This window comes from Phyllobates terribilis, unplaced genomic scaffold (assembly GCF_046119375.1).
Source record: "Phyllobates terribilis strain yellow unplaced genomic scaffold, ASM4611937v1 Scaffold_5__5_contigs__length_657084704, whole genome shotgun sequence".
Taxonomy (NCBI): Eukaryota; Metazoa; Chordata; class Amphibia; order Anura; family Dendrobatidae; genus Phyllobates; species Phyllobates terribilis.
Genome location: NW_027362765.1, coordinates 179838916 through 179897192, shown reverse-complemented (window position 1 = coordinate 179897192; position 58277 = coordinate 179838916). Strand labels below are relative to the sequence as shown.

At 45.3% G+C, this 58277-nt stretch overlaps 1 protein-coding gene across 1 annotated transcript; it reads left to right on the top strand.

The window, feature by feature from the left end:
- The first annotated feature begins 27517 nt into the window (after positions 1-27517).
- DNAJC7 (DnaJ heat shock protein family (Hsp40) member C7) lies at positions 27518-57832 on the top strand. Its single transcript, XM_073683544.1, has 14 exons — positions 27518-27673; positions 36499-36587; positions 42777-42901; positions 44410-44523; positions 44611-44685; positions 46245-46363; positions 47297-47450; positions 48106-48270; positions 50156-50247; positions 50764-50837; positions 53148-53294; positions 53399-53551; positions 53710-53772; positions 57484-57832. The coding sequence occupies exons 1-14, from the start codon at positions 27600-27602 to the stop codon at positions 57519-57521; spliced, it is 1482 nt and encodes a 493-aa protein (XP_073539645.1). The 5' UTR covers positions 27518-27599; the 3' UTR covers positions 57522-57832.
- The last annotated feature ends 445 nt before the right edge of the window (positions 57833-58277 follow it).

Genomic DNA, 58277 nt, shown 5'->3' with positions numbered 1-58277 from the left:
GAAGTGACATGGTCTATTTTGCAAAAAAACATGCAAAGCACATAAAAAAAAACAAGATGTGTGCATGAGATCCTTGGAATCTCTTAGACTTTACTGTTACTGTGAAACGCAGCTGAAAATTTGCATAAAAAAACACTGAAAAAAACATGTTGTTGTCACGCAAGGGGGAGTGAGGGGAAGGAAGCCCAGACACTAGGGAAAGGGGGAGTGGAGACTCCTAGGTTGATCTAATAACACCCTGCCTAGCCTACCGTCCCTATATTGGTTCCACACCAATCGCCGTGCAGGAAACCTAAGCCCTGTATATCCCTAGAGCTAGGCCCTTGATAGGGAGGGGGGGTGAGCACTGGTCAGTCCACACTATATAATAAAGACAACAAGGGAGACAAACAAAGGGGGAAAACTTAGCTTGAGCAGACACCAGAGAGATAACACCAAACGTCTTCCAAGGGCACCAGAGAGGAAGCTAGCTGACTGCTATAGCTCCAAGCCTTCACAAGGGAAAATGTGAATATCACCGGTGACAGATGTGTGAACATAGCCTTATTCATCTTTGATTTTGTAGTGTCTGATTTTTTTTCTGTAGCTATTGTAAAATATGGCATTGTATAATAAAGATTATTAGAAAGAAGAGAGGGGTCGCTCACTGGTCTATTCGGGTGCTCTGAAGAAAAGAGTAATCTCAATAGCAAAAAGAACTTCGGCACTCCATACATGAAAATATAAGAAATATTGTATCTAGACTAATGTCATTTTGAAAAATGAAGGTTTTTTGCGCATAATTTGGCCAATTTATGTGTGCCCATCAACCACGACAAGGTCACCTTCGTATGATGGGAAACTACGCTACGCTACCACTGGATATGCCACTCTTGGGCTGTAAGCCTGTATGGACAATATGTCTCTGCTTGGGCTTTTAACCTACAATGTATGGGCTGGTAGAGCTAGTTAAAACCACCTGTGACCGAATTGGAGGGACACATGGTCAGAAAAAAGGCTGTCAAACTTCTAATAGTGTGAACACGTACCTGCTGCAATGCTCCAGGAGCGGGATCCCAAAAATGATTAATAGAAAAAAGAGAGGGGTCGCTCACTGGTCTATTCGGGTGCTCTGAAGAAAAGAGTAATCTCAATAGCAAAAAGAACTTCGGCACTCCATACATGAAAATATAAGAAATATTGTATCTAGACTAATGTCATTTTGAAAAATGAAGGTTTTTTGCGCATAATTTGGCCAATTTATGTGTGCCCATCAACCACGACAAGGTCACCTTCGTATGATGGGAAACTACGCTACGCTACCACTGGATATGCCACTCTTGGGCTGTAAGCCTGTATGGACAATATGTCTCTGCTTGGGCTTTTAACCTACAATGTATGGGCTGGTAGAGCTAGTTAAAACCACCTGTGACCGAATTGGAGGGACACATGGTCAGAAAAAAGGCTGTCAAACTTCTAATAGTGTGAACACGTACCTGCTGCAATGCTCCAGGAGCGGGATCCCAAAAATGATTAATAGAAAAAAGAGAGGGGTCGCTCACTGGTCTATTCGGGTGCTCTGAAGAAAAGAGTAATCTCAATAGCAAAAAGAACTTCGGCACTCCATACATGAAAATATAAGAAATATTGTATCTAGACTAATGTCATTTTGAAAAATGAAGGTTTTTTGCGCATAATTTGGCCAATTTATGTGTGCCCATCAACCACGACAAGGTCACCTTCGTATGATGGGAAACTACGCTACGCTACCACTGGATATGCCACTCTTGGGTTGTAAGCCTGTATGGACAATATGTCTCTGCTTGGGCTTTTAACCTACAATGTATGGGCTGGTAGAGCTAGTTAAAACCACCTGTGACCGAATTGGAGGGACACATGGTCAGAAAAAAGGCTGTCAAACTTCTAATAGTGTGAACACGTACCTGCTGCAATGCTCCAGGAGCGGGATCCCAAAAATGATTAATAGAAAAAAGAGAGGGGTCGCTCACTGGTCTATTCGGGTGCTCTGAAGAAAAGAGTAATCTCAATAGCAAAAAGAACTTCGGCACTCCATACATGAAAATATAAGAAATATTGTATCTAGACTAATGTCATTTTGAAAAATGAAGGTTTTTTGCGCATAATTTGGCCAATTTATGTGTGCCCATCAACCACGACAAGGTCACCTTCGTATGATGGGAAACTACGCTACGCTACCACTGGATATGCCACTCTTGGGCTGTAAGCCTGTATGGACAATATGTCTCTGCTTGGGCTTTTAACCTACAATGTATGGGCTGGTAGAGCTAGTTAAAACCACCTGTGACCGAATTGGAGGGACACATGGTCAGAAAAAAGGCTGTCAAACTTCTAATAGTGTGAACACGTACCTGCTGCAATGCTCCAGGAGCGGGATCCCAAAAATGATTAATAGAAAAAAGAGAGGGGTCGCTCACTGGTCTATTCGGGTGCTCTGAAGAAAAGAGTAATCTCAATAGCAAAAAGAACTTCGGCACTCCATACATGAAAATATAAGAAATATTGTATCTAGACTAATGTCATTTTGAAAAATGAAGGTTTTTTGCGCATAATTTGGCCAATTTATGTGTGCCCATCAACCACGACAAGGTCACCTTCGTATGATGGGAAACTACGCTACGCTACCACTGGATATGCCACTCTTGGGCTGTAAGCCTGTATGGACAATATGTCTCTGCTTGGGCTTTTAACCTACAATGTATGGGCTGGTAGAGCTAGTTAAAACCACCTGTGACCGAATTGGAGGGACACATGGTCAGAAAAAAGGCTGTCAAACTTCTAATAGTGTGAACACGTACCTGCTGCAATGCTCCAGGAGCGGGATCCCAAAAATGATTAATAGAAAAAAGAGAGGGGTCGCTCACTGGTCTATTCGGGTGCTCTGAAGAAAAGAGTAATCTCAATAGCAAAAAGAACTTCGGCACTCCATACATGAAAATATAAGAAATATTGTATCTAGACTAATGTCATTTTGAAAAATGAAGGTTTTTTGCGCATAATTTGGCCAATTTATGTGTGCCCATCAACCACGACAAGGTCACCTTCGTATGATGGGAAACTACGCTACGCTACCACTGGATATGCCACTCTTGGGCTGTAAGCCTGTATGGACAATATGTCTCTGCTTGGGCTTTTAACCTTGCAGCAGGTACGTGTTCACACTATTAGAAGTTTGACAGCCTTTTTTCTGACCATGTGTCCCTCCAATTCGGTCACAGGTGGTTTTAACTAGCTCTACCAGCCCATACATTGTAGGTTAAAAGCCCAAGCAGAGACATATTGTCCATACAGGCTTACAGCCCAAGAGTGGCATATCCAGTGGTAGCGTAGCGTAGTTTCCCATCATACGAAGGTGACCTTGTCGTGGTTGATGGGCACACATAAATTGGCCAAATTATGCGCAAAAAACCTTCATTTTTCAAAATGACATTAGTCTAGATACAATATTTCTTATATTTTCATGTATGGAGTGCCGAAGTTCTTTTTGCTATTGAGATTACTCTTTTCTTCAGAGCACCCGAATAGACCAGTGAGCGACCCCTCTCTTTTTTCTATTAATCATTTTTGGGATCCCGCTCCTGGAGCATTGCAGCAGGTACGTGTTCACACTATTAGAAGTTTGACAGCCTTTTTTCTGACCATGTGTCCCTCCAATTCGGTCACAGGTGGTTTTAACTAGCTCTACCAGCCCATACATTGTAGGTTAAAAGCCCAAGCAGAGACATATTGTCCATACAGGCTTACAGCCCAAGAGTGGCATATCCAGTGGTAGCGTAGCGTAGTTTCCCATCATACGAAGGTGACCTTGTCGTGGTTGATGGGCACACATAAATTGGCCAAATTATGCGCAAAAAACCTTCATTTTTCAAAATGACATTAGTCTAGATACAATATTTCTTATATTTTCATGTATGGAGTGCCGAAGTTCTTTTTGCTATTGAGATTACTCTTTTCTTCAGAGCACCCGAATAGACCAGTGAGCGACCCCTCTCTTTTTTCTATTAATCATTTTTGGGATCCCGCTCCTGGAGCATTGCAGCAGGTACGTGTTCACACTATTAGAAGTTTGACAGCCTTTTTTCTGACCATGTGTCCCTCCAATTCGGTCACAGGTGGTTTTAACTAGCTCTACCAGCCCATACATTGTAGGTTAAAAGCCCAAGCAGAGACATATTGTCCATACAGGCTTACAGCCCAAGAGTGGCATATCCAGTGGTAGCGTAGCGTAGTTTCCCATCATACGAAGGTGACCTTGTCGTGGTTGATGGGCACACATAAATTGGCCAAATTATGCGCAAAAAACCTTCATTTTTCAAAATGACATTAGTCTAGATACAATATTTCTTATATTTTCATGTATGGAGTGCCGAAGTTCTTTTTGCTATTATAATAAAGATTATTGTTAGTCTCATTAAATATCTCCAATTAGTGTACCTATTGTCCTAGCTGAAAGTGATGTGGTACCCTATTTGATGCACCTACACTGTGTCACAGTGGTAACTTGCATGCGTTCCCGCTACCGTGCTACTCACTGTGTTAGTTGCTCTACTTATCCTCATGTCTGGCCACCGTGCTGAGCCCATGCAGTACTTCCAACTCTGCTGCATATCCCTGATGTCTCCTCATGTTATAGGGGGCACGGCCAGATCCTGCAGGAATTTAACTCTGCTGTGTCCTGCAGGGTAGGAATTCCCCTTCCAATCACCAACCAGCAGGTGCTATATCAGGCAGCACAGCTGCCCCCACACCTTACCTGAGCTTAGGTTCTAGTTTGCTGTTAGTATCTAGATCCCATTCAAGGTGGTTTGTGGTTTATCTCTCCCATTACTGACCCGGCTTATCTACTTGTCTGTTCTGATCTCTTTGCGCCTGACCCTGGCTTTGTTTGTGTACCCTGAGGTATATCTATGTTTTCTGGCACCCTGGGTAAGAATTCAATTTAGCCCCCCACCCCCCAGCACATATGCGATTTGCACACTTAGTCACATGCTGACGAGCTACTTTCACTAATCCTCTCAATGTTCAGTGAAAAACAGGAAGAGAAGCTCGTTGTCACGTGACCGTAAGTATGAAAATCGCATATGAATGAAGTGGCCATGTGATGACTGCTGGAGCCTGCAACCAGAGATGAATCCTGACAGTGAGTATATTACACACTGTTAGGATTGACATGCTACAGGGCTTCATTTTATAATTAAAGGGCTTCTCCAGGTTTGAGATGAAAGTCTGCAGTCACTCTATGTGACTACAGCCATCTGAATTCTCACAGCGCATGGATTGCACACTTTTAGGATTCTCCCTTGCATAAGTATGTGATTTGTATATTTCTGGTCACATTCTGTTTAGACTTGTCCGGCCTCGCTCAATTCATTTGACGCAAGTACAATTGAACATTGGGAGCCGGCGTGCTACAAGTTCTGTGAGTTGGCTGTCAGCTTAACAGCCAGCTCAGAGAACTGCCAACTCCCAGTCTGAGGTGCGGCAAAATGCAGCCGCCGGAGGAGACACTTCGGACCACCGCATTAGGCGGTCCAACTGCGCCCCCCTGCCGGCTGCTCCCGGGGCACATGGCCTGGCTTCCTACACCCTAGATATGCCTCTGTGAGTACCCATGCTGCCTGCCCTAACCCCGAACCATCTGACTACGCTTTTGTCTTGCCCCTCTGTACCTCGCATACCTGCTCTGTCCCATGGGTCAGCTGCTGCAGTTCTGGATACTGCCCTGCAGTGGCATCTGGTTGCTATCCTGCGGCCAAGCCTATCCTCACCATGAGGGGCGCTAGTGAAGACCAGGTAACCACTTAATCACGCCCTTCCAGGGTAAGTCCAACCGGTGACGCAGTGGGTCCACATCCACCAGTGTTACAGTAAGCTCATGCCATGTATCCTGCTGACAAGACGGGATGTAGAGACTCCAAGTCTCTTGTGCAAGTTTTGTATGAGGAGGTTCTTGCTCAACGTGAGCATCAAGATCAGCTGATGCAGGCGATTAATGTGATGGCAACTAAGCTGTAGGATTTGTCCACTTCTGTGTCCACCCTGTCCTGCACCTCAACCACGACAGGCCCTCTTTCCTCAGCATTGTCATCGTCTCCTTGGGAGCTGCCTGGAGTTCCAGTGTCTGGTGAAGCAGCACAGCTTCAGCTTCCACTTCTGTCCTGCTTTGATAGAGACCCCAAAGAAAGCCACGGTTTCATAAACCAGTGGCAGATCCACTGCACTAATCACAGTTTTTTTTCACAATCTTTTTCTGTCCGACCAGACCAAGATTGCATTCATGGTCTCTCTGCTGTCTGGGCGAGCTCTGCCTTGGGCAACCCCCATTTGAGCGCACGGTGGTCTAGAGACTCTTGACACTGGGAGATTCTTGGAGATGTTCCAGGTACTATTCAAGGGACCTGGTCACCCTCATCTTCTGCCTCGTCCCTGCTGACTCTGAGACAGGGCTCGGATACCGTGGCTCAGTATGCCTTATGCTTCTGCACCCTGGCTGCAGAGCTGGCCTGGAATGAAGAGGCCATGATGGCGACCTTCTGGCAGGATCTATACAGTAGAATTAAGGATGAGTTGACAGGCAGAGATCTGCCATCCTCTCTGGATGCCCTTTTACACCTCACTGCTAGGATTGATCTCCATTTCCATGAGAAAGCTCAGGAAGTGTCTTATCTTTTCTGGGAAGCTCCCAGGTTAGTTCCAAACTTTCAGTACCCCTTGCTGCTGTAAGCTCCACCTTCTGCTATAAAGCCTATGCAGGTAGAGCGAGCCAAACTCTCTGTACTAGAAGGTATTGTGACAATCTGTGCATGCACTGTGGTGGCAAAGGCCATTATGTTCGTGACTTCCCAGTGAAGCCTGGAGAACGCCCGTGTCTAGGGTTGGTTGGAGAGGTGACCCTAGGTGAGAGAAATTGTTCTCCAAAAACTGGGACCGAAGTTACACTGGTTTGGAAGGAGAGGTCTCTCTCAGCAGCTGCTCATCTGGATTCCGGTTCCACGGGCAACTTCATCCATCAGGATCTAGTATCTCTACTTCAGCTCCCTACGCAATAGCTTGATTGTCCTCTGTTTTTTGATTCTGGCAGAACCTATTTGTTACATCACGCTGCCAGTCATCCTGCAGACTGGAAATCAGCATTCTGAATGTAACACCCCTTTAAGCCGCCTCCGTAGGCAGGGTGTTTGGTAGTTCTCACTTCAATATAGCGCAGTGCCTCCACCCGAATATTGCTGGGAGTAGTAGTGGGAAGCAGGAGGGTCTTCCTCTTCTGCAAGGGGTCAATTCGGGAAACCCCTGTACACACTCCATATACACTCACAAAGAGATGAGGTTGAAAACTTAAACAGGTTTATTGTGGAGGAAGGTAATTGGTACAGATGGTAAGGGGGATGGCAGGTAACAATAAAACAAACAGTATTCACAATTTACATATACACTACCGTTCAAAAGTTTGGGGTCACCCAGACAATTTTGTGTTTTCCATGAAAACTCATACTTTTATTTATCAAATGAGTTGCAAAATGAATAGAAAATATAGTCCAGACATTGACAAGGTTAGAAATAATGATTTTTATTTGAAAGAATAATTTTCTCCTTCAAACTTTGCTTTTGTCAAAGAATGCTCCCTTTACAGCAATTCCAGCATTGCAGAGCTTTGTCATTCTAGCTGTTAATTTGCTGAGGTAATCTTGAGAAATTTCACCCCATGCTTCCTGAAACCCCTCCCACAAGTTGGATTGGCTTGATGGGCACTTTTTGCGTACCATACGGTCAAGCTGCTCCCACAACAGCTCAAAGCAACCCCAGACCATCACATTACCTCCACCATGCTTGACAGATGGTGTCAGGCACTCTTCCAGCATCTTTTCAGTTGTTCTGCGTCTCACAAATGTTCTTCTGTGTGATCCAAACACCTCAAACTTTGATTCGTCTGTCCATAAAACTTTTTTCCAATCTTCCTCTGACCAAAGCCTGTGTTCTTTTGCCCATATTAATCTTTTCCTTTTATTAGCCAGTCTCAGATATGGCTTTTTCTTTGCCACTTTGACCTGAAGGCCAGCATCCCGGAGTCGCCTCTTCACTGTAGACGTTGACACTGGCCTTTTGCGTGTACTATTTAATGAAGCTGCCAGTTGAGGAGCTGTGAGGCGTTGATTTCTCAAACTAGAGACTCTAATGTACTTGTCTTGTTGCTCAGTTGTGCAGCGAGGCCTCTCACTTCTCTTTCTACTCTGGTTAGAGCCTGTTTGTGCTCTCCTCTGAAGGGAATAGTACACACCGTTGTAGGAAATCTTCAGTTTCTTGGCAATTTCTCGCATGGAATAGACTTCATTTCTAAGAACAAGAATAGACTGTCGAGTTTCACATGAAAGTTCTCTTTTTCTGGCCATTTTGAGAGTTTCATAGAACAAACAAATGTAATGCTCCAGATTCTCAACTAGCTCAAAGGAAGGTCAATTTTTTTAACTTCTCAAATCAGCCAAACTGCTTTCAGCTGGGCTAACATACTTGTGAAAGGGTTTTCTAGGGTTTTCTAAACATCCATTAGCCTTCTTACACAGTTAGCAAACACAATGTACCATTAAAACACTGGAGTGGTGGTTGTTGGAAATGGGCCTCTATACACCTATATAGATATTGCAATAAAAACAAGACGTTTACAGCTAGAATAGTCATTTACCACATTAACAATGTATAGAGTGCATTTCTGATTCATTTAATGTTAGCTTTATTGAAAAAAAATGTGGTTTTCTTTCAAAAATAATGAAATTTCTAAATGACCCCAAACTTTTGAACTGTAGTGTATATAGAATCAGCTAAGGCTTTGGATGACACTTTCCCTTTAAATAGCCACACACAGATAGTCCTATTATAGCTTCAAGTGTGTGGAACCACAAGTCTCAGCAGGGCTCCCTTATAGAACATTTTTATACATTTGTCCACAGTGGAACCACACACCCCAGCAAGCTACTCACTCTTTGAAATAGCTATTCTGTAGTCACACCGTTTCCAGCCTGGGGCTTCAGGATTCAATCCCTTAGGAATAGGAGGCATAATTCTCCTTTCTGTGAAGCCAGGGTAAGGAGGGCATTCAAGGATCCACTGGCTAGTCTGGGGTTCTTGTGCAATTGTAGTGCCCCGAGGGTTCGGCCACTACAGGGGTATTGCACCTCTGCCAGAGGTGTGGTATTCCACTCCCAGGTAAGGATGGAGTATGGACCAGGGCTCAGTTAGCTGCATACAGCACACTCACCCCATTTCCGAGGGACAGCTCAACGGTACTCCCATTAGACAGAAATGCAGGTACGACAGACCATGTCCCTGGCTGGAGTGGGGATGGGGGAGGAATACCCAGTGATGTAGGAGCAGATAGGGGTTGGTTCCTGAGCGTAGGTAGGAGCCCATTGGTTGCTGGTCACCTGGGCTCATGTTTCTAGAGGGAGGTATAAAAGGTGGGCACCATCTTAGTTCTGGGTCAGTTCAAGCAGGAGGAGAAGAGAGAGAAGGAGTTCGGCCAGAGAGGGCTGACAGGGAGCTGTGGCCCAGTCTGGGCCCAGCTCCATGAGGCAGGCCTGAGGAGAGGGCCAGGAACAGAAAGGAACAAGAACAGAAAGGAACAGAAACAGAAAGGAACAGCAAAGAAAGAGAGGAAGAAACAGAAGGGCTCAGTAACAAGAAGGTAGAAGGGACCCTAAGAACCCACGAGAATACAGGGTGAAGGGTCAGGCAGATTAAGGGTACCGGATCCCAAGTTGGTGGAGGAGAAACTACCCTCAGCCAAAGACCGGACGTCGTGATCATTTATTGGTGCGACACCTCATTAAACCTGCTAGGAAGGCACCATATAGAACAGCGGGGAACGGGATCCACGTTTACCCGCACAAGTTCGCGGCAGCTGGACAAAAGTGGGTCACTGGTGAGGCAGGCCAGAGGAAGGATTGAAGGGGGTCCTGAGTCATACTTCTGAGCTGCCTGGGAGTTGACCGAGCCCCTCACCTGGTGGACGCAGCACGGCTCGGGCAGTCATTGCCAGCTGAAGTAACTTGGATATTAACCGTGAGAAAAGACCCTGGACTGCAGTACGTTGTCTGTGTGCTTTTTCGCTCCTCCGGCACTACCGGTACTGGGACTCTCACCACCATCACTCCCACCATCCACTACACTGCCCTGGGGCTGCACTCTTCCCGTAGGGAGTCACACCACCTCAGCTGCATACACCATCAGCCCCAGCGGTCTGCCCTGCAGTGGCGGTTCCTAATGACCGCAAATCCACGGGTGGCGTAGTCGGACGTTAACAACAGCACATAGCAGACTACCATTGGTCTGACCACCCTGAGCCACGGAACCGGGTTGCCACTACTACCCCCATCGTTCCCCTATCGCCCGGATCCGAGTGCCCCACGGCTCAGGGGGCGAGTCACAATCACAAGGCTTACAGTCCTTCCACAGAGATTAGCAAAAGCATCAGTCTGCACACCAGGCTCTGCTCCTGTGGTGGTTTTGTCTGTCCTCAGCAATGGCTGACTGCCCTCATATCTACTGGTCTCGACTCCTCCTTCCTTCTTCTCCAGCTGGCGCAGCCAATCAGTCTCTTCCTCTGTTGCTCCTCCTCCTCCTCTATGATGTAGAGAGGAGCAATGTCTGCTGGGATTTGTAGTCCAAGTTAGTGCAGGAAGAGATTCATTAAAGTCTGCTGCTGAGAATGTCTGTGCAGAGACTGGATCTGCTGGAATTACACACATGGGTCTCACAACAGGTGTTACACTCTCCCCCTGGTGAATAGCTGTAGGCCCCAAAGCACGAAATGATGACTCACCACCTGCAATAAAAGTCTGGGGTAAAGCATCCTGACTATTACCACAATCAGTCACACACAAATTTACAGGCAACAAAGGAGCAGAGGGGAAATATGGCCATATATTATTGAAGTGAGGATGTACTACTCTGGGGACCTCAGTAGCTTGACCCATCTTGTCGTATGTTAGCATCATAGGGGGCCTGATGTCCCGCTTGGGATGACTGTGTACTATAGGGACTCCCTCATAGACCCCTAGCCCATGGCAGTCACTTCTCTTCCTGGTTCTTTGGCATCTTCTAAACTCTCCCCCAACTGGGGACGGCATGGGCTTGAGGCTGGATCACACTCTTCTGGGTGATGTTCTCTACAGGACTGGTCCGTACAGTCTTGGATTACTGAGCATGGGTCATCTATCCATTGGTAGTACGGCCCACATTCATCACAGGAATCCATCTCTGTACCTTCAGATATGACCACGGGACTGGTCAATTTCTGATGCCCAAGAGCCCTACAGGGAAATCGATTGGCGGGATGAACTCCAGCGTCCTGTGGCCGCTGTAGCTGGATGTTCTGCCCTACAGGCAACAAATGCTGGCGATGATAAGTCTTGACTCTTCCACCTCCTTTCTCTGGCTTCACTCTGTAGACCGGAATACCAGGCAACTTGTCTACCACTACATGGGATTCTGAACGCCATCGATCAGCAAGCTTGTGTTTTCCAGGAAGGCTCAGCTGATGGATTATGACTCTATCTCCGGGCTGCAAGACATGGTCCCTGATTTTGCGGTCATTATGAGTCTTGTTTCGCCTTCCTGTTTGACCAGAAGCATGATCAGCCAGTCTGTAGGCCTCCTTCAATTCTTCCCTCAGCTGTGACACATACTTCAGGTAGTTCTTCTCAGATGAATGATCAGAGGACACTCCAAAACTAACATCCACTGGCAGTCTTGCTTGCCTTCCTAACATGAGAAAGTAGGGAGAGTACCCAGTTGACTCATTTTTGGTACAGTTGTAGGCATGCACTAATTGACATATGTGTTGGCTCCATCGCCCTTTCTGTTTAGAATCCAAGGTGCCCAACATGTTAAGGAGGGTATGCTTGAACCTTTCAGGTTGGGGATCTCCCTGAGGATGAAACGGGGTGGTTCTAGATTTCTTGATCCCACAAACCTCACACAATTCCTTAATTATTCGACTCTTGGAGTCTCTTCCTTGGTCAGAATGGATACGTGCTGGCAGCCCATAATGTACAAAGAATTTCTCCCACAAAGTTTTGGCCACGGTGGTTGCCCTCTGGTCTCTAGTGGTGTAAGCTTGAGCATACCTTGTGAAGTGATCAGTGACCACTAGAACGTTGCTGATATTTCCCTCATTAGGCTCGATTGAAAGGAAATCGATGCACACTAGGTCAAGGGGGCCATCGCTGGTAATGTTGACAAGGGGAGCGGACCGAGAAGGCAAAGTTTTCCTCAGGACACACCGCGCACAGGATTTGAAGTAACTCTCAATGTCAGCTTCCATTCTTGGCCAGTAAAACCGATCTGCTACAAGACTAGTAGTCTTCTGAACACCCAGCTGTCCATGGTCGTCATGCAGCGCTTTCATAATCATCTTCCGGAATAGAGTGGGAAACACCAGTTGTCTTTGACCTTCTCGGTTCTGACGCTTAACTTCTCGGTACAGCAACCCATTCTTCACAACCAGGGAGTCTAGGTGTCGACTCAGCAAAACAGATTCCTCATTTCTCAAGGCATTCCTCTCAGGCCTTCGGACCCTTTTCACCCACCACTGAACAACCCTCACAGAAGGATCTTCCTGTTGGGCGTTTTCAACCTGAGTCTGAGTCAGCTGAGGCATAAAGCCGGCATCAACTTTAGTCAACTGACAGCACGAAGGTTAGGGGGCTTGTTTTGGAGCTCTTAAGAAGGTATTGCAACCCCTGGATCGAGCAGTCTTCCCTCGGTGTTGATGGCACAGCTTTCTCCTCTGGGGCCGGGACTTCAATCCAAGCCTCTTCTTCTTCTTCCCTCAACATCTGCCTGGGCAGGCGGGACAAAGCATCTGCATCAATGTTGGTAGTGCCATATTGGTACTTCAGGCTGAAATCGTATATTGCCAGCGCAGCGAGCCATCGATGACTCGCAGCATCAAGCTTTGCTGTGGTCCTAACATAGGTCAGCGGATTGTTGTCAGTGTGAACTTCAAAAGGCACTCCATAGAGATATGTAGCTTGTCCACCATGGCCCACTTCAATGCTAGAAACTCAAGTTTGTGTGCTGGGTAATTGTGCTCACTTGGAGTCAGTCCTCGGCTAATGTAGTAGACTGGTCACAAGACTCCATCATGCTCCTGGTACAAGACAGCTCCAAGCCCCTCCAAAGAAGCATCTATATATGGTTTGTTGGAGTCCGCATAGGCCAGCACTGGGGCCTGCGTCAAGCAGGACTTGAGGTTCTCAAAGGCCTCATCACACACTGGCGTCCATCTTTCTCCAAAGGGCTCTTTCACCTTGAAGTACAGCTTGGTTGCGGGCTTCTTGGCGCAAGTTGTCCCTCGTGGAGGTGGATACCCTTGGGTTAGAGCAGTTAAAGGCTCTGCTATCTTGGAATACTGTGGCACGAATCTTCAGTAGTACCCGCAGAATCCTAGAAAAGACCTGAGCTCTCCCAATTTGGTGAGTTTGGGCCATTCCACCACAGCTTCTACTTTGACTGGGTCTGTAGAGATACCTTCTCTGCTGAAAATGTGTCCCACATACTTCACAGCCTTTTGGCTGAAACGGCATTTGTCCAGGGACAGTTTTAGTCCAGCTTCTTCTAGTTGACCCAACACCTTGAATAATCTTTTGTTGTGCTCTTCCAAGTTGTGCCCGAATACAATTAGATCATCTAGGTAGACCAGGACTTCACGAAAGTTCATATCTCTCATCACTTTATCCATGCACCTCTGGAAGGTTGCTAGGGCACCAGTCACTCTCTGAGGTACCCTCTGGAATTGATAGAACCTGATGGGGCAAATGAAAGCGGTCTTCTCTTGATCCTCTTTATTCATGGGTATCTGGTAGTATCCACTCCAGAGATCAAGCACAGAGAAACACTGGCCGCCCTGCAGGCAATTTAAGGCTTCATCAATCCTAGGCACGGTACACTGGTTGGGTACTGTGTGCTTGTTCAGAGTGCGTTAATCCACACACATCCTGATAGCCCCAGTTTTCTTCCAAGCATCTACAATGGGAGAAGCGTACGGGCTATTGGACTCTACGACGACTCCAGTGTCCAGTAAGCCCCATAAATACTCTGGAACTCTCTACCCCAACATATCAGACTCTCGCCTATCACGGAAACCTTTGAAAGAAACCTGAAGACCCACCTCTTCCGACAAGCCTACAACCTGCAGTCTCTTCCTCTGTTGCTCCTCCTCTGTGATGTAGAGAGGAACAGTGTCTACTGGGAGTTGTAGTCCAAGTTAGTGCAGGAAGAGATTCATTAAAGTCTGCTGCTGTGAATGTCTGTGCAGAGACTGGATCTGCTGGAATTACACATATGGGTCTCACAACAGGTGTTACATGAAAAAATTTCTACGTGCTACCTAAGCCTGTAAACTTGGTTCTTCTATGTCTCCTATGGTTGGGTCAACATTTGCCGGTTGTTGACTGGTTCACTGGCCAGGTGCTTCAATGGTGATCACATTGTGCTACCAACTGCCTTGCCAAGATCATGTCCAAGATTGAACCTTCTGTGCCTTGGGGCCTTTCCTCACCACCCCGTGACCGGGTGTTCCCTCTGTCCCTGCCTGAAACTTGTGTCTTGTCTCGACTCTCGATCCTTCGATATGACTGATTCGAAGGAGGAACCACAACACATCCCTTACCTGGCTAGAGTTGGAGATGTAGCTCCTGTCCTTCAGGGGGACATTCCTCCAGGTAAAACCTTTGTTCCTTTGGCTAGGAGGAGTAGAAGAAGTTTGTACGGGGGACACGACTCTAAGTTGGTCAGCCATATGGGCATATGCAAGTCCTCCAGGAACAAGCCTGCTGGCTCCCTTCTGCCTCTGTTGGTTCCTCCTGCCCCTGTGGTTCCCTCAGATGTGTTTGAAGTGAAGGACTTTGGTTTTGAAGAGAGTTCTGGGGCGTCTGCTGAGAACATCTGCCCCCCTGCCATTCTTGAGGAGAGTCTCAGTCAGCCTGGCCAAAAAAGAGGGGGTTAATGTCACGGCGGTAACTTGCATGCGTTCCCTCCACCGTGCTACGCACTGCGCTCACCGCTCTGCTTATCCTCATGTCTGGCCAACGCGCTGAGCCCATTCCAACTCTGCTGCATAACCCTGATGTCTCCACATGGCTATAGGGGGTGCGGCCAGATCCTGCTGGAATTTAACCCTGCTGTGGGTTTGGATTCCCCAGCCAATCACCAACCCGCAGATGCTATATCAGGCCGCGTCGCTCCCCCACCAGAGCTTAGGGTCCAGTATGCTGTTAGCATCTAGTTCCCAGTCAAGGTGTTTTGTTGTTTATCCCTCCTGTTATGAACTGGCTTATCAGCTCATCCATTGTGATCTCTCTGCTCCTGACCCCGGCTTTGTTTGTGTACCTGTGCTGCCTGCCCCGACCCCGGACCATCTGACAGCACTTCTGTTTTGTCCCTCTGTAACTCGCATACCTGCTCTGTCCCGTGGGTCAACTGCTGCCGGTCCGGACACTGCCCTGGAGTGGCACCTGGTGGCTATCCTGCGGCCAAGCCTAGCCTCACCATCAGAGTCACTAGTGAAGACCAGGTAGCCACTTAGTCACGCACCTCCAGCTTAAGTCCAGACAGTGGTACAGTTGGTCCAAATCCACCAGTGTTACACAATGTGGCAGGTTGTTCACCAAAGATTTACAGTTGCAATCAAAATTATTCACCCTCACCACCCACATTGTAAATTTTACAAACTTTCTGTTGTTTGTAGTAAAGCAATAAAACAAGAACAATGTAAATAGCTCAACACAAGTAATATAACAAGTGTTTCTCCAAATCCAACACAAAATGACACTTTTGCAGACTACTGCAGTCTTCATCCCCTACATTACAAGTGTCTGTAATCTTAGCAGAGCCACTCTGGCTGTTATAGGCTTGTGCTTTGTTGTATTGATTTGATGTTCGAAATCACAATTATGTAAGGTTTTATGAAATACAAAAAAATCTTTTTGTAATTATATTCTGATGTCACACCAAGGACAACTTCTGCAAGGAGTTTGTATGTTCTCCCTGTGTTTGCGTGGGTTTCCTCCCACACTCTAAAGACATACTGATAGGGAATGTAGATTGTGAGCCCCAATGGGGACAGTGATCATGTCTGAATTGTAAAGTCCTGTGGAATATGTTGGTGCTATATAAATAAAAAGATTATTATAAAAAAGATTATTACTCCTATAAAAAGTCAGGGTCAACATCCTGTTTGTATGTACCTGATGAAAGGGATGGACCATCCCTGAAATGCATAGTCCATTAAAAGTATTCATCTTCCCGGAGAGTCTTGTCTCCTCCATTACAGCGCTCAGACAACACCACATACATTTTTCCTGTTTATCCAATTCTATGATCAGCTCTCTGTCGAAGGCATCTGGAGATTGCTTTCGTAGCAGCAGTAATTGAGTGGAGATTATTGTACTACTTCCATTGGTGTGCCTATCCAGCACAACCAACTCACATGTTTTTTCTCTGGCTAGTTATACCGATCCACACTTGAAGCACTTTCCTTTTTCAATCTTTACACTTTGGCTGTGATGACCTGCTGCAAACACGATGCATAGCCAGACACCAGTTTCTGGCAGCGTTCCTGAGGAATCTTAGTCTATTTCTCATAGGCAGTGGCCTCCAGTTCACTAATATTTTGGGGTTTATATGCTGCGACCCCCTTCATCAAATCCCACCAAAGATTTTCTATCGGGTTCAGGTCAGGTGACTGTGATGGCCACTCCAGAATCTTCCAGGATTTCTTCTGAACCTAAGCCTTGTTGAATTTTGGTATTTGTCACGGGTGTGTCAGATGTAACAGAGAAGTTGCTCTGCATCTGGCTGCAGAAGGTCACTGCGTTTGGCATTGCAGATGCCTTCTTAATCCTTCTGACTTTTGAACCTAGTGGCAACCTCCCTCCTGCCCTTCAGGAAGGTTATTTGTACCATCTAATCTGCGCCGCAAAGTTATTAAGGAACATCACAACTCTGTGCTTGCTGGTCATCTAGGTGGTAAGGCAACTGCGGACCTCCTTTCTTGTTGTTTTTGGTGGTGGGGTTGCATAGGGATGTGGTTGAACACGTATCTGCTTGTAGTATTTGCGCAAGTTCTAAAGTATTGCATACCCGTCCATCTGGTACTCTTCTTCCGCTACCTAGAGTGGGTATGGAAAGTATTCAGACCCCTTTAAATTTTTCACTCTTTGTTTCATTGCATCTATTTGGTAAATTCTAAAATGTTCATTTTTTTTCTTATTAAAGTACACTCTGCACCCCATCTTGACTGAAAAAAAAACAGAAATGTAGACATTTTTGCAAATTTATTAAAAAAGAAAAACTGAAATATCACATGGTCATAAGTATTCAGACCCTTTGCTCAGACACTCATATTTAAGTCACATGCTGTCCATTTCCTTGTGACCCTCCTTGAGATGGTTCTACTCCTTCATTGGAGTCCAGCTGTGTTTAATTAAACTGATAGGACTTGATTTGGAAAGGCACACACCTGTCTATATAAGACCTCACAGCTCATAGTGCATGTCAGACCAAATGAGAATCATGAGCTCAAAGGAACTGCCCAAGGAGCTCAGAGACAGAATTGTGGTAAGGCACAGATCTGGCCAAGGTTATAAAAGAATTTCTGCATTTTCAAGGTTCCTAAGAGCACAGTGGCCTCCATAATCCTTAAATGGAAGAAGTTTGGGACCACCAGAAGTCTTCCTAGACCTGGCCGTCCAGCCAAACTGTGAAATCGTGGGAGAGGAACCTTGGTGAGAGAGGTAAAGAAGAACCCCAAGATCACTGTGGCTGAGCTCCGGAGATGCAGTAGGGAGATGGGAGAATGTTCCACAAAGTCAACTATCACTGCAGCCCTCCACCAGTTGGGCCTTTATGGCAGAGTGGCCCAACGGAAGCCTATCCTCAGTGCAACACATATGAAAGCCCGCATGGAGTTTGCTCAAAAACACATTTTTTTTTTTTTTTTGGTGAGCTGCATATCCTGCTACATGTTCACAGACTTGCCCGTGGAAAAGCCAAACTTCACATGCCAGAAATGCAAGCTTGTGTCCCTGTTGGAGGAAAAGTTGCGAAATCTAGAAGAGAGGTTAACTACCTTGAAAATCATTAAGGAAGGTGAAGAGTTCTTAGACAGAGCAGAATTATCTCTTCATGATTCAGAAAGAGAAGAAATTCGAACTGCACCTGACGAAACAGAGGAATAGAAGCATGTGACCCACAGAAGCAGGAGGATCGAGAGGCAGTCAGCACCCATACTGCTCAGGAACCAGTACCAGGCTCTCACGCAGGAGAACCATGAAGAAATACAGCAAAATAAGACTTTGCCAGCAATGAATAACCTTGTAAGCCCTCAGAATCCTCCTGGATGGAGAAAGAAGAATGTTGTGAAGAAAAAACGGAGAGTGGTGGTCATGGGGGATTCCCTGTTAAGAGGAACAGAGGCCGCTATCTGCAGACCAGACATAACCTCAAGAGAAATGTGCTGTCTTCCAGGAGCAAAAATTAAAGATGTGTCTGACAGGATATCAAGACTCTTCAGACCTACAGATCACTACCCATTCCTGCTAATACATGTGGGGACAAATGACACCGCAAGAAAGGACCTGGAAACCATCTGCAGTGACTTTGAAGACTTAGGCAAGAAAGTGAAAGAATTTGGAGCGCAGGTGGTCTTCTCATCCATCCTCCCAGTGGATGGCCATGGAACAATGAGGTGGAATAAGATTCTACAGGTGAACAACTGGCTACGTCGATGGTGCCGTCAACAAGGATTTGGATTTCTGGATCACGGAATGAATTACCTATACGATGGACTACTTGCTAGAGATGGGGTGCACCTTACGAAGACTGGAAAACATGTATTTGGAAGTCGCCTTGCTACACTCATCAGAAGAGCTTTAAACTAGAACAATGTGGGAAGGGAAGCAAAAGGCCAGAAAAAGCCATACAGCTGACAAATACTATTGAGATCTCTGCTACTGGAAGTGGAAAGGAAGAACAAAGACAAAACAATTTAAATAATAAAAATATGGGAGGAAGAGAAACCAATCACAAACTAAAATGTTTTTATACAAATGCACAAAGCATGGGCAACAAACAAGGAGAATTGGAACTACTAACGCAGGAAAAGGAATATGATGTCATTGGAATCACTGAAACTTGGTGGGACGATACACATGATTGGAATAAAAGGCTACAACTTATTTGCAAGAAACAGACTTGATAAACGAGGAGGAGGTGTTGCATTGTATGTTAGAAAAGCGTATATCTGCACAGAGATTGAAGCTTCAGAGACTGGGAGTTCTGTGGAAACTGTTTGGCTAAGAATACAAGGAGAGAACAACGGAAAGGACACCATTGTAGGCATTTACTACAGGCCACCTGGGCAAGCTGAAGATATGGATGAACTCTTTATGTATCAAATGACCAAGTTCTCCAAAAAATATGACGTAGTGGTCATGGGAGATTTCAACTATCCAGACATTTGTTGGGAATCTCTCTCAAGTAAAACTAACAGGTCAAGCAAATTCTTATCCTCTCTTGCTGACAACTTTATCTTCCAAAAGGTAGGGGAGAAAACAAGGGGATCTGCTACTTTGGATCTAATCCTTATAAACAGGGAGGAAATGGTTGAGGAGGTAAAGGTAGCTGGGACCCTAGGAGGCAGCGATCATGCTATTATAGAATTTTGGATAACTAGAGGAGGAAAACATGTGAAGACTCAAACTTCAAGGTTAGATTTTAGAAAGGCAGATTTTAAGAGACTCAGAAAGAGAATAGGAGGGATCCAATGGCTGGATGTCCTTAAGGACAAAAATGTCCAGGAAGGATGGGAAATTTTTAAAAATGAGATTCTCAAAGCACAATCGTTAACAATCCCGAAAAGTAGGAAGAATGGGAAGCATTTAAGGAAACCAGGATGGATGAACACAGAACTTAAACACATGCTAAAAAGAAAGAAAGAAATGTTTATTAAATGGAAAGAGGGAGGCATATCTAAAGAAGATTATAATGCAGTCTGCAGATCCTGCAGGGCACGTATCAGGTTAGCTAAAGCTGACAATGAATTAAGGCTTGCAAGAGATGTCAAAAGCAATAAAAAAGGATTTTGGGGGTATGTCAAAAGTAAAAGAAAAGTCAAAGATGCTATAGGATTTTTACAGGATGAAAATGGAGAAATGGTAAGAGAGGATGTTGAGAAGGCCCAACTTTTTAATTCCTATTTTGCATCTGCTTTCTCTCAGAAAGAAAATGTAACATCAACTGATCTTCACTGTCCTTTTAAAGGAATAGAGGAATCCAAGTTATCTGTAAACAGAAAGATTGTGAGGGAATATTTAGCTAACATAAATGAGTTCAAGTCTCCAGGTCCAGATGAATTACACCCCAGAGTACTGAAGGAGATCGTAGAAGAAATTTTAGAACCACTCTCCATAATCTTTGAAAATTCTTGGAGAACAGGAGAAGTCCCAGAAGACTGGAGAAGAGCAAATGTTGTTCCTATCTTCAAAAAGGGGAAGAAGGTGGACCCAGGGAACTATAGGCCGGTGAGTCTGACTTCTATACCAGGAAAGATCTTTGAACAAATTATTAAACAACATGTATGTAAGTACATGGATAAGAATGAAGTGATTAACCAGAGTCAGCATGGGTTTGTAACTAACAAGTCATGTCAGACTAACTTAATTTCCTTCTATGACAGAATCACTGACTGGGTGGATCAGGGAAATGCTGTAGATATAGTATATCTTGACTTCAGCAAAGCATTTGACAAAGTATCTCACACCATCCTTATTGAAAAAATGACCAAGCATGCAATGGACCAGGCAACTGTTAGGTGGATTCATAACTGGCTTAGTGATCGGACTCAAAGGGTGGTTGTAAATGGCTTCACATCCAGCTGGATGAATGTCTCAAGTGGGGTACCACAGGGCTCCGTCCTGGGACCTGTATTGTTCAACATCTTTATCAATGATTTAGATGAAGGAATTGAGGGTAAACTGATTAAATTTGCTGATGACACAAAGCTAGGAGGGATAGCTAATACTAGAGAAGAGAGAGAGAGGATTCAAAAAGACCTAAATAAACTGGAGCAGTGGGCAGCAACCAACAGAATGGTTTTTAACAGGGAAAAATGCAAAGTACTACATCTGGGCAATAAAAATGAAAAAAGCATATACAGAATGGGAGGAATAGAGCTAAGCAACAGTACATGTGAAAAAGACTTAGGTATACTAATAGATCATAGACTGAACATGAGTCAACAGTGTGATGCAGCAGCAAAAAAGGCAAATACAATTTTGGGATGTATTAACAGAAGCATACAGTCTAGATCACGTGAAGTCATTATCGGTCTTTACTCCTCTTTGGTCAGACCTCATCTGGAATACTGTGTACAGTTTTGGGCACCACATTTTAAAAAAGACATAGACAAACTGGAGCAAGTTCAGAGAAGAGCGACCAGAATGGTGACTGGTCTGCAAACCATGTCCTATGAGGAACGGTTGCAGGATTTGGGAATGTTTAGCTTGCAAAAAAGAAGACTGAGAGGAGACTTAATAGCTGTCTACAAATATGTCAAGGGCTGTCACATTGTAGAAGGATCATCTTTATTCTCATTTGCACAAGGAAAGACTAGAAGCAATGGGATGAAACTAAATGGGAGGAGACACAGATTAGATATTAGAAAAAACTTTTTGACAGTTAGGGTGATTAATGAGTGGAACAGGCTGCCACGAGAGGTGGTGAGTTCCCCTTCAATGGACGTCTTCAAACAGAGGCTGGACAGACATCTGTCTGAGATGATCTAGTGAATCCTGCTTTGAGCAGGGGGTTGGACCAGATGACCCAGGAGGTCCCTTCCAACTCTACCATTCTATGATTCTATGAACGACTCCCAGACTATGAGAAATAAGATTCTCTGGTCTGATGAGACGAAGATAGAACTTTTTGGTGATAATTCTAAGCGGTATGTGTGGAGAAAACCAGGCACTGCTCATCACCTGCCCAATACAATCCCAACTGTGAAACATGGTGGTGTCAGCATCATGCTATGGGGGTGTTTTTCAGCTGCAGGACGACTGGTTGCAATTGAAGGAAGCATGAATGTTGCCAAGTACAAAGATATCCTGGATGAAAACCTCTTCCAGAGTGCACTGGACCTCAGACTTGGCCGAAGGTTCACCTTCCAACAAGACAATGACCCTAAGCACACAGCTAAAATAACAAAGGAGTGGCTTCAGAACAACTCTGTGACCATTCTTGACTGGCCCAGCCAGAGCCCTGACCTAAACCCAATTGAGCATTTCTGGAGAGACCTGAAAATGGCTATCCACCAATGATCACCATCCAACCTGACGGAACTGGACAGGATCAGCAAGAAAGAATGGCAGAGGATCCCCAAATCCAGGTGTGAAAAACTTGTTGCATCATTCCCAAGAAGACTCGTGGCTGCACTAGCTCAAAAGGGTGCTTCTACTCAATACTGAGCAAAGGGTCTGAATACTTATGACCATGTGATATTTCAGTTTTTCTTTTTTAATAAATTTGCAAAAATTTCTACATTTCCTTTTTTTTTTTCAGTCAAGATGGGGTGCAGCGTGTACTTTAATGAGAAAAAAATGAACTTTTTAGAATTTACCAAATGGCTGCAATGAAACAGTGAAAAATTCAAAGGGGTCTGAATACTTTCCGTACCCACTGTATTCCTAGCAGGCCATAGATACACTTGTCCATGGATTTTATTAGTGACCTACTGGTTTCTGCAGGCAAAACTGAGGTTCTGGTGGTTGTAGATAGGTTCAGTAAAATGGTTCACTTTGTCGCATTACCAGCACTTCCGAATGCCAGGGCTCTTGCTCAGGTGTTCATAAATGAGATCATGAAGCTTCACGGGGTTCCCTCCGATGTAGTGTCAGATCGGGAGACCCAGTTTGTTTCCAAGTTCTGGAGTGCGTTCTGTTCTCGACTGGGAGTGCAGCTATCCTTTTCCTCTGCCTTTCATCCTGAGTCGAATGGACAAACTGAGCGCGTTAATCAGAATTTGGAGACTTACCTCAGGTGTTTTCTCTCCGAAAATCAGGAGGATTGGGCATCCTACTGTTAGAACCCTACTGTTAGTTTTTGCTATCTTGTGTTTTGCGGTCACATGACCAGCTGCCTATATATTCCAGCTCCGCCCTTCTGGCTTTGCTGGACTTCAGTGTTGTTTAGACTGTCTCTCTAGCCAGGTGCTTCGGTGCCTATCTCTGTCAGTTCTTGGTCCTCTGGGACCTTTAGTACTTTTTGTCAGTTTGTCTTTTTTGCTCTGCAACAACTTCTGTTTAGGAGGTGTCCCATTTTTGTCCCATTCCTTAGTTCATTTAGGGACCCCTCCCTTGATTCTATAGGTCTCCGTTCAGACTAGCCGAGGACTAAGGCGGGTCTGTTCACAAGGAACAGGCAGCCCGCTACATCGTAGGGATTCAGTTAGTCTTACTGTAGGGACAGCTTTCTCCTATCTTTCCTTAGTTTATGTTGCAGATCATAACACCTACTTACCACTCGCAGAATTTGCTATTGATAATCATCAAGAATCTACCGGCAGGCCACCGTTCTTTGGTGCATACGGTTACCATCCACAGTTTGATATTTTAGTGGGGGAGGGGCTGCTGGAATTCCTGAGGAGGAACATTTTGCTTTGTAGTTCTCCTCGGTGTGGTGGGGGGTTCTGAGTAATTTTAAGATCATGGGAGACAGGTACAAACGTATGGCTGACAGGAAACGCTTGCCAGGTCCAGACCTGGATGTGAATGACTTTGTGTGGTTATCTACCAGGAATATCAAGTTGAAGGTTTCTTTTTCCTAAGCTGGGACCTAGATTTATTGGTCCCTATAAAACAACCGCCGTCATAAACCCAGCAGCGTTTCGTCTTGAGCTACCTCAGGCCCTTAAGATCCACAATGTCTTTCACAGGTCTCTGCTCAAGAAATATGTCAAACCTCTTGAGTCCTCACCCCCAACCGCCGCCCCCAAAAATGGTTGATGGTAATTTGGAGTTTCAGATTTCGAGGAATGTAGATTCTCATCTCCAACGTCGTTCCCTACAATACTTGGTGCACTGGAAGGGTTATGGTCCAGAAGAAAAGGATTTGGGTTTCAACATCAGAGGTGAATGCCTCCAGACTGGTTCGTTCATTCCACACCTCTTATCCTGAGAAACCTGGTCCTGAGTGTCCAGAGGCCACTTGTAGAAGGGGGGGTACTGTCATGGGTGTGTCAGATATAACAGTCGCTCTGCATCTGGCTGCAGAAGGTCACTGCGTTTGGCATTGCAGACGCCTTCTTAATCCTTCGGACTTTTGGACCCAGCAGCAACCTCCCTCCTGCTCTAATTAACACACCATGATTTGGGTGTTTATAAATTCAAAGTCTGCTTTAAGGAGTCACCGGTGATATTCACATTTTCCCTTGTGAAGGCTTGGAGCTATACCAGTCAGCTAGCGTCCTCCCTGGTGCCCTTAGAGGACGTTTGGTGTTATCTCTCTGATGTCTGCTCAAGCTAAGTTTTCCCCCTTTGTTTGTCTCCCTTGTTGTCTTTAGTTTATAGTAAGAACTGACCAGTGCTCACCCCTCCCCTCCCTATCAAAGGCCTAGCTCTAGATATATACAGGGCTTAGGTTTCCTGCTCGGCAATTGGTGTGGAACCAATATAGGGACGGTAGGGTAGGCAGGGTGTTATTAGATCAGCCTAGGGGTCTCCACTCCCCCTTTTCCTAGTGTCTGGGCTTCCTTCCCCTCATCCCTTTGTGTTGCACTTAGTCTTTCCCACACTGTGCGTGACAGGATCATTGTCCTGTTGGAAAGTCCAATGATGCCCCTGCTTCAGATTCTCCATTGAAGACATGAAGTTTTCTCTTAGGATTTCACGATACTTGATTGAATCCATCTTGCCCTCCACAGGCTGCAGGCTTCCAGTGTCAAAGGAAGCAAAGCAGCCCCAGAACATCACCGAACGAGCACAATGCTTCACTGTAGGCATCACCAAGTTACCGCCCTGCTTCACTGTAAGCATCACGAAGCCACTGCTATGCTTCACTGTAGCCATCATCTAGTCACTGCAATACTTCACGGCAGGGTGTCCTGCTCAGCTTCATTCTAGCTCCTCCTGGCATACCGCTGATCCATGGGCAAAAAAAGTTCCAGTTTCATTTGTTCGGTACTAATACAAAAATAAAAATCACAAAACTTCTGTGACTACTTATATGATATTTATATATATTTATTTGAGCATATTGGAGTCAACTTTTCTTGTGCTTTTGGGTCAGTAGAGGTGTAGGTCTTGGAGTCCGTATATGGAGACCTTCAGCATTTATTATGTTTCTTACTGGGCAAACTGAAACCTCAGTGACTGCTGCCACCAAATCTCACTGTGGGTCTTTCTGTAGTAGGATGAAGTAGGTGCCGGGAAAAAATCCGCGCTCCTCCGAAGTGAAGAAATTTGATGAGAGATTGTATAATTAAAGAATATTGTAGTTTATTGTTAAAAGCTACTATTACTACGCGTTTCATGGACGTCCCGTCCACTTCCTCAGGTACACCTCACCGTTCATTGACCTCACCGTTCATTGTCCTCACCATTCATTGACCTCACTCACCATTCATTGTCCTCACCATTCATTGACCTCACCGTTCATTGGCCTTACCGTTCATTGGCCTTACCGTTCATTGGCCTCACCGTTCATTGGCCTCACCGTTCATTGGCCTCACTCACCATTCACTGTCCTCAACATTCATTGACCTCACCGTTCATTGACCTCACCGTTCATTGGCCTCACCGTTCATTGGCCTCACCGTTCATTGACTTCACCGTTCATTGACTTCACCGTTCATTGGCCTCACAATTCATTGTACTCACCATTCATTTTCCTCACCGTTCATTAGCCTCACCGTTCATTGTCCTCACCGTTCATTGGCCTCACCGTTCACTGGCCTCACAGTTCATTGACCTCACCGTTCATTGTCCTCACCATTCACTGACCTCACTCACCATTCATGGTCCTCACCATTCATTGACCTCACCGTTCATTGGCCTCACTCACCATTCACTGTCCTCACCATTCATTGACCTCACCATTCATTGACCTCACCGTTCATTGGCCTCCCCGTTCATTGACCTCACCGTTCATTGGCCTCACCATTCATTGGCCTCACAATTCATTGTACTCACCGTTCATTTTCCTCACTGTTCACTGGCCTCACCGTTCACTGGCCTCACCATTCATTGTCCTCACCATTCACTGACCTCACTCACCATTCATTGTCCTTACCATTCATTGACCTCACCGTTCATTGGCCTCACTCACCATTCACTGTCCTCAACATTCATTGACCTCACCATTCATTGACCTCACCGTTCATTGGCCTTACCGTTCATTGTCCTCACCCACCATTCACTGTCCTCACCGTTCATTGACCTCACCGTTCATTGGCCTCACCATTCATTTTCCTCACCATTCATTGACTTCACCGTTCATTGGCCTCACAATTCATTGTACTCACCATTCATTTTCCTCACCGTTCATTGGCCTCACCGTTCCCTGGCCTCACCATTCATTGTCCTCACCATTCATTGTCCTCACCGTTCATTGGCCTCACCGTTCACTGGCCTCACCGTTCACTGGCCTCACCGTTCATTGTCCTCACCATTCATTGTACTCACCGTTCATTTTCCTCACCGTTCATTGTCCTCACCATTCATTGTACTCACTGTTCAGCGTCCTCACCGTTCATTGGCCTCACCGTTCATTGGCCTCACCGTTCATTGGCCTCACCGTTCACTGGCCTCACCGTTCACTGGCCTCACCGTTCATTGTCCTCACCATTCATTGTACTCACCGTTCATTTTCCTCACCGTTCAGTGTCCTCACCATTCATTGTACTCACCGTTCAGCGTCCTCACCGTTCACTGTCCTCATCGTTCATTGTCCTCACCGTTCAGTGTCCTCACCGTTCATTGTACTCACCGTTCATTTTCCTCACCGTTCATTGTCCTCACCGTTCATTGTCCTCACCGTTCATTGTCCTCACCGTTCATTGTCTTCACCGTTCATTGTCTTCACCGTTCACTGGCCTCACCGTTCATTGTACTCACCGTTCAGCGTCCTCACCATTCATTGTACTCACCGTTCAGCGTCCTCACCGTTCATTGTACTCACCGTTCATTGTCTTCACCGTTCACTGGCCTCACCGTTCACTGGCCTCACCGTTCAGTGGCCTCACCATCCATTGGCGTTCTGTTAAGTATAGGACTGATGATCAGCAATAGTGAAATAATGACTACAGCCTTGTAATCAGGCTCCTGTGCGTTTAAGGCGTCTCAATCTCCATGACAACACGACTTCCTCTCTGCGGGTGCCCTCTTTTAAGATGGCCGCTCGCAAACTTCCGGTGCGGTTAAGCTGACTGCTGGTCCCATCTCTATGGTAGTTGCTCGCTCTCATTGGCACTCATATCGGTGTGGAGGACCCGGAAGTCGCTTCCCTTTCTCCTTCCCTTCTAAGCCGGCGGTAAGATGGCGGCAACCGCGGACTGCGATGTGATGATGGCGCCTGCAGAGCCGGAGAGGAGTGCGGAGGAGCGGGATAGGTATGTGACATGGATGTGTATGCTTCTAGGATGGGGCCGATGGTATCAGCTGTGGTGATGGACACGAGGAGGGGGAGGGGTGGCATGCAGCCGGAGGCCTCACTGGGGCTCCTCACCAGACTGTGTGACCGTCCGGGGGGCATCTGTGTACCCAGGCTGTGCCCTGCCACATGGAGCCCCCATTACTGGGAATGACACCTGCTCGTCCCATTGATATAAGATGATGTCACACAGCACTGAGTATGGTGGGTCAGCCCTGGACTCATTCATGTCATCAGTCCATAATCATCTGTGTGCAGTGTTATAAAATGACCACTAGGGCGGTGACATCAGGACAGCGCTGTGCGGGGAGAACTGCTGGTGACTGATTCCTTTCTGGTGGCAGCCGCGTAATAGAGACACAACTGAGTATAAAGGGGCTTCACCCAGCAGGACCCCCCTGACCGGACCCTGTGTAGGGGGCTGTACACACTAGACCACCCCTGTATTGATGATGGAACACGTGATTTAGGTCGTGTACTCCATCTCATTGCCCAGAACAATCGATCTGCTAAAGTTTAGTAAATGTCATACAATGCCCTTATGGTAATATAAGTGCACTCGGCCTGGTCCAGTGCTCAGAGCAGGTTCATGGGTTGTAGTTCGTGTCTTACTGTTTTCTAAGGGGAAAGTGACCGGCCAAACCTGGCATGTCAGAGTGAGGAGACATAAGCCATGCATGCTCCTCTGGAAAATTAAGCAAGTTGTCTCTTCAGAGAGGAAGAGGAATAGAACTCTAGCGCCACCTATTGGAAGCAGCAATCCTAAAAGTCAATATCAACCCTTTAACGAGCCTTGCCACATGACTTGGGATAAAAGCTAAAGCAGAATCACAATTTGCAGACATGGGGTTTTGGGGTATTGCCCCTCAATAGGGCAAAGTATGAGCTCTGATTTGGCTAGTCCTCTTCCTCTCTGAAGAGACAATTTGCATATTTAATTTACCTGAGGAGCATGAATGGTGTATATAAGTCTTCTACCTCTGACATGCCAGGCCTGGCTTGTCACTCTCCACGAGGAGAAACGTTACCCCTTAGACCTCAGTCCAGAGCCTGTCATCTAGACAAATCAGATCTCATACTTTGCACTGACGAGGGGCAATACCCCGAAATACCGTGTCTGCAAATTGAGATTCTGGTTTGGCTTTTTATCCTAAGTCATATAGCAAGGATTGTTAAAGGGTCGATATTGACTTTTAGGATTTCTACTTCCAATAGGTGGCATTAGAGTTCTAGTCCTCTTCCTCTCTGAAGAGGCAATTCGCATGTCTTACAGGTTAAAATCCAAATTCCTAGTAGTTTGGGAATTGTCTGATTGCTGGGGCCGACCCCGGGCACTGAGGTGTCTGTCACCCCCATTGATTTCGGCGGACCTCTTCTCTAGACACATTGTATTTGTAGTGATAGACGATGTAATTTATATCATACATATCTATCTGGGTTGTCACAAAGTGGCCATCAAGTCCGCCTGCATGGATGGATTTCACGGAGCCCATAGAAGTGGATGGTCATTCTGTAATAAGATGGTTTATTTGGGCCGACAGGTGTGGGGCTGTGATTGGGTTGGCATGTACGTGGCACTAGATACCTCCTGCTGATCAAGGCTGTGCTCTCCAGCTCCTAAGATTAATTCACAGCCTGCAGACTTGCTGGGAGTTGTAGTTTTGCCACAGGTTGGGGATCACCGATTCACTTTAGTCTGAATTCACATCCACATTCCATGGACTGTATATGGACCACAATGCCCAGACAAACCATGAGTCTACTGACCAGAACTTACAGCGTTCTCGGCGTATATGAGGCTGTTTCCTCAGGCCAGGAGCCCCGTGGTTGGTCTGTGAATGGCCTGTGAGACACGGCATGTGGGTTCAGGCTGCGCTAGTTGTCCTCGCATCTGGCTATCCCATTGTGGGGTTCAGGATGGCGGCTAGCACTTTCAGCATCAGGACTGATGTTGATGGACCAGGAGGTCACCTGTGGACACACGCCAATATTGGGCTAATGGCTGAGCCCTCCTAGCAATAGGTTGTCAGTTACTTTCTGCTTCCCGTCCTGTAGCAAGTTATAGTAGCCACCAGCAACATGCGGCAACCAGTACTTGTCTGCAGATATATGTACACTTTATGCAGCAAAATGTCCGTATAAAATGGTGACTGTAAGGCTGCGGTCACACGAGTGATGATTCTGTCTTCTGAGAGAATCGGGCCGATTATGGTAATGACGCTGCTCAGGGTCGAGTGAGTTTACTGTGATCCCATTCTCTTGGATGAGAGAATCCTATCACAGGTGAGAAGTCGGAGAACTTAACTTCTCCATTGTCTGTGTCCACGGTAATCGGACTTCACTTGGATGACATCCGAGTGCAGTCTGATGTGTTACACACATCCATAGACTTTTATGGGTGTGCGTGATCAGATACAATACTTTTTCCACAGACCTATTTGGTCTATAGAAAAAAGACAGATCTGCACTGCCCCATAGTATAATAATGGTGTGAGTGCTGTCCGATAAAACATTGAATAGCTCTCGTCCGTGTTGGGTTTCCTCCAGATCCATCTTCAGGAGCGTACTGCTTCCTCTTTGCTGCTGAAGATGAAAATATTGGGCTGGTGGCATGTTTGGGCCTCTGGCCCCAGCTGTGCACTCCCGCCGGCCACAGCATGTTTGGGCCTCTGGCCCCAGCTGTGCACTCCCGCCGGCTACAGCATGTTTGGGCCTCTGGCCCGAGCTGTGCACTCCCGCCGGCTACAGCATGTTTGGGCCTCTGGTCTGAGCTGTGCACTCCCGCCGGCTACAGCATGTTTGGGCCTCTGGTCCGAGCTGTGCACTCCCGCCGGCTACAGCATGTTTGGGCCTCTGGTCCGAGCTGTGCACTCCCGCCGGCTACAGCATGTTTGGGCCTCTGGTCCGAGCTGTCCACTCCCGCCGGCTACAGCATGTTTGGGCCGCCGGCCCGAGCTGTCCACTCCCGCCGGCTACAGCATGTTTGGGCCGCCGGCCCGAGCTGTCCACTCCCGCCGGCTACAGCATGTTTGGGCCGCCGGCCCGAGCTGTCCACTCCCGCCGGCTACAGCATGTTTGGGCCGCCGGCCCGAGCTGTCCACTCCCGCCGGCTACAGCATGTTTGGGCCGCCGGCCCGAGCTGTCCACTCCCGCCGGCTACAGCATGTTTGGGCCGCCGGCCCGAGCTGTCCACTCCCGCCGGCTACAGCATGTTTGGGCCGCCGGCCCGAGCTGTCCACTCCCGCCGGCTACAGCATGTTTGGGCCGCCGGCCCGAGCTCTCCACTCCCGCCGGCTACAGCATGTTTGGGCCGCCGGCCCGAGCTCTCCACTCCCGCCGGCTACAGCATGTTTGGGCCGCCGGCCCGAGCTCTCCACTCCCGCCGGCTACAGCATGTTTGGGCCGCCGGCCCGAGCTCTCCACTCCCGCCGGCTACAGCATGTTTGGGCCGCCGGCCCGAGCTCTCCACTCCCGCCGGCTACAGCATGTTTGGGCCGCCGGCCCGAGCTCTCCACTCCCGCCGGCTACAGCATGTTTGGGCCGCCGGCCCGAGCTCTCCACTCCCGCCGGCTACAGCATGTTTGGGCCGCCGGCCCGAGCTCTCCACTCCCGCCGGCTACAGCATGTTTGGGCCGCCGGCCCGAGCTCTCCACTCCCGCCGGCTACAGCATGTTTGGGCCGCCGGCCCGAGCTCTCCACTCCCGCCGGCTACAGCATGTGTGGGCCGCCGGCCCGAGCTCTCCACTCCCGCCGGCTACAGCATGTTTGGGCCGCCGGCCCGAGCTCTCCACTCCCGCCGGCTACAGCATGTTTGGGCCGCCGGCCCGAGCTCTCCACTCCCGCCGGCTACAGCATGTTTGGGCCGCCGGCCCGAGCTGTCCACTCCCGCCGGCTACAGCATGTTTGGGCCGCCGGCCCGAGCTCTCCACTCCCGCCGGCTACAGCATGTTTGGGCCGCCGGCCCGAGCTCTCCACTCCCGCCGGCTACAGCATGTTTGGGCCGCCGGCCCGAGCTCTCCACTCCCGCCGGCTACAGCATGTGTGGGCCGCCGGCCCGAGCTGTCCACTCCCGCCGGCTACAGCATGTGTGGGCCGCCGGCCCGAGCTGTCCACTCCCGCCGGCTACAGCATGTTTGGGCCGCCGGCCTGAGCTGTCCACTCCCGCCGGCTATAGGCAGAGGAAGCTTTGCCTCTGCGGCATCAGAGTAGTGCAGGGGCACTGAAGCTGGATCTAGCCATCCGGCCGGCCTCAGAGCAGCGCTTGCAATCCCCAGACTTTGCAAGGGAGCACTCCTTACCTGGAAGACCGGTCACTGCTGATAGACCGCAGAGGTGGCCAGTAACCTTGGCAATGAGCAGTAAACGCTATAATTACAAATCCCTCGCGTTTTGAGAATAGAGGGGATTTTTGAGAAGTAACCTGCAAAGTTGTTTTGTATTTTTGTTTTACTTAATATTTAACCGTTTGAGTGGGAAAACCCATTTTACACTGAGGTCAAATCCGAATAGGGCCATGAAGGGTTAAACCTTTCTAGTAGACTCGTGAACATGGCCCGGAGCGCTGGTCTCGGTGACCTCGGCTGAGCACATGGCTATGTTTGTTTTCTTCCATGTATACCGCGCTCAGGATGAGCTGTGTATATAGAGATACATCCGGTATATTAAAGTGAGAGAAGGCATGGCTCTCCGCTGTGAGGAGCTTGGAACATGGTAAGCCTCCAGTCCATTGGAGTTGAGCATGAACCTTCCCTTTTAGAGAGCAGTACGGCCTCCATGCTCCCATCATCCTACATAAATCGCCTGCATTTTCCTGCTTTCCCCCCCTGTCTTCTCCGGCTTCTATGTTCCCTCTTATCAGGATGTTCTGATGGAAATGACAGGCAGCGTTATAAGCAGCATCTTCCCACTCTCCGTTTTTTTTTACAGCGTTCTCGGATGTGTAGGACGATGTTATGTGATTGACTAAAGCTCTGATTCCTCGGCCGTGAATGCGTCTGTGCAGAGCGCGGCTAAGTTTTCCTTCCGACATAAACAGCTCTTATTTATAGCCCGGGCTTCAGATGGCAGGGCCCGCGTTCTGCACGCGGATGGCGTCACGTTTCCAGCTGCAGAGCACAGATTTGCTGTGGATTCCCAGCTCATTCACCCCTGCACTGCGCAGTTATTGCTGGAGCGGATGCCAGGCACACGAGGGTGATTTAAAGCTGAGACTTCTCCCCGCTGAATAAATGTCACTGACGCTTCCCAGGTTACATCTTCAGATAAAATGGAATAATTCTGGCCTGACGTGTGTGATTGTGTTGATGGCTGTAAGGGTGGTAAGCTGCATTCAGACCCTGCTCCATGAATCTGGCCTTATACCCCCTGCTGCGGCAGTGTCTGTGCAAAGCATATGCATTACACCAGAAGTCCCAGCTCAGTCATGCCAGCAGGACAGAAGATATTCCAAGGTCACTGCAAGATACAGACATTGCCAAGTCTCTGGTTTTGCATAGTCTGGTAATAAAGACCAGAGGTGGACAAATAACTGTAGATTTAGAAGTCATTTCCCTTAACCTGAGCCAAGTTTCATTGTTTTAGTGCTGGAATGAAGTGGTAGGAAAGTAACCAGCTGGAGAAACCCTAGTGGACCTGTCTGGTGGTGAAGTTTTTCTCAGCAACCTCTGCCACTTTTTTCTACCAGTTATTGAGGGATCAACATGATCATGCCCCTGCCAATAAGATATTGGGGAATGTTCTGTCCATAGTCCAGCAGTGTCTGTCGTGAGATATTCCCAATAAAGGGAACACTACTGCACTTTTATATGTACGATTGCTGGGGGACTGACATTACTAATCATGAAAGCAGGGCTCCTAAAGTCTAGTGTGTGAACAGAGCCGCAGTGAGCATGTGCTTATTGGACTGGTGGTCCCATCATTCTCGTGATCAGGTGGACTTTGAATGGTCATATATTTAGTATCTATACTGGGGATCGGTAATATGTTTATGGGACAATCCCATTTAACATGATTTTCAATGGCAGTATACACTGACTACTTTATTAGAGACGCCCATCTAACAGCTTTTTAGACCTCCTTTAGACCCTCAGAAACGGGGCTATTCATTGTGGCATTGACTCCACTAGGTGTTGAATGAAATATTGGCCAATGCGGACAGGGTAGCTTCTCATAGTTTCCCCAAATTAGGTGGAGGTACTGACTTATTCTGGACAGCCTGGTCTACCTTGTCCCACAGATGATCTTTACGATCAAGATCTGAGGACTGTAGAAGCTATGGAAGGAAGGAAAACCTGTTGTCTTATTTCTGGAACCAATCTATGACTCCACGATCCTTGTAGCAAGGAACATTGTCCTGCTGAAAGTGTCCTTCTTACGTCGGGGAAATGCCACGTATGGATGAGCTTGGTCAGCCAATGCTTCTGTAAGTTCTACTGTCCAATCTTCCATCAGAGAACCCAGGGTTTGTCAAGAAAACATTGTCCACCTCCACCAGCCTGAACTGCTGACACCCGACATGAGTTGTTCATTGATTCATCTGACCCGGCAATAATCTTCCATTGTTCAGTAATTAAATATTTGCTCTCTTTTGCCCATTGAAGTCTGTTTCCCAAGATAAAGCCTCACCTCCTTATCAAGCTAATCCCATCACATGGTGGCCCTAGGAACTAGGAGCGGACTTCTTGATGAAGTGTGGATTGTCAGATAGCATTTATAATGAAGATTTGCAATGTGTGTCCATGTATCATGCTCTGTGTCGCTACCCTGAGCAATGAAGGGTCTGCTGGGATATGTAGTGCATGTCAACAATACATACTGAACCCTTTCTCCATGAACCGTTCTATAGTGTGAGGGCAGAATCTCCGTCTACTGTGTCTCAATTGCATGTCAAGCTTTCATTACATTGAGGCCCAGTGGGGTCCGTCAGCTCCTGTCCTGATGGAGTGTGAAAGCAGCTTGTCTCTATGAGCTCATACTGCAGGTATTTGTGGGTGAAGACGCCCCCCACCCATGTCCTGTTAGTATGAATGCAGCCCCCACCCTCATGATACAAGTCTCCTGGTTAACAGCTGGGGGGGAAGTGACTGTATACTGCTCAGTTATATTATAAAGGATTCTCCTTACAGGGTAGACGGGTCCCGGGTAGCCAGAGCGCACACAAAGATGAGGACCAGCAGCAAATTGTTTCCTATCGATGTCTGTTTTCTGGTCCTTGGCATTGTTCTAGTTATTCACTTGTGCCTTTACCCTTGCGCAGTGTTCGGATATTCTCCGATTAGCAGTGGGAACTTTTCCATGATAAACTGAGCAGTTTTTGATTCATAATAGTTGTCTTTTGGAACCTGTTAGGCAATGTTCACACGTCTTGGTTTTTTCAGTGTTTTTTTGCTGCAGTTTTTTATGCAAATTTTCAGCTGCATTTTGCAGTACCAGCAAAGTCTATGAGAAACCAGAATTCTCTGTTCACACATCATGTTTTTGTCTTTTTTTGTTTAGTATTTTGTGTCTTTGTTGGGTTTTTGGAAAATAGAGCATGTTACTACTCTCAGCGTTTTTTCACCCATAGGAAGTAATGGGTGATGAAAAAACACAGGTACTGTTTTTTGATGGCAAAATGGAATGGGGTTCTTTTTTTCACAGAAGTTTATGTACTTGCATAAAAAGAGACAGGGGGACAGTGAAAAAAAACGCACCAAAACTACAAAAAAAACCTGCTGCAAACCTCCCTTGAGAGATCAGGTTTTGCTGCAGATTTGTGACCCAAAAAAAACCATGATGTGTGAACATAGCCTTACTCGCGTGGCTTCGGGAATCATTTCCTTTAATATATTGCAGTTATGTAAGTTATCAAAAAAAGACTGAACAATGCAGAATCTTAGACGTCTATCAGGTGCTTGAACACTCCGGTCAGAATCTCATTTGTGTTTGTTTTTTTTAAATGGGAACATGGGTGAGATCCACAATGTGAAGAAGCTAAACTTTTTCCGGTCAGAATATATGGAGGGAAAAATGGCCGTAAAGACCATGGGGTACATAAGTCCTTGCCACTTCTGGACTTGGCTCTTAACTTTATGATGCCTATACACATTAGACTTAGGCCAACCAGATCCACCAATTTGTTAGGAGAAGGCAGGATTGTACATGTTAAGACACTAAAATTTATCAGGGGACGTAAATCACTGTCAGAGGGTCTGGCATTTCAAGCCCCCATACACATTAGACTAACGTTGGTTGAACATTCCAATATTATTGGGCTCGGCAGACAGTCTAATGTGTATTAGGCTTCTTGACAGCTAATTGTCGAGCTAAAGATCCAGCGTGTCAAATTTCGAGCTGTCATTCCTTTTGTTCCCCTTGAGATCAGCCATCACCAGAGATGTCTGGCAGCGTCTCTCCCGTAGAGAACACAGGAGGTCTCGGCAGAAGGTGCTGTCCTGTGTATGGAAGAATTGGGAGAGATTGCTGCCCGCCGAACTATCCTGTAGCCATCAATCGACCTACAGCCATCTAATGTATGTGGGGGTCTTTACTCTCCCCACACAAAACACTTGTATAATGGGAGTACTTAGGAATAGCCGACGGCTGGACAAATGTTTCTGACACCTATTGAGTACAAGGCCAGCTTTACAGGACAACGTCCAAATCGTTCCATGTGTACATAGAGCTTTTTCCAAGGGGTTGTTCATGATTAGGAGAAATAACTTTGGTTAAACATTTCTTCCATGAGTGCGTGCTAGGATTACTTAAAGATAATAGACCGATTTTCCTTTTTTCTCTCTATTGCAGGGAGGCCGAGGCTTACAAAGAGAAGGGCAATGGGTTCTATGTGCAGAAGGAGTACAGCGAAGCCTACAACTACTATACGAAGGCCATTGGTGAGTACTGCCGGCATGATGGGGGTTGTTGGGTAACCGTGGCACTGAGGAGCATGAAGGTACCAGTTTCTTTCTAGACGTCTTTTCCTGTCCTGTATATCACATACTGTATGTTACATCCAGAAGAAAGTTGCGTCACTCAACCATAAAGTTCAAACTCAAATTTATTGCAAGGCATTAATCATTCCACATCTGTATTGAATGAAACCTTTACGGCTGTGAATTTCAGCCATTGATTTGAGTTGAGCATACACTTCCTCACTTCCTGCTAAACACCAGCCATTAAAAGGGTTGGTTACCACAAAGTATTGGATGCATTACTATAACAAATTATACTCCGCTGATATCTTTCCTGCCAACTACAGGGTTCCACCATTTTCTTTAAGTTTCTGTGACTTTCGGTTTACGCTCACATGACTGCTGCAGTCAATCACTATCAGCAGTCACATGCCGGATGCTCAGCCATCACAGCTGAGGATAGACGGTGTCCTCACTACAGGGCTGGTAATAAAATAATAAAGACAGTGGTGGGAATTTGCTCATTGAGTAAAGGTTATTTTAATGCGTTCCCTACATTCTGGTCATTTTTTTTTTTTAAATTTTGGGCAACCCCTTTAAATGCTTCCCATCACTGCACTGCTTTTTCATATGCTTTTCACGCTCAGACCCTGCTTAGTTCCTGCTGATGGCACAGTAGTCTCAATGTGTTCTTTGGGTCAGTTAACACCTTACATGCCACAGTAGTGATTGCAGCATGTAAGGAGTTTAACAGAGAAAGATGGCTTCCTCTGTCACTCTATCAGCTTCCCGCAAAGCAATCGCAGGGAGCAACTAGTTGCTGTGGGAGTTGGAGGCCTAACAATGGTCTCTGGGTCTGCCATAGATCGAAGCCTGACTGCCTGTCAGCGTAACACTGACTGGCTGAGATAATACACTGCACTATATAAGTAGTACAGCTTATTGTCTAGGCAATGGAAGGAATGCATGTTCAAGTTCCCTTGTGAAACTAATAAATATTGTAAAAAAAATATATTTTATATATATATATTAGAAAATCCTATTTTTCAGAATAAGGTCTTTAATCTTAGTAAAATAAAAATCAGAAAGTTACATGTGGTATCTCCGTGTCCGTAGTTGCGCCTACTATGAGACTATAGGGGACACTGCAAATAAAAATAAGAAAAACACCAGAATTGGAATTTTTGTTCATCCTGCCTTACATAAAACTAAATAAAAGGAGAATTGAATAAGTCATGAATCTCAAGATGATACCGAGAAAAACGACAGCTTAATGAGCAAATATAAGCTCACACTGCTCAATAAGCAAAAAAAAATGAAAATGTTCCCAGAATGTGATAAAAAAATCTTTTTTTTAAATATTTTTTTTTATTTATTATTTTGTTTTGCAAATGTAATAAGCATAAATATTTCAAATTGGGTATAATATTAAAACCTTCCAGATGTTGGACATACTGGTACTTCTGTTGTCAGGTCATCTTGTATAATGTGGGCTGAGGACCTGAGCCTGTGTCATACCCTGTAGATGCTGGATGTGTGTCAGCATTTGCCTCGAACAGTACCTAGTGTAGCTGTGCTCTGCCCACTGCTGTTAAACCTCTCTTAAAGGAAATCTGTCATCAGGTCTGAGACCAGCATGATGTAGGGCTAGAGACGCTGATTCCAGCGATGGGTCGCTTAGTGTGCTGCTTGTTGCAGCTTTAATAAAATCACTGTTTTATCAGCAGAGGACCAGTAAACCTGCTGTCATGTAGTCCTCCATATTCATTAGCTCTGTATAATCCTGCCCCCACCACTGATTGGCAGCTTTCTGCCTATGCACAGTGTAGCCAATGGGAGCGCTGGAAAACAATAGTGCAATATAGGGTCTTACCCGGTAGATAGTGGTTAAACAGGAGGTGCAGAGATTTACTCACCTGGCAGGGTTGTGAGACCACAATACCTTAAAAGCTCAAAACATAGGCTGCTGCAGACCCACAGTGTGAATTCTAGGAAGAGGATAAAATGGAAAGATGGAGCTTTTTTTCGCTGTCGAAGACACCAATAGTGGTTTCCACAGATTGTGATGAAAGAATCCAGTAGGCGAAATACAGAGAATTGGTCCTGATGAAGTCTGTAAACTTTGAAATGCATAGTCAATACCGCAATTCTCTGTATTCTTCGGCAGCACAAAAAGGTCCATCTTTCTGTTTTATTCTCCTCCCTGTATGCACAGTGTACACAGAAAGCTGCTGATCAGTGGTAGGGGTGAAGTTATACAGAGCTCAGCATTCAGAGAACTGCTAGATCTCCAGAAAATTAAAACTGATTTGATCAAAACTGCAGCAAGCAGCCCAGTATTTAAAAAAAAAAAAAAAAAAAAAAGTCTGTCTGTGCGTGCAGCGGATGTTTGTACCAAAAGGGTATGTGCCCACAATGCAGATTTGAAGCAGAAATTTCCTGAGCGTTTTTCTCTCCTTGCCAGAAAAAGACGCATGTGTTTTTTACATGCGTTTTTTGAAGCATTTTTAAGCATCAATGAATGATTTTTGGAGCTTAATAAAGTTGGTGCGACATTGCTTAAGCCCTTGGATTACCATAAGAACTGGGGTGAGTATATTGGTTAATTTAAATGATTAAAGAATGGTTTTGTTGTATTTCAAATAAAGTGTTTACACTGTGTCTGTGTGTTTCTATACTTTGTTTGGTCATGAAAAGGTCTTCTTGACATCACCAAACAAAAGAGCTGGGTGTCAGCTAGTCCCATTCACCCAATCTTCATTAGCATTTCTATTCATGTAATTTATGGGACTGCTGTGAGCTGTTTTTTTTAGCCTGGGAATGTGCCACTAGGCAAACATTTTCCCTGGCAATAATTAACATTTCACAGCTGGTTCGTTAGCCCCTACGTCCACTTCCCTGATAGCACTCAGCAGCGCTTTGGACACAACGTTTTTATGTTTCGTCCAAAACGCAGTGTTTTAATGCCTCACTTTTGTTGTCGGTAAATGTGAATCCACCGCATATAATGACACTTCAATCGGTCAAAATCTGCAGTGGAGACTAGCTTTCCACTACAGAAATTGACATGCTGCGGGTGAGTTTGGGTACGTGGTCACGGTCAGGAGCCGCTGCAGGTTTGACGCTGCGTGTTTATACAGCGTCAAACCCGCAGCGTCCAGATGTTACAGCATAGTGGATGGTATCTCTAGAAATCACATGCGCACTATGCGTGCATCAGAGGCTGCGAATCACCCGCGGACACTGACATGTGGCGCGTCTTTCAGGACTGCAGCATGTCAAATTCTCTTGTGGAGTCGCTAGTCTCCGCAACATAAATTTGACCACTAGAAAGTATTGAATGTGATAAACCCGCATGGTTCAGTGAACACATGCGGATTTACCTGCTTTCAATAGAATGCAACATTTTGGACGCAGCAAAAATTTGCATCCAAAGCGCTGCTACGTCTGAATTATGGGCACAAAGCCTAAAATAAAAAAAAAATAAAAAAATGGCGTGGGCTCCCACATCATTTTTATAACTAATAGAGGGAAAGCCGACCACTGGGGGCTGATATTAGTAGCCGCGGAAGGAGCCATTAGCCAACAATGTTCCATAACTATTAATATCAGCCCACAGCTGTTTGTTTAGCCTTTACTGGCTAGATTACAGGGGTACCCCAGAAGAAAATTGATGTGGGGTCCCCCTCTAAACTCTAGCCAGCAAATGCTAAACTAGACAGCTGCGGGCTGATATACTGATATGAATACTAGCCCCCTCCGTGGCTATTAATATCACCCCTCAGCAGTCCCAGAAGTGGCTCATCCATAAGATGGCGCTTAGCCTCGCTCTTCCACGCTGCCCTGTAGCGGTGGCAGGGGGGTAATAGGGTTGGGGTTTATGTCAGCCTTGTATTGGCGGCTGACGTGAAGCCCAGGTTAGTAATGGAGGGCGTCTTATAATTACTAACCGCGTAGTAAAATGGTCGGCGCATTTTCAATAAAAACATGGCCAGAATAAAGAATTTAAATAAAATAAAACAGACCCGGTTCTACAATTTTTTTTTTATTACACTCCTCCGCGAAGTCCTCGATGACCGTAAAAAAACAAACAATATTCCTCACCTGTCCGCCGTCAACGACGTAATCCACGTAACGCCAAGGTCCCTCGATGATCCGGATCATTTCTACAGTAGTGACATCAGCCATCACTGATGTCACAGCTGTAGAATACAGCACTGTATACTGACAGGAGTGTAAAATCACCCCCTGTCAGTATACATGCTGCAGGAGGTCACTGGGGTTCATCAGCTGATGAGCTCCAGTTAGCTAGAAAGCGTGGGAAAATTCTTGTGAATCTTCCCACGCTCAGCATCTGCTGATCGGTCATGAGACTGATTAGCTGATTACCGGCTTTAGCAATCAGCTGATGGTCATGTGACCATCAGCTGATTGCTGTGGCACTGATCACCTGATGGTCGCGTGACAGTGTTGACAGTGTTGGCTCTGCATGAACTCTGCAGCCACACTCATGGGGTCATTGCTGGTTCCTGTCTCCGGCCGCCGCTTGCTACTGTACTGCAGACAGGTTGTTGATTGTCTTGCTGGTGGGACATTTTAAAGCCAAAATGGGCCTGGTGCTTAAGGGGATAAAATGTCAAGGTGAGGCTGTAATCCCCTCCTGATACTTGCACCTTCTGTGTCCCCTTTGATGATCTGCATTGTTCTGCATGGATGCACGGTGGACCTGTCCCACCTCTCTTGAGCTCACACTAGTCTGTAACGTCAGCAGATGTCATTGCTTCCAGCTGCTTCCTATCCATATGGATCATCTCTAAATACAGCCGGGATGACTGAGCCGCTGACGTGCCTGCTTGTAGCCCTGGATCCGGAGAGGGGGTGTAATGTAGAAGATATTAGCCGGGGAGTAGACATGTAGTGCAATCTCTTCTACTGGTAGTGATCCACTGGGAGAGGTGGCCACAGTGGCCTCAGCAGTAGTGTGTAGCCCAGCGTGATGGGCTGGTGACCTGCGCTCAATACATGATGCTCAATGTTGTGTGACATTCGCATTGGCTTATGTCCAGACTTTTTACAAACGAGTACTCGCACAACTTCCATGCTTTCCTTTTAAGACCCTTATATGCCAGTCATCATGGGGCAGAAGCAGCTTTCTAGCCCGGACCTAGTGCTGTCAATCAGTCACTAATCTGTGGTCGTCAAATGTTTTTGATTAGCCAACCTGGCGCGATGTCACCATTGCAGCATGATACAAGTGACGCCATGCCAGGCTGGGTAATTAAAAGAAGGGGCCCGGCTGGCTGACCCTTGTGGGGCCCGGGTGGCTGACCTCGCTGCTTGACCGGGTCCTGGGAACTGACTTGCACCGTTTATTGACTATCTCTCAGGAGGTACGGATTGCAGGGATATAGCAATGCTTCCTAGGTGGAACCTAAAAGCATTGTCATTGCCTCTCACTTCCGCACGCTTGTTGGCTGGCCTGGGTGACCAAATGAGTCTCTGCTGTACACAGTGCTATCCCTCTTTCATGACACCCCCTTTTTTTTGTCTTGTCAGCAGCTGTGAAGTGCAGGGGGATCCTACATTAGTTGGACAACCCATCGATTTGATTAGGAACTGTGTAGTGCTTGGTTTCCCCTGCAGAGGCAGTATAGGACAGCGAGCACTTACTGCCGAGTCCTCTCCGGATTACACGTGATTGCAGCTCATCATTGCATGTTCTTCTAATGAAAGGATTGTCTACTACTGACAGCCCATTTACTAATATCCTACGTATTGTAACAGGTACATGATGAGTATTACCAGCTTTAATTTGAAGTGCTTTCTTATTTTGCATCCATTTATAACAGGAAATTTAAGTGACAGATTCCTCAGGGGTTGTAATATAAAATTACCTACAAACGTTTCAAATCTCTAGACGTCCTTTTATAGGCCAGTTCTGTCATAATAACATTTTTATTTTTTTTTAATCTAATTGTAAGGTTGAAAATTAGATTTTTTTTTTCTACCCAAAGGTAAATTCTGTTTTCTTTTTGACATGTTTCTTCCACTGATGTGAGAATGGCGCCATCTAAAGATGCTAAGTGGAGTTGCAGGCTTTCTGTAGTTGATTTGAATTAGTACAATTTTATGTTCTATTGATGCAGATTTTACTTTGTTTTTTTTTTATAGATTGCTCAAGCAAAAACGCAAGTTACTATGGAAATCGAGCAGCTACACTCATAATGCTCGGGAAGTTTCGGGAGGCACTGGAAGACGCCCAACAAGCTGTTCGGCTTGATGACGCCTTTGTGAAGGTAGGTCCTATGGGTTCTGCCGTTTTCTAGTGGACACCTCTTTGCTATATCCTGTAGAAGCATTGCTTAGAATATGTTCTCAGGTAATGGGAAAACGGCAGACTTTCCTTTTGGTGAATCCGCAGGAGAATACAGATGCAGATGTCACCCACTCACTGCAGAATCTGTACGTAAAATGACATGCGGACTTTAACCCTTTTGCAACAGCCGCCATACACTATTACTTTAAGAAACAGGCTGAAAAGCTGAGCCTGTAACATATAGTGTGGGTGCTGGCTGTGTTACATTGCAGGCACCCAAGAGCAACTGACTCCTACCGCATCAGTTTAAAAGGGGAATTCCCATCTCCAAGAAGCTATCCTAATATGTAGTAGGTGTAATAATAATAATAGTAGCAAATACCTCCATTTAGAAATGTAGTATAGTTCTTCTGATTCGCTATGTCTCTTTCCTCATGTGCAGGGCATTGCAGTAGGAGGTATCCATGATTGCAACCACTAGCAACTAGCTGTCACTATATGACACTACATGGATACCTAAGCTACTGCAATGAATGCCCTGCACATGGGGTAAGCAACATAGCGAATCAGAAGAACTATACTACATTTCTAATTGTAGACAATAATAGAGCTCCGAATGGTGTCTCCATTAAAATGAGGCATAAATAAATGATTAAAATTACAGTTTTATTAGTAATAAAAATAAAATATACATAAAATTAACCAAAGATAACCAAATGTAGCAATCAAATAACAAGGCACATAATCAAATAATTTTCTGGTGTAAGGAATTTGCTAGTCTTCCCTGAATGATTAGAAGTGCTAATAAATATGAATGAATAGGAAAAGAGAAGTTTTTTTGGCAAAGTGCTTGTGCCTAAATGTCCATATTCTAAATATAATAGCAGCAAATTTAATCCAAGTGCAAAGTGCTGTAGTGTCAACAAATAAAGTAGAATGCAAGTGCTTATATTGTATTTATATTGAACACATACTATCGGCTAGTTAGAATATTGCACATAGGGAGAAGAAAGGTAGATTTATCAAAAGTTAAGGATAATGACACTTACATGTTATGCTTAGAGAGCCTTGCTATCTGGCCAGATATCAAGTTATCAATTTTTTAAACTACGAAATATAAAAGAAAAAGCTTTGTTTGGTATCGCCGTAAGCGTACTGACCTGCAAAATATTATCAGGTCATTTGACTTTCACGATGTGCACTCTAAAATCATAAACATAAAAAACAGCGGGATTGCATTTTTTTCCCACCATTTCATTTAAAAAAAAATTTTTTGTAAAATGACTGGTGTCATTCAGAACTACAACTCTGCTGTCGAAAAGCTATGTGAGGTGGGGGAGGAAAGCCGAAATAAGAGCGGAAAAACAAAAATGTGCCCAATCCTTTAGAAGTTAAATTCGTAGCATTCCTGTTCTTTCTGCAGTTTTTCCTCCGTTTTTCACCCCTTGCAATGTACTCTAATGATTACATAATTTTATACATTTCTAGGGTCATCAGCGAGAGGGGAAGTGTCACTTGACCCTGGGAAACGCTATGGCTGCTACACGGTGTTTTCAGAAGGTATTGGAGCTGGAGCCAAATAACGAGCAGACCCGGCAGGAGGTAAGAGATTACAATGTCCTCATGGAAGGTATGTGCACACAGAACTACTGCGCCACATCTTCACCCTTGTTTGTCTTTTCCTTTTAGTTGAAGAACGCAGCAGCTGTATTAGAGTATGAAAGGATTGGAGAAGCCGACTTTGAAAAGCGGGATTTCCGGAAGGTTAGCGGACTGTTCTCTGTTATTTCCTTATACTGCACAAGCGCTCCTGGACTCGGTCTTCCTCTTGCTGTCGTATAATGGGGGTGGGCAGGCTCGTGTAAGGACTCATTATTATTCCCACTTGCAAAGTTTTTAGTAATTCTACTAATATCCAGTATTTGGCAAATTAAAAGGGTTTTACAGTGTCCGAGAACCTTGGTCCCCAGGCAAGTAGACAACACGAGCTGTTGAGCTCAGTGATTGGCTACAGCACTGTCGGTGTGACGTCCACACTGCAGACAGTCCAATAACTCCGTTATTTTTTAATTTGCTCTAAGTTTTGAGTTTTTAATATATCGTTACAGCATACAGAGCCCCTTCATGGAGATAGATTTTAACGCTTTCAGGACTGACAATTTTTTGTTTCGGCTCTAAATTCTTTTCCTCCTAGTCTAAGAGCAATTCCTTTTTTTTTTTTTTGTCCTCCTCTGATCTAGGTATATGAGAGTTTGCTTTTTGCACGATGAGTTGTATAATTCTAAGACACCATTAAGTTTGGGTTTGTTGCCAATTTTTGAGAGCCGTAGTTTTTTATTTTTCTGTTAGTGGAGCTTTATCATTACCATTTTTGGATGCATACAATACATGATGCGATTGGTGGGGTGTCTCTAAATCCAGAACCTCCACTGTTCTGCACAGAATTTAAAGGGCCTACAACATGTAAAAAGTTAACCAAAAGTTTATTCTTTTAAATCTGAAGCGCTGCATCGGAAACACAAATCTGACTACTGTGAAAATATAAGGTCAATTTGATCTTAAAAGTTTTAAAAGGTGAAGATTCAGTTTTGAGCAATAAATCCTATTATATTAGTGCACTTTTTACCCAGTGGATATATTGGGTATTGCAGGTGCGGCACTCAGTCTCTGCGGCTGCTCTTGTTGTCAACTGTTGTTTGCAGCACTAATGTCACGTCAACAGTTCTGCAGACAATCACTGAACTCGGCTGTCCTGCCCGCATTGATGGCATGAGCTGCTGAGCTCAATGATTGGCGGCAGTGCTCTTGACGTGACACTAGCACTGTCGACAATAGCAAACACTGGAAGCAGCGGCAGAGACTCGCACTGGACCTGGGAAGGGTGAGTAATGCACAGCTTTATTTTTTAAAATAAATTGTAGCCGTGGAAATGGGTTTTCTGATACCAAAAATTCCTTTAATATTTCCCTATGAACTAGCAAATATCGATTTACAGAAAACACCGTGATTGAAGGCAGCCTGAATCTATATTTCTATACGCTGTTTTATCATTACTCTATTCTTGCATTGAACAGACCTGGCAGGGAAAGGAAAGTGTCCAAACTGCAGTAATATAGGAAGCAGATGTTCAGAGCCCCCTTATTCCTCCCATTACTCTCTTATCTCTTTCTACACATACTAGAAAATGCTCACATATGCTCTAGGAGAACACGGAAAGTTCCCTGCAGGGGTCTCTTAACATCATAAAATGCAGAATTGAATAGTTTTGTTTTTTTTTCAAAGCTCCGCTGTACTCTAGTCATTTGCTTACTCTCTTGTGTCAGGTTGTGTTCTGCATGGATCGAGCCTTAGATCTGGCCCCTGCCTGCCATCGCTTCAAAATCCTAAAAGCAGAATGCCTGGCGCTGCTTGGCCGCTACCCAGACGCCCAGTCCGTTGCTAGGTGTGTATATGCTTTCTTAGTTCTGCTTTTCTAAAGCTTGTATTACATGTGTAGACTGGTTTTCAATCACTAGAAGATAAAGGGAACCTGTCATGTGCATAAACACTATTAAATTGCACATATGGGGTTATTCTGCAGGTTAATGATGATATGGCGCCATGCGACTGCCTCACTGGAAACCCGGCTACCTGGAGGAAATTAACTTTATTCCTCCTAGCAGTCTTGGGCTTTCGGTCATTGAGGATCAGCTTAAGTCACCGTGCAGTACATAGTGAGTGGCGGCTGTAACTGCGACTTGACAGCTGGCTGTACAGTGCATCAGTGCTGAGCCGGTTGTCAGTCACTGCGGTGGTGCGGTTACAGCCGCCGCTCACAGTGTCCTGAGTGGTGACTGAAGCTGCATCTCTATGACTGAAAGCCCGACTATGCCAGGAGGAATAAAGTTGATTTCCACCTGGCAGCGGGGCTCTCAGTGCGGTGGCCGCATGGCATCAGAACACTATTAGCCTGCAGATTAACTCCATATCTGTAGGTAATAACGTTTTTTCACATGACAGGTTTCCTTTAAAACCACAACTTTAGCGCTGCAGTAGTAAACTGAATGATCAGGCATATCGCTAGAATGCATGGAGGCTGCACTGACCACATGTAATGTGAAAATAAAATAAAAACAGAAGGGTTTATACAGAGAGAAAAAAAATGGTTGCTTTCTTCTAACAATACACACACTTGTCCATGGGTTGTCTGGAGTTTAAGCTGGGCTTCACTGAAGTGAGTGGGGCAGAGTTACCGGTGTACTACCACCAATCCTGTACAACAGCTTTACCTTAATAGAGTGAGTGAATATTATTTCACAAATTACAGTAGGTTTAGTTGAACACAAAATAAAATGATTATTTCTAATCTAATTTGTTTTCCTTTTTTTTTTTGTAGCGACATCTTACGGATGGACTCTACGAATGCTGATGCACTGTATGTGCGGGGTCTATGTCTATACTATGAAGACTGTATTGAGAAGGCTGTACAGTTCTTTGTGCAGGCTTTAAAAATGTTCCCGGATCACCAGAAAGCGCGACTAGCCTGCAGGGTATGTCTAAACTTAGACTTTTTTAGTCTTTCCATTCTTCTGCGTCCTCTCTACTTGGGCCAAATGGAAGAATTGCCTTCACATTGGAAAAGCAGAAAAAATATCATCTGTGTATATTTCTTTTTAGGCTTGACTTTGGAGCATGTATATTCATTGAAAACAATCTAGCTATATCTTGTGCCGGGGGTGACTGTACAGAAGTCAGGGGTGAATATGCGTTCTGTAGATTTTAATAGCATTATCAACTCATCAAATTCATAAGGTTGTAGAAAAAAAAACAATTGAGGGCACACTGTGGATTTTCTAATTTGCTTCATGTAATTTTAGGGTTTGTGATAAATTTTCACCATTGATTTCAGCCCCCTGCAATGCATAGGGTGATAGCTGCACCTAAATCTGCAGCTCAGCTTTGTGCAGCCATGTCTGAGTGTCAGGAATTACACGGCTGCATTCATGATCTATGGTCATGTCTAACTGCATTAGATGTCGGTGTAGAGAAGGACAACGACGCATTGGATGCCCCCTCTTGGGATCCTGTCCTGTTTTAGGGAAAAATGAATAGAGGCAGGATTGTGGGCCAGGTATACGGCTGTGAGACTGCGCTCTGCAAAAAGCTTTTCATGCTTTAACGTAACGCTGTCTATGCTTGTTTCAGAATGCTAAGGCCTTAAAAGCCAAGAAAGAAGAAGGCAACCATTCATTTAAAGAAGGAAACTATGAAATGGCCTACAGACTTTACTCAGAAGCTCTCAGCATAGACCCCAATAATATCAAAACAAATGCCAAATTATACTGTAATCGTGGCACTGTCAATGCAAAGGTAAGTTGTAGAATGGACGCATGCTGCAAACTGGGGTGGCGTCTTCTAGATTGTATATTGTAACGTTGTGCACAACTGCCGACATATCTAATAATGTACGGGACATATAAAGGAATGGAAATTCCCTACATATTCCCACTCCGTATTATTTCTGCTAAATATCTGTCAAAATAGCAGAAAATTTGCCTAATTACCTGCTGGTCTGTTTGCTCCACCGCCGCAATGATGTATTGCTTTTGGCTGCATTGTTCTTGCTGTGGACATTGGATCAAGCACACAGACCCTATTTTGCGGACTATAAGACACACCTCAAATTTTTGGGAGGAAAATAGGAAAAAAATGTTTTAAATAAAATGGTGGTGCGTCTTATAGTCCGATTTTTAAGGTAGCTTACTGGGGTTGGGCGACTGCAGTGGAACGGGGTCACAGGAGGCAGGGTCGCTGCTGCAGGAGGCCGGCAGCGGCATGAGTGAGGCGATGATGCGGGCCCCGGGCTGGGAGGAGGGAGTGTTTCGGTGGTGCAGTCTGCGGGTCTTGGGCTTTCATAAAAGGTCAGCGGTGAGTGGAGTCCCCTTCTGCGGTGGGCCACGGAAAAATGGCCTCCAGAGGTGCCTCCCGCGATCTCTTCTCCCGCGAGCGCTGCCTCTGGCGACCGTTTTCTTGAAGCCCACCGCAGGGAAATCAATGGTAAGGGGACTCTGCTCACCCCTGACATTTTATGAGAGCCCACAGCCTCGCACTGCCGGGACACCCGCCGCATCGCTCCACTCCTGCCGCCACCGGCCTCCTGCAGTGACTCTGCCTCCTTTGACCCCGTTCCACTGCAGCAGGTAAGCTACATTCGGATTATTAGACGCACGCCCATTTTCCTCTCAAATTTGAGGGGGTGGAAGGTGGAAATTGCATCTTATAAACTGAAAAATATGGTTTGTTACTGTTATGGTATGTAAAGACATGTACATCACACTACATGGGTAAACAACCAAGGAATTTACATGTTCCTTATTTCTTCCATTGTTCATCTACCGATTAAAGTTGGCAGGCCTTATGATACTGATATCAATATCAGATTGGTAGGGGTCCGATACCCAAAACTCCCCACCCATCAGATATTTTCAGCACTGGCTGCATGTAAACAGCATGGAGCAAATGAAGAGGAACTTAAAGCAGTTGATGGTGGGGTGCCTGATATGGGACCCCCACTGATTTGGCATTGATGGCCAAAGGCCAGGCAACCCCTTTAAATAGTAGTGATGGAGGTAAAGGGTTTGTCCCACAAAATAAAGTACATTTACATCAATAGAGTATGTAATAAAAATAAGATTTATGATTGGATGTGTTTAAAAAAAGAAAATATGTAAATTCCTGTGCTGAGATAATCTTATAAATGTGCCCCTGCTGTGTACTGTGTAATGGCTGTGTCTGACCGTGCAGGAACATAGTCTGATCATACCACAGCTCCTGGGCAGGGGAGGAAGCAAAAGAGTATACAGACATTACAGCAGGGGAGGGAGCAAAAAAGAGTATACAGATAGCACAGCGCTATTTTTTTCCGTGAGGTAAAATGTGATTAATGCTCATGTGATAAAAAACAGGCAGCGAAATGTTTTTCTTCCTCCTCTGCCCAGGAGATGTGGTATGATCAGACCACGTTCCTGCACGGTCAGACACAGCCATTACACAGTACACAGCAGGGGCACATTTATAAGATTATCTCAGCACAGGAACATTTTATTTAACACATCCAATTGTGCAAATTCTTATTATTCCAAAAATAATTCCATGGATTAAAATGTACTTTGTTCGTGGGAAAACCCCCTTCAATTATTAATCTTAAATCCTATTATTACACCTAATATAAATCTATATGATGTGATCTCTGCAGCTCAAGAAACTGGACGAGGCCATAGATGATTGTACGAATGCAGTAAAACTGGACGAAACGTATATCAAGGCGTATTTACGAAGAGCACAATGGTGAGGAGCTAGAATGTGCCATGTAAAGGTATTCATGTACCTGGTTCCAATATTAAAGTGGTAATGGTGTCCTCTCACTTCTGCATGAAGAGGTTCGCGGGCTGGTGACATTATGTCTACAGGTATCTGTCGGGTGGTGTGTGTGACTGTCAGGTATTGTGCACTGCCCTGTTCTAAATCAGAAGTGACCGGAGTAACAATGCCATAGATGAGTATGAGTGTGCCAGTCTACCACCCCTGGGGGCTTGTTCATGCCATATGGTAATCTGCCTGTGCCTCTCAACTACTGAACCCAAAACCATGTGGGTCCACAGTATGCTGACCACGTGATCACTCTCCTCCAATCGGTCAGTTTAGAAGGGACTGTTCTAATCGATACCCTAACCCCAGCCCATGCCATTTTTACCAAACCCCAGATTGGCTTCTTTTAGCACCTGTAAATCCCTCATTTTCAGGATCTTTCTTAGACCAACCCTCAATAACGTCAGACGTAACAAATCTTGTGTTTCTGTTCAGTTACACAGACACGGAACAATATGAAGAAGCAGTTAGAGACTATGAGAAGGTTTACCAGACGGAAAATACAAAAGGTAGGTGCTCCGTTCTGCAGCAAAGCTCCCGTGTAGAAGTTATTTTACGATGCGCCGTGTAGTTTTCTTACCTGTTTTCATAATTGTAGTCATAGAATGCATCTTTCAAAAACCTAAAAAGGCAGGGTAAAGCACACGACGCCCGCAATGGGGGGCTTTCCTATATTTATGTATTTTACACCAGTGTCCAGTTCTGTGCCATCTGTACCCCCTCTTTCTCCAAAGAATAACCACTTCAGAATTTTTGAAAGAACTGATTGCTGCATTGTAGTCACGTTTTAGTGTTTGTGTTATGGCAGCAATACTCTGATGATCTGACCTTGTGATCCTCATTGATCTGTAGCAGTCCACTGCATTTTTTTTTTTTTTTTTTTTGGAACCGCAACATCCACTGAAATCTAGCTGGTACTGCACCTCAGCTGGTAACAACCTTGCCATCTTTGTTCAGTTGATCACTGCTTGTCCCTGATGCTGGACTCTTATTATGGACTTATTGCTTGTACCAAGGAATTGAAAGTCCCAGAATATGTCATTTAAGAAGAATTTTTAAAACTAGTGACCAATTCAGTTGCCATTTCATCCGAGCGTAGCATAATGTAAAGACAGAGACCCTAATTAAGCCCCCGTCTCACATAGCGAGATCGCTAGGGAGATCACTGCTGTGTCACGGTTTTGGTGACGCAACAGCGACCTCACCAGCGATGTCGCTATGTGTGACACTTTGCAGCGATCAGGCCCCTGCTGTGAGGTCGCTGATCGCTGCAAAGTGTCCTGGACCATTTTTTGGTCGTTGGCCTCCCGCTGGTCAGCACACATCGCTGTGTGTGACCAGCGGGACCAGCGATCAGGCTGGTAACCATGATAAACAGCGGGTTACTAGGGGCACACGCGCACTTAGTAACCCGCTGTTTATCATGGTTACCACTCTGCTACGGTGAGCAATAACCTCCCGCTCACCGTAGCAGGCTCGTAACCATGATAAACAGTGGGTTACTAGGTGCGCGTGTGCCCCTAGTAACCCGCTGTTTATCATGGTTACCAGCCTGCTCCTGCTTCAGCAGGCTGGTAACCAGGAGCTGGACATCATGGAAAGATTCTTTCGATGATGTCGCTGCTCCCCTGATCGTTGGTGAGCCTGCCTGTTTGACAGCTCACCAGCGACCACATAGCGACGCAGCAACGATCCCTGACAGGTCGTATCGTTGTCGGGATCATTGTAACGTCGCTAAGTGTGACGGGGCCTTAAGAGCGATGTGTCAGTTATTGGGCTACTTGCTGCAGTTTTGATCTCCTGCTGATAGGTAGCGATTTTGTCACTAGAGGTCTAGTAACCCCGCTTCCATGTAGTACTCCATAGATATGAGCTCTCTGCCTAAACCCTGCCCCCACCAATGATTTGCAGCTTTCTGCCTACGCACAGTGAACACAAAGCTGCCAGTCAGAGGTGTGGGCGGGGTTATACAGAGTTCAGCATTCAGAAAACTCTAGATCTGCTGCAGATGAAGCAGTGATTTTATCAAAACTACAGCAGGCAGCCCAGTAACTGATACATTGTGGGAATCAGGGTCTCAGCCTCTACATCATCCTGCTTTCAGATGGGGTAGTAAAAACTTGTGACAGATCTCTTTAAAGCACTTATTCACAAAAAAGAGAAGTCCTATTTGCCTTACCAACTCTCCTCACCTCTGCTCTGGTATTCACGCTTCACTACAGCTAATCAAGTACCGTATAGTCGCATGACTACTGCAGCCAATCACCGTTTGGCTACAGCGGTCAAGTGGCTAGACAGCACTGTATCAGTATTGGCTATGATGGGGAGAAAAGGAATTATTAGAACCAGAGCATTGTGAGATCAGTAAGTTGAGTAAGACTTTTTTTAAATTTTTTATTCATAATATTCCAAGTTTTCAGGTTATTTTATGGCTGGACAGCCTGATAATATCCTGCACAGCTCTGATGAAATGATGAATTGTCTTTTGCATGCCAGAGGAGTTTAACTGCATTGTATAAAATAGCAGTCAAAGGCAGTACACATGTGGCATATCTTAGATTTTCATGGACAATGCCATTTTAAGCGCATACTTTAGAGAAGTTGGTGGTCTGGGCAGAAGCCCAACATTTGTCGAATACATACCCCAGTGTTTGTTTATGTGTCATTATGTGTTGTGGGGGAGGGAATGGCAGATGGCGTGCAACTGTACCAAGAAGAGCCCTCACTGGGTTCTCCTCATTTGTGAGCAGACAATAGTGTATGGAGAAACAATGAGACTTTCATTGGACATTTTTCTCCTTACACCCTTTTCTCACCAGAACACAAACAATTCCTCAAGAATGCACAGCTGGAATTAAAGAAGAGCAAGCGGAAAGATTACTACAAGATTCTCGGGGTAGACAAGAATGCGTCAGAGGATGAGATCAAGAAAGCGTACAGAAAACGAGCGCTTATGCATCATCCAGGTAATCGGATTGTCCACCATAACTGTGTGAAGCACCTTCACTAATGACCTGGTCTTAGCTGTTCATAGATCTCTACCCACATTTCTTCTGGTTTCTTCTTTAAGACAGACACAGTGGCGCAGCGACAGAAGTTCAGAAGGAGGAGGAAAAGAAATTTAAAGAAGTTGGCGAGGCCTTTACAATCTTGTCAGACCCGAAGAAGAAAGCTCGTTATGATAGTGGGCAGGACTTGGAGGAGGATGGAATGAACATGGGAGGTGAGACATTGTATGGTGGCCAAACTACGCAACATTACCCAATCCATAGACAGACAAGCTGGTGGTTCTGTATTGTTGATGGCTACTGCTCTAGTTATGGAGCTACTCATCACTTCACATGTATCGTCATCGTATTAAAATGTTTTATTGTTTTTCAGATTTTGATGCCAACAATATATTTAAGGCATTTTTCAGTAGTCCCGGAGGCTTCAGCTTTGAGGGTGAGTTTTTGGAGAACAAATTCTGCTTGTGCAAGAGCCATTTCTGTATGATGGCTTAATACGTTAATAAGTGACCCCTGACCAGTAAGGTAAATGTCTGAAAACTGCTGCACATGGAAAGGATATGTGCAGAAGACATCTGGATCTTCTTGAAGATACTCTCTTCAGAATGGTCAAACAAGGCTGGTTATTCCTTCATGGAACGTGGGTAATCCAGGCTACCTTTCTCAGCCCACGTTCAGGGCCTTGTTGGGAAGTTGGAGCCCTACACATATTCTGCTATTATTCTGCTTATTAGGAACTTATGTAATCAAGTATTCTCTAACAACACCACAATTTATAAATCTGCTGATCTGATTGGGGGGTGGGGGGGACAAGATTCCCTCCTATGCCAAGCAGGGGTCTGCAAGCACTGTGGCATTTAATTTTGTAAACCGTTCAGTTGCAGGACATGGCATCCATATTGCCATCAGTAGTGACTATATTATCTTATTACTTAGTGTCTTAATAGGGACTTTCATCCCTTCAAGTGCCCATTCACCTTATGTAACATCATCTGACCACTCATTCAGTTCACAGCAGTCTCGACCAGCTCCATTGTACACATGAATGATCGGTGAGGCTGAGTACGTGTCTTTTCTGGGGAGGATGGAGAAATCTGCTGACCTACATGTCTGGAAGGGGCATATCTCCTGAGGCGAATTGAGATTAGGTGTTGGAATTCGCTATTCTAATCCGAGAGTTGGAAGTCCCCAGTACACATTAGATGCTGTACCACTCAGCCAAAATTGGAAGGTTTGTCCAACGTTTTTCTAATGTGTATAGGGACCTTAAAAGGAATCTTGTCAGTAGGATCCTTTTAAGCCATCAGTATGGGCATGCAGGTAATAAAGTTCAATAAAATATCTTGATATCTGCGATCTGATGTCTTATTCCAGAGTAATCCACATTTTTCTTAATATGTAAATGAGCTGTTAAGATCCATGGGCCGGACATAGATCTTCCTGAGAATCTGCCTTCACAGCTTATTTTAAAATGAAATGCCAGTGTGAGACCTAAAATGACTGGCAGTCTACTCTTCTTATCTACATGTCTCACACTGGTAACACTCCCTTACATTTAAAATGAGCTCTGGTGGCAGATTTTCAGGCAGATCTGTGTCCAGCCCCTAGAGCTTAACATCTCATTTACATATTAAGAAAAATGTAGATTTCTCACGAATAAAACATCGCAGATATCAAGGTTTCATTTTTTTCAACCTTTTATGACCTATATTCTGATATAGACTACTTAGGCGGGTCGACTCTACTGACATCCTTTTAAAGCACTAAACAGTTTTTCAGGTCCGTTTTCTGATCCAGAAGTGAGTTTAGCAGTAGAAAACGTAGAAATTGTCCACCCTTTATATTTTCTATCAGGTCTAAATACAGTGTATACTCGAGTATAAGCCGAGACCCCTAATTTTACCACAGAAAACTGGGAGAACTTATTGACTTGAGTATAAGCCTAGGGTGGGAAATGCAGCTGCTACTGGTAAAGTTCCCCATCCTTGTAAGCATGGCCCCCTCATCCCCAATCCTGGTATGCATGGCCCCCCTATCCCCAATCCTGGTATGCTTGGCCCCCCCATCACTGCACACATGAAAAAATAAAGACTTCTACTCACCTTCCTTTCCTCTGCTCCAGCGCTGTCCTGTCTGCCAGCAGGTGATCTCAGCATCTGATCAGCGCATGACGTCACCGCCATGTGCCCTCAGATGCTGAGGTGAATTGCAGGGATATTCACTCCTATCCACGCCGGGAGTATGGGTGTGGATAAGAGTGAGTATTCATTTTCTTTAATAGCGCTCAGTGTCAGCAGCAATCTTGTATGCACGCTTCTAAAGAGAATGAATATTCACTTCTCCACGCCCATAGTATAAGCTGAGGGGGGCTTTTTCGGCATAATGTGCTGAAAAAGTCAGCTTATACACGAGTATATACGGTAATTTAAATTTGGCTAAAAGAGCCTCCACAAAAAAAACTTTTATTTTCTGACCATGTAAAGTGTAACTGCACTTTCAGGTGACTTTTTAGAATATCCTGTCGAGTGTGTACATGAGGTCTACCATTATTTCTACCATTATATGAACTGTATCCTGTATTCTTTAGCAGTTCTCCCCTCTGCACTAGAAGTCTCAGCAATTTTTTCTGTGTCCCTGTTCCTGTCTCCCACCAGTTCCCCTCACTATAGACTTACAGGCAAAGGTGTAATTTGATTGAAGACAGATCTGTAAACAGATTTGAGCAGTTTTTAAAATAAATGACCAGTGCAGACAAAAAGTGTCTGATATATGCTTCTTTCAGCATCTATGATATATATTACAAAGTTTCTTCACTTACACCTTTGAAAAAAATAAAATTCTGCTATTTAACTTTTATATAAGGCCCTGATAACACACATCTGTCTCATGTTCTCTCATTTCTTACACTTAATTTCAATAGAGACTTGATGCAAATGAATGGCTTAGAACTATCTAATGTGAATTGACAGTATTGTGCACATTATGTAAGGAGAAGGGTATTCAGTGTACAGTAATACACTGTACATCTATCTATGTAATGTGCAGCTGCTCGAGAGACCCTTCTCTTGACACCATTATATAGACAATACGCAGGCTGTGCTCGCCCTGTGCTATGGCACTTGTATTCTTTGTTAATGACATGGCTGTCATATAGGCACATAGCAGTGGGCATCTGATGATTAGCAGAGCTGGGCAAGACTGATGCTGCCGTGCCAAAGTGATAAAACAGTGTATATATGCATTTAGTTGTGTTTTTTTAAGGGCATGCACGCTTTTGCAACCATTTTTATTGCTCAGGCATATTAAAAATAAAAGCGAAACAAATTTTGTAAAATATGTATGCAGCCCCTCTGCAGGATGTCAGATCTCTTTTTGAAGATGTTTTTGATGCATTGGAACAGTGAAAGATAATTGGTTGCAAGAGTTCACATACGTTATGACAAAATAATATTGCTGGGGTAAGTTGAGGCTAGTCACTGCATGCCATTTGTTGGATTACATGGTGGCCATTCAGATACATGACGAGTGTCTCAGAGAGCGCTGCTGCTATTTAGTGGCTCTTTCCTTTGACTCGTATACCCTAATAAGACATGGATTGGGGTTGTCGTAATGCCACCCCTTTTAAATACAGCCTGTTTCAGCTGATCTGTAACTTTGTTTATGCTACCCCATCTGGGAGCAGCATGATGCAGAGACCCTGATTCCAGTGATGTATCTCTTACTGGGCTGCTTGGTGTAGTTTTTGTACAGTGATCAGCAGGAGAGTCACTAGAGGACTACTTGGAATGCTACCAGGTAGTCCAACCCTGCCTCCACCATTGATTTGCTCCTTTCTCTGTACACCGTTCATAGACAGACAGATGCCAATCAGTGATATGGATGGGGTTATACAGAGCACAGCATTCAGAGAACTGCTAGATCTGCAGCAGACAAAAAACATTTTTAATCAAAACTGCAGCACCCAGTAAACCAGTAAAAACTAAGTGACTGGAATCTGGGTCTCTGCCCCTACATCATGCTGCTCTCATATGGGATAGCAAAAAATCTGGTGACCCTTTAAATATTATATACTCTTTTAATGCTCCTTCTGTCTGATACCTGTGTACATTAGAAGCTGTTTATTAATAAAGTCTCTGGTCTCTTACAGCATCTGGACCCGGAAACTTCTTTTTCCAGTTCGGTTAACAAGCCCACGTCCCTGAACCTCCACTCTCAAAAAGTCTTGTATCCCACCTGCCTCTCCTCCTGCCCTCCAATCCCTTCCTTCTCTGTACAAGTGTTTTAACCTGGAATAAGGACAATATTTAATCAGACTTCTCAACATCAGCAGCATCTTATGTCTCTGTTTATTAGAGAAGTGTATTTTTTTTTTAATTAATATTATTTTGACTCCATCTCGGTTTAAATACCTCTTTTGTGTGCTCATGTGTGAAGGAAAAACTGAACAAGGCATGAATGAAATTCTCAAATAAAATGTAAGAGCCTAATAAGTATAACTTCGTCCATCGCACTGCCTGCAGAGTGTTTGGTGTCTTTGGGTAGGGGAGTACACTTGTTCCTCATCCCTTTTTACCTACTTCAAAGCTCCTACACGGAAGGTTCTGTAATTCTCTGGAATTGCCTGTATACATATATTGGATTCCTTTATCATGCATCCGAACCATTCGTGTATAGACTCTGTTATACCCACCTACACGGCTCTGGATTAATGTGATCCTAGTTGGAAGTTGCATATGGTTTTGCCTGTAGCAGAACTGGATCTCTTAATTATTGCTGCTGCTGCTGCTGCTGATCCGGGCAGATCAGAATGGGATCCCTGGAAATATACTTAAGTTTTGACACACAACATTTGGAATGGTTCAGAACATCTTAAGCCTGGTTTCCATTAGCCCTTGCCCATGCAGTTGCAATGTTACCCAGCTGGAACACATTGCGGCATAA

What these genes read in the sequence shown, in the direction of transcription:
- DNAJC7 (XM_073683544.1), top strand. Translation starts at nt 27,600, where the DNA reads ATGGCGGCAACCGCGGACTGCGATGTGATGATGGCGCCTGCAGAGCCG. An exon ending in GGATGGAATGAACATGGGAG is followed by an intron (nt 53,552 to 53,709) that starts GTGAGACATTGT and finishes ATTGTTTTTCAG; the next exon opens with ATTTTGATGCCAACAATATA. An exon ending in CGGAGGCTTCAGCTTTGAGG is followed by an intron (nt 53,773 to 57,483) that starts GTGAGTTTTTGG and finishes GGTCTCTTACAG; the next exon opens with CATCTGGACCCGGAAACTTC.